At 47.4% G+C, this 72,089-nt stretch overlaps 3 protein-coding genes across 4 annotated transcripts in view; 2 read left to right on the plus strand and 1 right to left on the minus strand.

Moving 5' to 3' along the window:
* Window positions 1–10: 10 nt before the first annotated feature.
* On the plus strand, window positions 11–1,111 carry LOC119394537 (uncharacterized). Its single transcript, XM_037661888.1, has one exon. It carries the CDS (start codon window positions 11–13, stop codon window positions 1,109–1,111), a length of 1,101 nt encoding a protein of 366 aa, XP_037517816.1.
* A 5,350-nt stretch (window positions 1,112–6,461) lies between these two features.
* Window positions 6,462–56,849, minus strand: LOC119392597 (solute carrier family 22 member 6-A). 2 transcript variants are annotated; one of them, XM_037659697.1, is made up of 11 exons: window positions 56,783–56,849; window positions 44,533–44,874; window positions 41,956–42,135; window positions 36,536–36,639; window positions 34,172–34,326; window positions 27,898–28,066; window positions 21,832–22,065; window positions 19,173–19,387; window positions 16,360–16,541; window positions 10,529–10,683; window positions 6,462–6,721 (listed from the first exon to the last, which is right to left on the minus strand). In XM_037659697.1, exons 2-11 carry the CDS (start codon window positions 44,734–44,736, stop codon window positions 6,667–6,669), a joined length of 1,653 nt encoding a protein of 550 aa, XP_037515625.1. In that variant the 5' UTR covers window positions 44,737–44,874; window positions 56,783–56,849; the 3' UTR covers window positions 6,462–6,666. The 2 variants fall into 2 exon arrangements, with proteins under 2 accessions (XP_037515625.1, XP_037515626.1); XM_037659698.2 differs by lacking the exon at window positions 56,783–56,849 and adding an exon at window positions 50,333–50,613.
* A 14,979-nt stretch (window positions 56,850–71,828) lies between these two features.
* The window catches only part of LOC119394633 (titin), a 2,445-nt gene continuing 2,184 nt past the window's right edge, over window positions 71,829–72,089 (plus strand). The window contains exon 1 of the mRNA XM_037661980.1: window positions 71,829–72,089. This exon is cut by the window's right edge and continues 2,184 nt beyond it. Coding sequence (XP_037517908.1) covers window positions 71,829–72,089 — 261 coding nt within the window.

Genomic DNA, 72,089 nt, shown 5'->3' on the forward strand with positions numbered 1-72,089 from the left:
GCCTCGCACCATGGCCACCGCGGGCCAGTTCGGCGAGATACCTTTGGAATACACCTACTGGACTCCCATCGAAACGGGCATACCGGCTCCCGGGCCTGTCTATCTGCCCCCTCCGGAGTTTATCGGGGTATTCCTGCCCCCGCCGGTCCCCGTCCTGGAAGTTCCAGACCCGCTAGCTCCGTACGCCGTTGACGCGGCGGCGAGTGCCGCCCGACTTCAGAAGCTCCTCCGGCTTCCCCCGTCGTACCCGTGGACTCCTGGTCCCACACTTCCCACTGATGACGTGGCATATGGCCGCGGGTTCGGCTACACAACGCCACCGCTGCCACTGTGGATAAAGCCAGCCTTCGTCTATGGCCCTGCTCCGAACGTGTACGTGCCACGCCCAACCCTGGAGCCAGTCGTCCCTGCAACCACAATGGCACCTTTCACAACCCCTGCTTGGAACCCGCCACCACCGGTGCGACGTCGCGCACCACAGTTCCGGAATGGAAATGGTCCAACGCCTCCGCCAGCAGGCGGACGACGTACCCGGGAGTCCCCGGGCGTGCGGCCCCCGTCCGCACCAAGCGAGACAACCGAGACAGCAGTCGGAGCCAGCGACTCCCGCGAATTCTCGCCAGACCTACCGGCTGAACCGGATTCGGATATCGCTGACCAGCTTTTGCAGAAGAAAAAAGAGTGCGAGTCGAAGGCCGAGCCGGCAGACGACACCGCTGAACCGGAAAAGGAAGCGGCAGAGAAGCCGAGCACGAGCCAGGCCAGCAACGATCCAGGCGACAACGCCGTACGCCCGAAGCTTACCCGCGTCTATAGTGCCGCTACACTGAAGAGTCTGAACGTCGGAGGACGCGGGCATGGCTCACAGATTGGGGAAAGGGGCAAGGCCGCCCAATCAGAGCCACGCATCGAGTACTGCTGGCCCGATGAAACTCCTTGCAAGGAAAAAGAGGAGCCCGTGGCCCCAGCTTACCTGCGCGCCGCCAGGAGCAACGCTCAGGCGAAGCCGACTGTGCCGCCACGTGCCAAGTCGAGCATGCAGGACGGCCGTAAGCAGGGCTCGCCACGTGACCGTGGTCCGCGACGCCGCAACTCGGTAACTGCCTGGTGAAGCTTTATCCTTCAACTCACCCAGGAGGCTACGCTTCCATTCTTTTAACCTAGCGCAAGCACTGTTCTGCTGAGGTGGCCAATGGAGGGCCAACGTGACCCGGTGCAGAATGAAGCCGCAACCACAGCCTGACGAGTCTTTCTAGCAACAGCCGCGTGCAGAACACTCCATTTAGCAGGGGTCCCGTTCAGAAGACCATTTCACAACTTCCGTAGGCGTTTTTGCCCGACCCAGGTTTGCGGCAACCGGCACGCCGTACAACACACGCGGATATCAAGGCAAGGACATCGGAGCTGTTCTGAATATTATGGTCTGGACTAAAACTCGTCAACACCATCTTGTACTCGAGGTACTGGTGAGACTTCAGTGTTCGAGATGACTGTTGGTCCATCCCACGGAGACTCGCGGTTGAGTTGTGCCCAAGTTTTCGCCATCTTGACTAGATCGTGCTTTGCGTGGTGGCAAATAAAAGTCTTTAACACAAAGTGTGCGTTAAAATTCAATTAGGACGACCACAACGCGCTGCGCCTTTATTGCATTAAATTGTATACGTTCACCACTTATTCCGACGACGTGAAAGCTGAGCTATGCCATCACAGAGGCAGCACCTTATGAATGCACGGTGAATATGAATAGATCAAGACAGCTAGACAGAAAGGCCTTTAATTTTTCACCACAGCGGCGGCCTAATGAAGGTTCGCTTCCCTTTGCACGTTTCATTTCGACACGCAATGGGGGCACGAGCCAAATGAAGCAGCCTGCCGTATTGAAGAATTTAGGCGCTTGCTCTTATATAAAATGTTGCAAACGCAAAATATTCTTGCCACTTAAGCACGCCTTAATCTGCATGTCTGCCAAACGAATTTGTTGTCGGTTACCTGTTTTATCAACCACGAAATAATCAACGCACTTTATTGAGTTGGTGCTTGACAAGATGCTGGATATTCAAGTGGTTTGTTTGAAATAGATCTCGGTTAGGAATTCTCTCAATAACTGGAGCTGCCTCATCGGTGCTTCCACGTCTTCACAAGCCCTCAGCACAAATGTATGAAATATCGACACATGAATATTCACGCTGCAAATTACCATTACTGAATCTTGTTACACTTTGTGGCCGCTTTGTGTCGGCGTGCTTGATTCGCTGGCCACTATTGACCAGCGAAGTTATGCAGCACGGCAAGCGGTACCCTGAAATGAATTTGGCGTCGATTTCGATGTGAATCCTCCCCCCCCCCCCTAGCTTTCTCATTTTTTTTTTTCTGATCGTTTCCTCTTTCCATTTGACTCGCCCATTTCGGCACGACGATTTCTCCTCCTCCTCGCCGGCTCCAAATTATTCGGTAAGTTAACCAGAAAAAAGGACTCAGATACAGGCAAATAACGTGCGCGATATATTTTGCGGAACGCAATATTTAGCGTTGTTTTTGTAACGTCAACTTAACAAGTTCCGTATCATTTAATTAAACGAATGATGGGCCTTACCCTATGATCCATCAGTTCATGTTTAGGTTGTTCTTAATGCTGCTTTCCCTTTTTGCCTTTAATGATGATAATAATCGCCAATGGTCACTACTGGGAACCACTGGTTCCTGCGATGGTATCGCTTCAGGTGGTTGACGATCCGTGTGACGGTGGTAAAAAAAAAAAAAAGAAAACGAAGTGCATGGAATGCACTAGGCGCATTTCTGCACACCCCGTGGTTCAATTTTCGAGCATGGCGATTCGTTTCCATTTGCTGTTGCTTTTTCATTATACATAATGCGAGAACACGGGGAGTTTTGTCCGGAGCTTCTCGATTCCTCACTCACCAACCTCACCGGGTTACCTGGATTCTTTAAAGTAATTACTTTCTCTTTGCAGGATGCGTAGCCACTGTTGCAGTTCGGCAAGGCACATTTCCGCCCCATTCTGAAGAAGCACTCGTGGAAATCCTGGAAACCACTAAGGAGAGACAGAAAGCGTGCAGATCTTCCTCGCCCTAACTGGGAACTTTCCCTCCGAAGGCCACCTGCGCACGCGTGCGCACAACATGCCAGCGAGGAACCAGAGCATGCGGCAGACGTCGTCTGCTCAGGGACCTCGTTTCAAGCACTGTACGGCCTGTAATTAGGGCAGAATTCATTATTAACGGTAGCGAAAATGTGTGTCACGTCTAGTAATTGATGTGACAGACGAAAATCTTGGAAAATTTACAGAATACGAGATAGTATCTCGATTTTTATGCGTCGCGCCCATATAAGACTATGTAAACGATGTCAACACGCAAGACTCATCTGCCGTGCTGCGGCGAAACCTGCATTTCCTCCGTTACGATCTCGGACCGCCTGCTCGCGCGCTGCCGCGGCCCAGCAGATTCTCCTCCTCAAATACTTCTTTTTCAGTGGTTACACCTGTGTATTGGTTAAGGGGGTCCACACCGTAATATGGATCGTCTCATTACTGCATTACGGAAAGCCTGCTTCCCCTTTGCTACGGGCCCACCCGGCGTTCTGCTAGTATATCTCAGTGGTCGTTCAACATTTTGTGCTGACGCACAACGACGCTACTGACGACACGAAAAATTCCGTCCAACGTATACCCCTAACAGATTCGCTGTGAAAATTACGTCACCAATGAACCGTGTAGTGATTGGCCGAGGAAAAAAGATAGGGGAGCGTAACGAGGACGTCGTCGTCGCTGTTTCGTTGTGGTCAAAAGTTGCGTATTGTCGTTGGCATCCCGCCCTTTTCTCCGACAAGGAAAAAGAGTAGTTATTACGCCGTTTTCGGTGGCGTGCTGCGATTGTTGATCTCCCCGTCGGGGGCGTCGCGTCATCGCGTCATGCTCCTAAAACCAAAGCGGGCAAACATCGCGCCGTTATCGTATAGCAGATCGGTATCGAGAATGTCACACCTTCCTTCTCGTCTCGTTCGTCGTTGCACTCCGTGCAAATAAAAAGTCGACGAGGTGCTGGACGTCGTGTTGCCGTTGTCGTCCTGGCGTAGACGCCGTCGTAGTTGCGATGTGTGTCGTCGTCGTCGTCACGATGCACGAAAGAAAGGGAGAGGGATTTGGCACCGTCATTTTCGGGAGCTCGTCGTGCCTCGAGAAAGCATGCATTAGTGAGCCAATGCCTCGACCGCCAATCTTGTGACGTCATTCCGCACTTGTCGCTGTCGAGTCTGTCGCTTCCCGCATGGTGTGTGTCGCCCTGGGGCGACACACGATGCGGAAAGGTTGGGAACCTTTCCGCGTCGTGTTTTGTGTTCGTGTGAACACGTCAGACCGTGGACTATGCTTAAACACCTACTGCGTCATTCTTATCATTTCATAAAACCACGATTATCTACAGCAAACACCGTTAATTCTTGCTTTCGTCTTTAAACGTGGCAGTGCGTAGTTCTGCTTGTTTCATTCGTGGTTTCTCCTGTTCGGTGCCCTCTTCTGAAAATGCGATGTCATAAAACACGACGCATCGATGAAAGTTTGAGCGCCTATCAGCCACAACAAGAATGCGAGCGCGAGCCTAAAAGCTGCTCACTAAGCATTTGTTTCGATTTTGCACTTTTAATATTTCTTTTGGAGGCTTTACAACATTCAGAGGTCTTTGCGTCAGTTAAATTGCTATATTATATTTATACAAGGCATAAACGGGACACACACTGAGGCGTCTGGTTGACATACCGAATGGTTCTGCCTTGTTCAGCAGTGCGTTGAAGATGTGCCGTCGCTGTGACAGAACGTATACGTACACTGTCAATTTTTATGAAAGGGAACACGCGAGCTCGTGGCCTGCGCGCTCCGGCGACTGCTCGCAGCGCCTTCAAGCGGGAGCGAGAGCAACCACAGCCTCTTTTCGCGTCATCTATTGGCGAGCAAAACAACCAGTCATGTGTGATAAGGAACAGGCTGCAAGATTGCAACCCCCTCCCACTTCAAGGCGATTAAGCAAGAGGCTGGGCCGGCGGCGTGTCGTCTGCTGCTTGTGAATTGTGCTTGGCACGCGAGCGCAGTCGAAACGGGGAAGCTCTGCTTTTTGGCTTTCACGCGTTACCGCTTCGGCTGATTTAAAGCGCTTTAAGCGACAGCGGCGCAGTGACATCAACTTTGGTAGGTAGTTTGCCGTTATGTTGGTGGTTTTCCGGTGACTTTTGGAAAGCGCGCTGGCGGGCCGGCCTTTACACGGACTCTCGGCGGACAACCCTTGGGCTGTCATCAAGGCGGACTGGGAGAAGTTAAGACGGGAGACATGGGCGTCCGGAGGGGGTTGCAAGGGGGGGCAGCTGCCCCCCCCCCCCCTTGGAATTTTGGATAATAATTTTCTATGCAGTAGCAGTGAGCTACACAGCTTGATTAGCACACTCCAGTGCCGCATATCCGCGTGAAATATCATTCAGGATTACCAGCCAACTTTACACGTTACATGCTGCTATGGACGAATCTTGCCGGTCATGTCACGGCAATGAAACAAAAGCTACCTATGCTGTATGCCCCCCTTCCCCTCCCCCACCCTCTGCTGATGCACCCCCCTGGAAAAAGTTCTGCGGACGCCCTTGACGGGAGACGTCCCTAACGGCCGCTCTATATGAATCCCTACAAACTAGAGTGGCAGTTGTCATGGCTGCAAATGGTGAAGCCGCTAAGTATTGAGAAGTGTCGCAATGTGGTACTTTTTTCTGTTGAATCTAAACGAAAACGACAATTGACGTATTTTTTCAGTTTCAATAAACACATTTAAAATATTTCTTTTCACGTTTCATACTCATCTCATTGATGTTACTAATAAATATCGATGAAAATCCTCACAACCACCAAGAAACTGTTTCTCCTTCTGTTTGCTACTCAGCACCATCTCGCGCTATCATCACTACCCCAACGGCTGTCGCTGTGCATGACTTTAAAGCATCCAGCGCGGTCATACAAGTGCTTTTTCTATTGGCAGGCGTTGCATTTTCTCGGCTAAGTGGGATTCCACCCAGAAGAATGTTTTCAACAGCATTCGATGAGAGATTTCTAAACGGGAAACTACCCGTCGCTTAAAGCGTTCTAAATCAGCCGAAGCGGTGACGCGTATAAGCCAAGCAGCAGAGTTTCTCCGTTCCGAGTGCGCTCGCGTGCCAAGCACAATTTGCAAGCAGCAGACGACGCGCCGCTGGCCCGGTCTCTTGCTTAATCGCATTGAAGGGGGAGGTGCTTGCAATCTGGCAGCCGGTTGCATATCACACATGACTGGTTGTTTTGCTTGCCAATAGATGACGCGAAAAGAGGCTATTGTTGCTCTCGCTCCCGCTTGAAGGCGCTGCAAGCAGTCGACGGAGCGCGCAGGCCACGAGCTCGCGTGTTCCCTTTCATAAAAATTGACAGTGTACATTGTAAGGATTGTGACAATGCGTTCCTGTTTATCTTGTTACTCTGCCTGTATCAAAGGAATAATGTTAAGCCAGGCATTTCAACAGCTTCAACACACAGGCAGCCACTGCCGGCAAAGGCAGCTTAGTCAAAGCCTTTTTTTTTTTCTTCTTTCTTTTGTGTGATAGCCTGTACGCTTTCGTTGTGTCGGTGGCTCCCCATCTTATTTATTTACCGGGAGGAACCGTGCCACTGGAATCCACGTCTCCACGAAGGCGTGACCTGCGTAAGAGAACCGTACAAGTCTTCGTTATAAAGCGCGTCGCTCAATCCAATTTGACCCGACACACCTTTATCTAACACAGATACATCTTTATGCATCTGTTACAGAGGATAAAAGTTGGTTGACTGATAGGCATCTGAAAATTACACCATTTCCCGCTAAAGGGGACCATGAGGCGATGCGAAGCCGGAGCACTTGCACGATCGCGTTCCGTTGGCGTTCGTTGGGCATGCTACCGACCTCGCGTCGTGGAACGCGAAGAGGGACGCTACGCGCGTCGTATCTTCCATCTAGCCTGGCCGTTAATTCTCAGAGGGCGAGCGGGGAACGCGGTCGACAGGCGGGCGAGAGGGGGCCAGCGTGGGAGAGGAGAGAGAAGCGGAGGGGACGCGCATGCGCTCGAGCTCATCGCGGCGTTGTGCAGGAGAGAATTTCGGCATGTCTAGCCCGCGTTTCAGAGGAAGAATGGAAAGGGGGAGGGGAGAGGGTAAGTGGAGAGGGAAAGTGGAGAGGAGTAGGGGAGAGGGTGAGTGGAGAGTGGAAAGGGGTAGATAACAGGGGGAATGATGAGGGGGAGTGGAGAGGAGGTGTGTGGAGAGGGTATGCGCATGCGCAGTAAGGGTGGTCACGCCGCACACCACCACCGGATTGAGCTCGACCTTAAGATACTTCGCATCTAATATATGCGCATCTAATATATCCCTCAAGAGGAAGGTATATAACAGCTGCATCTTACCGGTACTTACCTACGGAGCAGAAACCTGGAGACTTACAAAGAGGGTTCAACTTAAATTGAGGACGACGCAGCGAGCGATGGAAAGGAAAATGATAGGTGTAACCTTAAGAGACAGGAAGAGAGCAGAGTGGGTCAGGGAACAAACGGGGGTTAATGACATCATAGTTGAAATCAAGAAGAAGAAATGGATATGGGCCGGGCACGTAGCACGTCGGCAGGATAACCGGTGGTCATTAAGGGTAACTGACTGGATTCCAAGAGATGGCAAACGCGTGAGGGGGAGACAGAAAATTAGGTGGGTAGATGAGATTAAGAAGTTTGCAGGTATTACGTGGCAGAAGAAAGCACAGGACCGGGTTGATTGGCGGAACATGGGAGAGGCCTTTGCCCTGCAGTGGGCGTAGACAGGCTGATGATGATATGCGCAACTCTCACGAACTGTCTCATTATGGTCGTTGCAGAATGTGCTGGTCGTCGTCTCCTCCAAGAAGCAGTGCTTGCGATCCTTCACTTCCAAAAAGGTAAACTTCTATATGCGAAATTCTTGACATCATGAAAGTAGTGACGTCGAGCGCTGTGCTTGATTAAGCGACTACCAAGCGACTACCTCTAATGTTGATACGGCGAAAAGAAAAATGGAAGCAATGGCGGACGGACTGGTATATTATCATAAGGGTTCTTTTCACTTGATTCTGTTGCTTGGTTGTCGTCGACACTATTTATAAAGCGCACATCGGCCGCGCATCTCACTCGTGCAGGATCATCGCTTGCTGATAAATACTCACAAAAAAAAAAACATGTACAAAAAAACTTGTTCTTCTTTTGTTTTTGCCATTGGCTGTGTCCCGTTGTCGCCTTATGCGCAACCATTGTTCTGACTTCTCGATATCAGGAAAGGCGCTTCAGGAGAGAGATCTAAAATGAATGGGTGATCATCACCACCGTGAGGTACAGTTGGCGTATCAGAGGGTATATGGCTGCTAAGAGAGACGAAACAGTGGATGAACTTCAGTCGCCTAAACATCCTTATGCTGCTGCTAAACTTGGTGGCACTATACTCTGTATAAGTTTCTAGGAGAGAGTTAAACGCATACGAGAAGGCAAGCGTGCTCGCGTTCTCGCTGCCAAAGCTACCGACCCGGAGAATATTTAAAGCTAAAAACTGCGTCAGTAGAAAGCTGGACGTTCGTGACATTTCCGGTGTTTTTAGTGACTTAAACGCTTGATGAGAAACGCACACATACTACGCTCACTCCCTCCCTATAAAGCCAATATGGAAGCGTGATAACTTTGCAGACATTTTTAGCGTTGTCTACGGCTCCCTCCGCTCAGTGTACGCTATTTCGAGAAGACAACGGGTGCGATAGCCACCAACAGCTCCGTGCTCCAAATTAGGAACGAAGACGATCAAACAATTAAATGTCTCGCCATAAAACATATTTGGATATGCTATGCACAGAGTTGTTGGAAAGGCGACCGCTAGAGAGTGTGAAGGGATTAAAAACTGGCGGGAACTTAGCACTTTAGGCTGAATGAGCAGGACGCAGAATTACGGGCGGCGCCAACTTTTTGAAGGTGAAATGCGATGGCTTCATGCACGGAGTGGCCCCAGTTTCGGTAGCTCAGCGGTGACGGGCTTGTGCTGCGTAGCACCAAGTCACGCACTGGATCATCGCCTCGGCGGGCACTTTTTTTAAGGGGGCGGAATGCACAAATGTTCGTGTACTTGGATATACAATCTAATACCCGTCGTGGTGGTCTACTGGTTATGGGGCTCGACTGATGACCCGAAGGTCACGGGATCGAATTCCGGCCGTGGTGACCGCATTTTCCATGGAGGCGAAAATGCTCGAGACCCGTGTACTTAGATTTAGGTGCATGTTGAATAACACCAGATGGTAAAAATTTACGGAGCCCTCCGCTACGACGTCCCTCATATAATCATATCATGGTTTTGGGACGTAAAACCCCAACAATTATCATTATGAATTGTGCACGTTATGGTTGTGCACGTTGGTTCAAATATATCCGTAGTCCCCACCACGCTTCGTGACCGTGCCGCGGTGTTGGCATATTAAGCCGCCAAATTTCCGATGCACAATTTTTTTTGTCCTTATGAAGAGAGTGACTAGCAAAGGTGGTAGCATGCCCAATACACTCTTCTAGTTTATTTCCTTCATCTCTAATAGTAATTATGTGGTGTTACGATCGAAAACCACTATATGATTATCAGCCACGCCGTGAGGGGGGGGGGGGGGCACTCCGGACTAATTTCGGCCATCTATAGGGTTTGTGGGAGCGGCCCGCTTCGCGCTGCGTTGCGACCCTCCGGATTTTCAACAAAGTTTTCCATCCGTCCATCCATCTAGGGTTTTTAGCGTGCACCTAAATATGGGTACTCGGGCGTTGCTGCATTTCACCCCCACCGAAATGCGGCCGCCATGGTCAGAAACCAAACCAGTGACCTTGAGCAAGGGGCGCGATACCTTACCTGCTAAGCTATCACGGCGGGCATTTCCCTTACACCATAGATGTTGCCTTAAATTAAGCGTTACTTACGAGAGTTTGCAGAATTTCTACGTATACCATTATATTTCTGATGTGTTCGCTAATCAGCAGAAACGCTACGTTGTATCTCATCGCCTATCCTACTGATTAAAATTAAAGACAGACATTCTTGCATGCCAAGAGCGCATACTCTATATTTACCACGTACGTCGGCATGTCAGAGCGTCCTAATACACCCGCTAGTGCCAGCACGTACGGCTGGCTCGACAGGCTCTTGTTCTCTTATTCATATAACATTACTTTCATCCGGCTAATATAATCTAATACACTGATAGACCTACCAGTCAAGGGCGTAGCCAGGGGGGGGGGGGGGGGGGGGTTCCACCTCCCCCCCCACCAAAAATTTTCAGTTTTGCTTGCGTATATATGCACGCACACATACAAACGCATTGTTTGAACCCCCCCCCCCCGAAAAAAATTTCTCGCTACGCCCCTGCTACCAGCAACCGGATACAGGGTCTCTGTGATATTGTTTTACAGGCAGGCTTGTGCTCCGACTCACTTGCGTTTCGGCCTCAGGCCGAGGTTGTTGGCCTCGTCGAAAGTATCGGGCAGTGGCTTTCCCAGAGTTTCCGGTAGGAAGCAGGCCGCAGTGGCTCCACACAGTCCGGCACCGCTGAGCACGATGGTGGGCGCAATGGTGTGCACGTGGATTCCCTGCGAGAACGTGTTTCTGAAGCAACACAGATTGGTAGGCGACAAAAGTGGACGTTCCCGGCACAAACCTAAAGTGTGAGCTGGACAGTTTGCCGGCACAAAGCACTCAGCCATGCGTGCAACAGCGTAGTGGCTCGCGGCCCACACTGTTGACACAAAATAAACTCTACAGGGTTTGTCCATAAGGCAATGTTAATGATTACACTGTGAATCGACTATTCGCCGCAGCGCGCTAGAACCGGCGCGGATTGGTAGAGGGGATAGCTTACGCACGCGCGGTCGCTCACTAGTCTGCGACCACCCAGAGAGTAAGGACATGCTTTTCAGTGAAACGCGCTTTCATTTCCCATACAAGCCGTAATTCAGCGCACATTGGAACAAAGCGGAAATGAGTACCATTAACTTTTTTTTTGAAAACCTCGTCAAGTACGCAATAGAAACATTTGCTACAATAAAGAAGGCCTTTGGAGATAATTGTGTGCCATAACCTCAAGTCTGTCATGACTATACACCATTTCGGGACAGTTGACAAAGTCAACGAGGCTATCACCAAGGCTCAAAAGGACATTCCGGAGGAGTTCTATGGCGATGCCTTCGTTGCCTGGAAATATCTCTGGAAGCGATGTATCGACGCAGGAGAAGCCTGAAAATTATTTTTAATCGACTCATTTTCGGATATACCGGTACATAATGCCTGTTCCAGGTGTAACAGATAACGAGGGAAGAGAAAGCACAATGTAAGTTTTTCGCTATGCCTAAATGAAATGTAAAATAAACATTACACCATCTCCCGCTAAAGGGGACCATGAGGCGATGCGAAGCCGGAGCACTTGCACGATCGCGTTCCGTTGGCGTTCGTTGGGCATGCTACCGACCTCGCGTCGTGGAAGGCGAAGAGGGACGCTACGCGCGTCGTATCTTCCATCTAGCCTGGCCGTTAATTCTCACAGGGCGAGCGGGGAACGCGGTCGACAGGCGGGCGAGAGGGGGGCAGCTAGGAGAGGAGAGAGAAGGGAAGGCGACGCGCATGCGCTCGAGCTCATCGCGGCGTTGCGCAGGAGAGAATTTCGGTATGTCTAGCCCGCGTTTCAGAGGAAGAGTGGAAAGGGGGAGGGGAGAGGGGAAGTGGTGAGGGGTATGGGAGAGGGGAAGGGGAGAGGAGAAGTGGAGAGGGGAAGGGGGAGAAGGGGAGAGGAGAAGGGAGAGGGTGAGTGGAGAGGGAAAGGGGAGAGGGGTAGAGGACAGGGGGAATGGTGAGGGGGAGTGGAGAGGAGAGGAGGTGTGTGGAGAGGGTATGCGCATGCGCAGTAAGGGTGGTCACGCCGCACACCACCACCACCACCACCACCACCGGATTGAGCTCCGCCTTAAGATACTTCGCATCTAAAAGGATAAGGCAAATGAAGAACAAACGAATGGATAGCTTGCCACGGGCTGGACCGGTATGACATCCTCTGCATTAGACCTGCTTTATCAATTCTGCTACGGGGCACCCACGCTCTCGTGGGTGTAGTCAACACATGGGACAAGTCTTTTTCAACCATCGTAAAAAAAAAACCCGCAGAAACCGAGACAAAGCACACAGGAACATCAGCGCCGAAACGACGGATTCGTACCAACTGGCCCAGCTTAAAACCACACTTCTGCTTTTTCATCCAGTTAATTGTACCTTTTTATAAAGTTCTATTATATGAATCAAAAATAACTAAATGCCCCTATACTTTCTTCGGCTAGATGGCCTGTCACTTATTACGTCGAGACTAAAAAACTGAGACTCTAACTAAGAAAAAACGCACTAAGACCTGTAATGTTCCCGCTGTTCCATATCTTACATTCAATGGCAAAATATCAGCAGTTGTCAATAGCAACATCGTCTTACCGAAAGGTCTGTAGGGTGCTAACCGACATTCGCCCATTTTTACTGGCTCTGAACCGCTTTATCATTCCGTTGACATCCCGTGACTTGCTTTTCAGATACTTCCTATGATATTCTTCCATACTTGCGTATTCGATCTACAAGCTGCAATGTTTTGTTTTTACTTCCCCCAGTTGCCTTCAATCAGTTGGGATAGCCTTAGTTTTCTTTCTGTATAACTCTTTAATTCACCTCGAACGAGAATATGATGTACAGGTTCGTCCACTCTGAGGCTGAACACAGCTCAGCGTGGCCGCGCTCCGCAGAGCGCCAGTGCATCCGGCACGGTCACGCATCGAAGCGAAACGGCGCAGGCGCACAGAGTCCTTCAGGTCGTCTGCTACCGTGCTGGAGCGCGCCGCTCTTGCTTTGTTGTGAAATGCAACAATAGCGGCGCGTCCCTGTGCGTTTGCGCCGTGTCGGTTCAATGTGCCGCCGCGACGGATGTACTGGCGCTCCGCGGAGCGCTGTGCCGTTTTCACCCGAAGAATGGTGGCCCTGTACATTCGGGACAAGCGAAAAGGAAGTTTCAGGACAGCATTCGTCTGCAGCGAAAATTACCAGCGAAATTAATGGCCGTCAGACTTACAACCATCTCTGGCCCCACCAGAACATTTTTTTTAACATCTTAAGGTATACTAGAAACACTCTTCTAATGTCATTATCCAAGGATTCCTGCAAGAAAGCAGCACCTCGGCGAAAGAATAGTTTGCAAGTGCATTTAACTTCCTACTGGCATAGTCGAATACCACATGAGTGTTTTTGTTCTGCCTTATTTCCTTGTCAGCGGAGCTGCCAACTTTTCCGAAACTCTGCGATTCTCATCAGCGAAGGGACAGGAGAGCTGCACTGCAAGCCGCCCTGCGCCATGCCGCGTGCGTAATCAGGCAAGTTGAACAACTTGAAGCCATTATTTACGCCCCCCTGGCGGAAAGATGTTGAAATAATAAAAAAAAGAAGAAGTACTCTTATGACGATTTCGCACAATTTGCCAATACAAACACGAACTACAATGTCTTGAATTCATAAGGTAATTAATGTAAACTGGTTTATTCAGTCAATACATATTACTGTACTTTTTTGTAAATAATGTTCGCGTGGACGGATACTTAATATGTCGTTGGGTGATTCGAGTAATTTTTGTAGGATTCCTAATTAAAAACCCTGTTTCGGGCAAAAAACAGCAACAAAAAAGCCGGCAGATCCCACGCATTGTGGGAATCGATGTAATGCGAAGCAGCCAGCAAAGAGCTGCATACATCGTCTTGTATGTCGTCTAGAAAAATGCGTGCCATGGTTTTCATGTTAACTCCTATTATTTATGTTCGTCACACAGTAACGTCGCGCAATATCAACTGCAGGGTAGATCAAGCTAGCGAAACCGCGAAACGGCCACCAGCGCACCGTGAGCCTGGCACGTAAGTCATGCTGTACGTGACACGTGTGTCATGACTTTCATGTTAACTCGTGTTATTTATGTTCGTCACACAGTCACGTCGCAAGATACCAATTTCGGTGTATATCAAGCGAGCGAAACGGCCGCCAGCGCACCGTGAGCCTGGCACGTAAGTCATGCTGTACGTGACATGTGTGTCATGACTTTCATGTTAACTCGTGTTATTTATGTTCGTCACACAGTCACGTCGCAAGATACCAATTTCGGTGTATATCAAGCGAGCGAAACGGCCGCCAGCGCACCGTGAGCCTGGCACGTAAGTCATGCTGTACGTGACATGTGTGTCATGACTTTCATGTTAAATCATGTTATTTATGTTCGTCACACAGTCACGTCGCAAGATACTAATTTCGGTGTATATCAAGCGAGCGAAACGGCCGCCAGCGCACCGTGAGCCTGGCACGTAAGTCATGCTGTACGTGACATGTGTGTCATGACTTTCATGTTAACTCGTGTTATTTATGTTCGTAACACAGTCACGTCGCAAGATACCAATTTCGGTGTATATCAAGCGAGCGAAACGGCCGCCAGCGCACCGTGAGCCTGGCACGTAAGTCATGCTGTACGTGACATGTGTGTCATGACTTTCATGTTAACTCGTGTTATTTATGTTCGTCACACAGTCCCGTCGCAAGATACCAATTTCGGTGTATATCAAGCGAGCGAAACGGCCGCCAGCGCCCCATGAGCGTGGCACGTAAGTCATGCTGTACATGACGTGCGTGTCATGATTTTCGTGTTAACTCGTGTTATTTATGTTCGTCACACAGTCACGTCGCGCAATACTAATTTCGGGGTAGATCAAGCTAGCGAAACGGCCGCCAGCGCCCCATGAGCGCGGCACGTAAGTCATGCTGTACATGACATGCTTGTCACGATTTTCGTGTTAACTCGTGTTATTTATGTTCGTCACACAGTCACGTCGCGCAATACCAATTTCGGGGTAGATCAAGCTAGCGAAACGGCCGCCAGCGCCCCATGAGCGCGGCACGTAAGTCATGCTGTACATGACATGCTTGTCATGATTTTCATGTTAACTCGTGTTATTTATGTTCGTTACACAGTCACGTCGCAAGATACCAATTTCGGGGTAGATCAAGCTAGCGAAATGGCCGCCAGCGCCCCATGAGCGCGGCACGTAAGTCATGCTGTACATGACGTGCTTGTCATGATTTTCGTGTTAACTCGTGTTATTTATGTTCGTTACACAGTCACGTCGCGCAATACCAATTTCGGGGTAGATCAAGCTAGCGAAACGGCCGCCAGCGCCCCATGAGCGCGGCACGTAAGTCATGCTGTACATGACATGCGTGTCATGATTTTCGTGTTAACTCGTGTTATTTATGTTCGTCACACAGTCACGTCGCGCAATACCAATTTCGGTGTATATCAAGCGAGCGAAACGGCCGCCAGCGCCCCATGAGCGCGGCACGTAAGTCATGCTGTACATGACATGCTTGTCATGATTTTCATGTTAACTCGTGTTATTTATGTTCGTTACACAGTCACGTTGCGCAATACCAATTTCGGGGTAGATCAAGCTAGCGAAACGGCCGCCAGCGCCCCATGAGCGCGGCACGTAAGTCATGCTGTACATGACATGCGTGTCATGATTTTCGTGTTAACTCGTGTTATTTATGTTCGTCACACAGTCACGTCGCGCAATACCAATTTTGGTGTATATACAGCTAGCGAAACGGCCGCCAGCGCATCATGAGCGTGGCACGTAAGTCATGCTGTACATGTCATGCGTGTCATGATTTTCATGTTATAACTTGTCATTTATGTTCGTCATACAGTCATGTTACGCTATACCAACTTTGGTGTACATTCGATTATCCAAGCGACCAGGAGAGCACAAAGTCGTAGGCGGCTAGATAGATAGATAGATAGATAGATAGATAGATAGATAGATAGATAGATAGATAGATAGATAGATAGATAGATAGATAGATAGATAGATAGATAGATAGATAGATAGATAGATAGATAGATAGATAGATAGATAGATAGATACGCTCAAAGTCGCAGAAGTTCGCTAAGAAATGCTTCGCATTTAAAAACGTCGTGCGAATTGCGCGAATGAAAGAATTACGATTAACTCGGGCTTTATTCAGGCAATTTCTTGCATTACGCAACAAATGTACTTTAGACGAACACGGAAGGAGAAACAACGTGCCCGTATGTTCGCCGAAAATTTATCGTTCTCTTGAAAGACGCGTAACACTGAAGATCACAAATGGTGTTGAAATAGGCTAGTCCACACGTATCCACCGGATCCTCCCGAGTTGGTGGAAAAGCTCACCAGGTCTCTCATGAAGGGCGCCACCATTCCTCCAATGCGTCCCATGGTGAAGCAGGCAGCGAACCCGAAGCTTCTCGTCGCCGTTGGGAAGAGCTCCATGGTGAAGACCCACTTGATCGCGCCCGAAATGACCAGGAGAAAGCGGGAGGTCATGTTTAGACCAAGGCGGAGCCACAGGTTTTCTGCAAGGGGGTAAGAGAACCGCTCGTCAGACGCTATACGAGTGATCCCAAACAGAGGTCCAGAAAGAATTATCATGTAGTCCTACACTTCCCATAGTCTAGCATTTGGAGTTTAACGGGCGGCTTTACTGCAACACTGAACCTTAGCTCTTTGTAGCCCATCATTGCGCTGAGGAAGACCTGATACGATTAACTTCTCCGTATAACTGCGCAAATTATTAAGGCGCATTCTCAGCGGTGGCAGACAGGTCGACCGGCAGACCGCTAATGGCTCACCCGAGAAGGGCCACCGCGATCGGCGTCATATGCAGGAATTCTCAATAAGTACGAATAATTAGCGTTGCGTGGTAGGCATTTTTACTCGATTTTACGAATTAAAAAGGGCATGCAGTAATTGCCGTTGAGGCACGCATTAATTGTTTGTCATCGACATGGTTGATGCAGCGCTGATAGACGAAGACACAGAGCAAAGGACGAGCGCTGTCTCGCAATTGAAAGTTTATTCCGAAAGATACAGGCTGGAAGACAAAGCCGAGCAAAGCAGGCATGCGCAAAAGTGAGAAAATCACACATGTCACTTAACTATGCAAGAATGGCAGACTGGGCTGGTTGGTTTAACACATTTGAAGTTTTAAGGCGCGAATAAGACACGGACGAAGAATAGGAACACACACACGGAGCGCTCCGTGTGTGTGTTCCTATTCTTCGTCCGTGTCTTATATTCGCGCCTTAAACTTCAAAAATGTCACAAGCAGATACGCAAACTCCTTGTGTGTAAACGATATCGACGTATGGCTAACGCACGCGTCTCCCATTATTTGAATGTGAAAGATTTCGATTACTTCACGAATTAATTTACAACTGTGTCTATCTCCGCATCTACTAACACAGGAGAGCAGCCACCCGTATTGCAATGTGGCGCAAGGTGCAATGCATTAGGCTTTTTCAAAGACTGACTGTGTTCCTTTAGGCGAACGTTAATACACCTGACGCTTGGTCCCACGTACGATTTACCGCAAGTAAGGGGAATCTGATATACAGCAAGGCATTTACCAGGTATACGTAACTGGACATATGTTTAACCTCGCAGCCGTCAGTTTCCTTTTCGCTACCCTCTATTTTTCTCTGAACGAGACGGCAGATTCTATATAGCTTTGCTGGAGCAGAAAACACCGTAAACATTGCCCAGGCGGTGGGAAAGTTCTGATACCCATTCGTAAGAGATTAACGTTTGGTAAGATTAACGTTCGCCTAAAGGAGCACAATCAGTCTTTGAAGAAGCCTAATGCATCGCATCTTGGGTCGCATTGCAATACGCCTGGCTGCTCAGCCCCGCCACGGTGGGCTAGTGGTTATGGCGCTCGACTGCTGATCGGAAGGTCGCGGGATCGAATCGCGGCGGCTGCATTTTCGATGGAGGCGAAAATGTTTGAGGCCCGTGTACTTAGATTTAGGTTCACATTAAAAGAACCACAGATAGTCTAAATTTCCGGAGCCCTCCACTACGGCGTCCCTCATAATCAAATCGTGGTATTGGGACGTTAAACCTCACAGAATATTATTACGTTTGGCTGCTCTACTGTGTTAATAGATGCGGATATACTATCTGGAGACAGTTGTAATTTAACTCGTGAAGTAATCGAAACCTTCCACATTCAAAGAATGGGAGACGCATGCGTTAGCCATGCGTCGATATCCTTCACAGACAAGCAGTTCGCGTATGTGCTCGGCACGTGTAATGTTAAGTGACATGCGTAATTTTCTCACTTTTGCGCATGCCTGCCGTGTTCAGCTGTGTTTTCCTGTGTGTGTGTGTTTGCTTGTGTGTGTTTGTGTGTGTGTGTGCGTGTGTGTGTTTGTGGGTGTGTGCGCGCGCGCGTGTTTGTGTGTGTGTTTCGGAATAAATCTTTCAGTTGCTACAGAGTAGTCGTCCCGAGTTTTCTGGTTCTACGTTTGCGTCTTTCAGCGCTGCATCAACTATGCAAATATTCCAACTAACCCAAATTTCTATTCTATTTTCATTGGCGTTTGGCGAGGTTGCTACTTTTGGGAATGTAAAAATCGCTTGCACCTGCAATATTTCAACACCATGCCAAATTGTAACGCGTTTTGCAAATACTTGCCTACCTTTTGCTTTCATATGTGCTTCAAACTTGAGCAACATGTCTGCACCGCAGCTGTAGAGCCGCACCCGGTTTTATCGCTTCAATGTTTAACACAGACTGTGTCTCGGTTTGCCATGTATACAGTGGTGACGTTGAATGCTGTGATTACTGGCATGGGGCCGCCAAAATGGTAGCTAGTTAGTGTCCGCCCCGATGTGCGTACCGATGATCCAAATATTTTAGTACCACAGTTCAATCAAAGTTAAAAGACCCGCCGTGATAGCTTAACGGCTCTGATGTTGCGCTGTACCCAAACCCAAGGACGCGAGGTCGTTTCCCAGCCTTGGCGGCCAAATTTCGCGCTGAGCGAAATGCGGAAACGCTCGTCTACTTGGTTTTAGACATACGTACCTCGCGGTCAAAGTTATTCCGGAGCCCTCAGTTACGGCGTGTCTTGTAATCCCATCGTGATTTTGGCACGTAAAACCCCCAAATTTAATTGAAGGGAAAAGTGACTGAAATTCACCGAGAGGCAGCAGCGATATGAGTATGGCGGCGAGACCGGCGAGGAGCAGCAGCGCCGCCTGCGACCTTCGGCGGCGACAGTAGCGCACTAAGGGCAGGCTGACCAGGCCTCCAGGGATCTCGCCCGCCGCCGAAAGGGCGAAGTTGATGAACCGGCTGCCACCCAGGTCAACCGATGACAGCGTCGTGGCGAACAGCAGCAGGTTGTCGCAGAACCTGCCAGTTGAACACCGCGGTGAAAAAAAGAGTACTTGCGCGAAGCTCTTCACATCGAGGATTGGCCAAAAGAAACACCTATAAATATAATGGGTATACCATGCACTGCAATAAATGATCAACGCTAAATACATTTAAATGATTGTTCGAACGCTAAATGCATCCATATTACAATATTTGCCGAGTGTATATGCATGCGACTTGGAAGCAGTTTTGATTTCGTACGAGTAACGATTTGCGTTGTGTTAAAGGAATGCGTGATAATAAGTTAGGCTGTGTTTATTGTTTCTTGGGGCGAAGTGAGTTGATCGTTAGTGTTGCTCGTTCGAGCGTATCCAGACCCGTCGCGGCGTCCGTCACACTCTTAAGAGACGCGGTTAAATCTTGCGGTGCAGGTAGATTTGTAAGCATGCGGGCATTTTAATTGAGAAATACGAAACACGACGCTTGATGTTTAACGCCTCTTCATACATTGCAAAGTAATGACCAACTGACCTTCCCACCCAGATGTTTCGCGAAAGTCCTTGAGCGCCACACTGAACTTAACACCGTTTCTGACGAATATATCAGCGAAACAACGCAATTAGGTACCGTATAATTCTACCTACCGGTTACATTAGGCGCTCCCCAGGGCAGTATTTTAGGGTATTGGCAGGTTCTTTGCAAGATAATAATCTTGTTACTGTTGTCACGTCCGAAACACAAATAGGAGTGTTTTGCAGATGACGGTGTTGTATTTGTTAATGACTGGTGCGGAAGATCAGAGCTAACTTGTTTTAACTCGAGTGACATGTTTATTAGCCAATAGGGAGCTTGCACGAACGGCGGCGGCGGGGTAGGCGGCCATTTTTTTGTCCTAGCCAGTCAAGCCGACGATCGGGGAAGCGCGCGCGGCACCAGCTCTCGCTCAAGCGGTGCCGGCGCGATGGTGCACTGCGTGGTTGTGGGCTGTAGCAGTTGCACCTAAAGTCAGGTAAATAAGTTGCAGTCAAAGAAAGATGGTTGCAGCGTGTTCAAGACGCCGAAAGTGCTCCTCAACAAGCGCGACAAGACGAAGGAGCTATCGGAGCAGTGCCGGCGTGGACGCTCGCGCGCATGGATAACCACGACAAGCATCACGTCTGTGTTCGCCACTTCCTTTCAGTTAGGCAAACCATGCTTGGCTTTCGAAGTTTCTCTGTTTCGGTAATTATGTTTAGTCCACGTGCACGCGAAACGCATCGGATTCTGCTGCGACTTCACGAAGCTGTTGTGGGAGCGCACGCAGTAGCTCCATGTAAACAAACACACGTACAGTACATACCGGTGTGATCCCCGTGATGATATCGCGGTTGCATTCTTCGACAGCAGTACCGAGCAAAAAGTACAAGGTCAGCAAAACCTATTTACTTTCGTGTAAGGCACAAAAAAGTCCGTCGGAACGTGTAAAAAAGGGTGCTATACCACTTAGGCACGGTACTACACCGCTAAAGCAAGATCAGAGATATAAGCAGAGTCCTAAGAACTCTGATTTAAGTACCTTGGCATAATATTTCCTAACATGACTTTTCTTAGAAACCGCACGTTGGAGACGTATGTCTCTTTTATAATTACTTTTCTGAATATGTAAACGTAGATCTGTATACTTGCGGATGCGTATATGGTGCTTTTTAAGTATTTCTTTTTAATTATTCACGTCGATGCTGCAAACACTACGTCCATTGTGGTCTGCGGCACGTGCTAAATAATAATTAAATGTAGAATAAGGTGGTTCATCAATGAGCTAAATTTGGTATGCCTGAGCATATTGCTGGCTAGTGATAGCGCGCCATCACTCGGCCGTACTATCTGCCGTCGAAGCATCCGCCGCCGCGTCCGTGGCGAAATGAAGACACGTCAAGTGCTTCAACGCACTAACCGGCACGCTAACTGGGTATTGCTGAGGGTGTTCCGTTCTATCTGTTGCTGTACTTGCCAAAGGCATATTGGTTACAGTGTTCCCCTTATGTACTACAGGTCCTGCGGGTTCTAATCCTCTGAAAGTGTCATTTCTGCAAATTTTAGTTGCTTTCTTTCCGTTCTATCTGTTGCTGTACTTGCCAAAGGCATATTGGTTACAGTGTTCCCCTTATGTACTACAGGTCCTGCGGGTTCTAATCCTCTGAAAGTGTCATTTCTGCAAATTTTAGTTGCTTTCTTTCTTATTGGCTTGTTTACTTTTTTCACTTCTTTCTTTTTCATTAGGGAGTAACATGCTTACATAACATTTTTGTGCGTGGAACATCGTGCAGTGCGCACAAATGTAATAGGCCAGTTCGCATATAATCCAAAAGGCAACTATAAAATAAAGGCTGGAAGCATCAGTCCCTTGGCAATCGCATTTCTACCCTATATGGTTTTATATGCACGAACAAACCAAATGCCGCAGACGCGCATGTAGACATGAGTCTATAAGCGTTACATACCATACGATGAAGAGTAAGATGGCGTTACGCAGTAGCCTCCTGTGCCTGAGTATCTCTACGGGACTAGTGGAACTGAGCTGGGCGTCGGCCTTGGACTTCTCCACCAGTTCTCGCATGGTGGTCTCCATGTCGGGCACCTGGCGTCCGTTGATGCGCAGTATCTTGAGTATGGCCGCACGAGCCTGTTTCTCGCGGTGGGTGGACACCAGCCATCGCGGAGACTCCTGCAAAATGCTGCAGCACCGACCAAGGAGCGACGGACCGTCCTCTGTACATGGTTGCCGCTACTAAATGTAGTCTAGGGAGATTGCGTAAGTTCAGAATAAAGCGTGAATTGAGCGGTAAGGGTGAAGCAGTAAAGAGAGCGTACCTAGTCTGAAAGTGCGCCCCGATAAAAAAAGTCCAGTTTTCGCCGCAAGGGTGAAGCAATGTATGCCATAGCAACGAATCGAAATGTTATACGAACTAAAGCTAGCAGCTAACTCCTTTGGGGTCCGACTTGGCGTAACTCAAACCTTAATGCAAGAAAACGCACCCGCTACAGCGAGCGAAGCGACCTTTGTGCTGTCTGTCGCTTCACCGCAAACTGAGCGTTGAGAAGACATGCACGTAAAGAGGTATGAGACTTCTGCTGATCCATGTCCAGATACGGCGACCACGCCCGGTTTATCAAAGTACGCAGTTCCTGCCGGAGCCGCGCAGCCACCCCTACTGGATCCCCCATAGGCCTCTCGCTCAACGAAAGGCGGTCGGCGCGTTTCCTCTCCGCTTGAGCCGAGATCGTCGGCCGCCCACGCACAGCACGCTTCACTCGCACGTAGACCGTACGACGCGCGGGGGCGCGGGGCAATGTCATCGATTTGGACTTTATGCGGAACATCTCGGCGACGGCAAAAATGCGTCTGAAGCGTCCACATAATTTCTACCGCAATAAAGATGATGGATTACTGCCTCCATAACTTCAAGCTGCATACACGCCTCATATTGGCGTTTTCCTTTATACAGCGAGCATACGTAATATCAACCGCAGTTATCACCTTTCGGCGCTGCCAGTGTAGGGATTGAGGGTTTGGTTACGTCAAGCTGATGGCAAACGAACACTGACGGCAAGCATGCCATAAGGACAGGCGAGACTCCATCGTGGTCGTCCACTCAACCTGAAACGATACACGGTTATTGCGTCTACGGTCACTGCGGACCAAATCTGATGAAATTATCCGACGTTTCGGGACCGCATACGGGTTCCGTGTTCACTCTTCACCTGGCTCCTGCCAAAGATGGCTGCCCCCTATAAGCGATAAAGAATTCTAGTCAACATGGACTGGGTTTACGTATAAAGATTCTATTCCAATTGATATCATTTTCGCGCTGCGTCAGTGGTTCGAGCAGAGCTCTGCCCATGCTGTCATCGGGATCAGACGGCCCTGAGCCCATGGATGTTCACTCTCTAATTCCCATACATAGTTTCACATCAAGAGAAGCTGTAACTACTTTTCTCCTTTATTTCTGGCCTTTGCGAATACATATGCGCAAAGAAGCGGTAAATTATTTGAGCGAAGTATGTCTAATTGGTGCATCATAATAAATTAGTAATTGGTTTGCTGGACTATACTCAATATGCTACTTCTGGCTGTGAGTTATCGGCCCCGCTGGTCTAGTGGTTACGGTGCTCGACTGCTGACCCGCAGGTCGCGGGATCGAATCTCGGCCGCGGCGGCCGCATTTTCGATGGAGGCGAGAATGCTTGAGGCACGTGTGCTGAGATTTAGGTGCACGTTAAAGCACCCCAGGTGGTCGAAATTTCCGGAGCCGTCAACTATGGCGTCCCCCATAATCATATTGTGGTTTGGAAACGTTAAACCACAGCAATTATTATTACTGGCTATAAATTAAGTTTCCTGTGCTTAACAAATATAGCCTTGAGGTAATTAGCATAGGATATACTGTATATAACATTATAAAACAAGCTACAATTAAGGAAATCCAAAAAACGGCAGGAAGTGGAAGATGGAAGCTTGCGGTGATAAAATCCGTAAACAGGGGTTGCGTGCTCGAGCACGCACCCCCTGTTTACGGATTTTATCATCTACAATTAAGGAGTAAGACATTTCGTGGGCCCAAGAAAAACGGGCTCCTAACCATCCTGAGCTGCTGCAGAAATTTAAGATAAGTAGAAATAGAGAGAACGCCGTGATCCGGTCATATATATATATATATATATATATATATATATATATATATATATATATATATATATAATGCCCTGTATGTAGGAAAAATGTTTACACATTTGCTACAAGTATGTACGCCGTCTGTACAGACAACCTGCGAACACTCGCCAACTTACTGCTGGCTTTCCTTTAGGAGGTACTACAGAAACGAACCACAAAAGGCCACAGCAGTTCGGCTGCTTCTTTTAGCCATATTTATGTAAGGAAAAAGAAAACTACACAATCTCACATCAGTCTATATATAAAGAAGACAAAAACCTTAATTTAACATTTGCTGGATTATTGCAAAATTTCTGCAGAAAACATTCAGAAATAAGCACCAACATAACATGCCGACTTCCTGAATTAACTGTATAACGAAAGACGTCGGTTGGTATTTGATTGTGACTCTCTTTTGCACCAACAGCGTCAATAACAGGAAAAAAAGAGCGATTAAAAAGACGCAAACGAAAAACAAATATTGCTTGCAAACATCTACAACCACCGATCATGTCGAGGAGTGTAATGCAGTCCAAAGCCAACGCCCACTGGACACGGCGTATGCAACCTACGCGGTCGGTTTACGTGATCGAATTCCACACTGCCGCAAGCTCTATTGTACATGACAACCTAAAGCATGTTCATAAGGGCAGCCATTTGTACTTATGCTGATACTATACATGGCTTGCACGTGACGTCACCATTGCTGCGGTCCTACTGCGGCGGCCATATTGGTGAACAGCCGCACGTACCAGCCGTACGACGACTACAGTGTCAACAGTGTTCAGTACGACTAGCCACCCTAGTACGACGGAACCGCATTCCCGCGGTCATTTTCTTTTTCGCGAGCCCGTTTCTCGTGCATCATGCCGCCCGTTGGCACAAGGCAGCCGTTAAATGCGGCGTACTATTAGAACTGATAGGGCAAGCGTGTTCTCGCTATGAGGAAAAGGTACGGTTGTGCGACGGAGTGGATGCCTACACGCTTCGACTCGGAACGGACACGCCATCGAACATCTCCGCCTTCCCAGACGTGTCGCAGGTACGGGGACATCGTGGACTATTTGGTTTTCAGCACTACTCTGGGCGAAATAAAGGCGTACAAAGCAATGGAACCGCACGACTACTTTACCAGCGGCTGTGTAAAGAGAGAAATGGATATGGGCCGGGCACGTAGCACGTCGGCAGGATAACCGGTGGTCATTAAGGGTAACTGACTGGATTCCAAGAGATGGCAAACGCGTGAGGGGGAGACAGAAAATTAGGTGGGTAGATGAGATTAAGAAGTTTGCAGGTATTACGTGGCAGCAGAAAGCACAGGACCGGGTTGATTGGCGGAACATGGGAGAGGCCTTTGCCCTGCAGTGGGCGTAGACAGGCTGATGATGATGATGATGATGATGATGATGATGATGATGTAAAGAGCCTGTCTGAATACGAGCTTCACGACCGTAAATTTGATCGTGCTTGCAAGGTAAGTTGAATGGTTCATGAAAATGGCCCCTTCGCCAGCCCCGAGTTATGAAATAGCGATGCACGAACGCTGCTAAATCAACAAGTGCTGATGTTTGCGCTTAGTTCTCGTGCGAGTGGAGCGAGGTGCACACGCCGCAGCGCGTTTTTCGATCGTGCGTCTCCCGTGCTGTCCAGTTTGTCATAAACATAGAAGGATGTAGTACGTGTATGTGAACGCAGTGCTGATGGTTTAGTCACTGCATGCGGACCGTCATCGGGAGCGAACCGCATTCGGCTTCATCAACACGCATCAGCCTGTGCTCGGCGCCGTTCGGCCTCTGCTTCCCATTTTTCATGACGCCGTTTTTTCGTGCACTCATGTCGCGCAGCGCCTGCATGCTTGCAGCTGTAGCCGAGCCGTAGAGACGGCGGCGCCCAGTCTGGGTTCGTCTCGTCGAACAACGCGGACGGCTTTCCTATGAACACAAGAGCATCCATGCTAATCAGTGTCTTCATATCTCCTCTCTTTTAAAGGGGTCATGAAGCACCCCTTGGGCTGATTGAAAAAACACATCCTGCGGAAAGCTGACACGGCTATGAACTGCTCTGCCAAATATTACAGTCGTGCGCGCTGTGTAATGGCCACAAGCGGAGCGCGAAGTTGCCGTTTCCCCAGGCACCCTCTTTTCAAACAGAGGCCGGTTCTCACTCTCGTCGGTGGGCGGGGCGTCTGTCCGCTGTACGTCGCAAAGACATAGCATGCTTATTGGCCGATAGCCGACGTAAATCGAGAGCGGCGTTCGGATCAGATGCGCTTCTTGCCGCGGAATGCCGCCACTTGCCGGCGCCGCACTCGCGCAAGCGAATCACAGCGGGAGAGCGATCGCGTTTCATGACGCGCGCTGGCGTAACTTCTTTCCCCCATGCCATCCCTCCCTGTCTAGCTTCCAGTGCGCTCGTCGGCACGAGAAAAGAGAGAAAGCGCTGGGAGCGTGCGCCAAACCCCCGTAACTCCGCTGATTCTTGACGGATTCGAGAAATTTTTGCGGCAATCGATTCGGGAGGCAGTACACTCCGATACTGATGCCATTAGATCATTACTTGGAAAAGTGGTTCATGACCCCTTTAAGTGCGAATGCACTTTATAAGCGAGCCTGAATCCGCCGTCCCATAGCAACGGCGCGAGGAGCGGAGAGGAGCGTCTGTAGCAACGGCGCAGCGACGTCACGCCCCACGTGACTGCGCGCGCTCCGCCCTCCGCTCCGTGGCTGCGCGCGCCCCGCGCATTGCCTGTGGTGATGAAGGCCGGCGGCGAGACGCCGAACGAAAGCGTGCGAAGCGAGCCGAGCACCCCGAAGCCGATCTGGCGCGGGGACGCGCGATGCGTGAGCGAGCGCGGGCCCTCGAATTCGATCGGCCGGACGCGCGCTTCAAGCGAGACTTCCTGGACCGCAGCTTCGAATATAGCTGCGCGGTGTGCGATCGAATGTGGTTCGACAACAACCTGAGCCCCATCTCGGGCGTGCGCAACGCTGCCAACAAGTTCAACGCGTTGCGGGTTCTTTGGAACGAGTTCGGAAGACAGATCATCATCATCAGTAAAAGTGCTTTGCACTTCAAAACGGCCAGACCTCCGTGGGTCGGCTGGCGCGTGCTCTCTCGCTGCCGTCTCCTTCGCTCGGCTCTGCAGTTTAGTCGCGCGCGCCCCCTCATAGCATCACCCCGTGCTTCGCACTTCCTCATACTCCCCTTCGGGGAAATGCGGGTTTTTTCGCTTACATCCTACGAAGAGCGCTCCACACACACGAACGTTGGGGTTTTGTTCGTCGAAATTTGCACGCCTTCTGCGCGCCAGCCAGGTCCTCTGACGGTTCGCGCTGAGCATTTTCGTACGCTCGCACTGACCTGAAATAATCTCTCGTATTCGAAAGAAGCTCATACTAGTGGGCTGCTTCTTTCTTCCGCAACTGTCGCTACGATTAGAGCAGCCTACAACTGCGCATACAACCATAGTAGAGGAAGAAACTCGCAGGTGCTACCAGGCAGCGCTGAACAAGATCTAACCGCTGTTCACCAATATGGCCGACTCGCTCCGTGCAGTGACGTCAAGTGACGTAGGTGCAAGCCATGTATACGTCACACCCCTTTCAAGAAATACCTCCTTTCCACATTTGACGGCGTCTGCGATTACATTGATTCAATTAATAAGTAGATGCGCTCGTGGCAAAAAATTGCGCTCACAGAAAGTTGCGTGAAGGATAACTAGGAGAACAACCTTTGCAGCAATGTTTCTGTCGCAAAATGCTTCAGCGCTGCTTGATTTTACAAACGGCCGCTCTAAACGTGACGACATGCTGCACAACACCGCACGTATACAAAGAAGAGTCCACACGTCACTCACAAGATGAACGGGATGAGGATTAAGCCGCTGAGGCCAGCGGTAAGTTGTAGATACTTCCAGCTTCCCACGAGGTACGCGACTCCAGGCAGAAGCAGCGTCGGCAGAGTGAATCCCAGCGAGAAGCCCACGTTGAGCAGGTTACGATGACGTGGCTCGACAATTTCCGTGACTGCAAGTCATGCACCACACGTTGACGCATACGAGAGGAAGAAGAGAAGCGCAATAGGTAAGGACACGCTAAAGACTCGTTCACACCTGCGACTACCACCGGTCGCATGACCATTTGCAAAGGGCGACCAAAAAGCTACTCAAGGCGACCGTCGTTTAGACCTGCGAGTGCGATTTACCCGTCACCACACACGATTCACGTCTGCTCCCATTTCCAGTGCCCCGTGAAATAAGCTGACGTCCTGTTCCCCCGCATCTGACTGGCTCAGAGAGTTGCGACTGCAGTCGCGTGACTGAAAAAAATCGAGCAGCGAGCGACTGGGCGACAGCAGTCCCTTTTCGACCAAAACGTCCAGTCGCGGCCGGTCTCTTTGCGACTAACTTGGTTGCGCCATAGAGTTTCCTAAAATGACCTAGAGGGAACTCTGGCGCTGCGATCGTTCAGCCACCATGGGAATGATGGGTAGTACACGGATTTGCCTAGTCTTCGTGCTTGTGGGCTTCGAACGCACTTGTGGCTTTGTTTATTGCTATGTTTTGGCTTTCTTTCGGATAAAAGAATGGATTGTTGTGAACTTCGTGACCAGATTTGAATCGGTGAGCCTAAAGAAGTTAAAGTGGTGAAGTGAAACTGCTGACTTTTGCTCAACTTCGTTTTGCGACAAAGCGGATGCAGGCCACGCGGAGCCAAACGGAGCCGAAAGAACGAAGTTTAGACAAATCCGTGTACTACCCATGATTCCCATGCTGGCTGAAGCGCGATGCATTGCAGCTCCCATAGACACTAGCGCCAGAGTTCCCTCTAGTAAGTATTGTAGGAAACTCTATGGGTTGCGCGACCGGTTCTAGTCGCAGGCGTTTTAATACGGCGCTTTTATTAGGGCCACCACTGTTCAAGTCCTATTAAAAGCGTAGAATCAGAGAGAATTCAGGTTTCCTTTTTGCTTTCGCATTGATTGACTGGAATCTTCTTCTATGAAACTGTTATTTCGTAAGGATTTTTTCGTGATTACAGGCCTCACAATGCTACAAAATCAAAGTGCAAAAGTCGTGTACGCTAGCTGTGCTCGATTATTGGTTATTCTGGGCACTGCAGTGAGCTACTTGCGCACAGCACAGAATCACAAAGCAGCCATAACACGAACCTTTTATTTTCTTACGGCACTCGTACAAGTATTGGCCTGAACTGGACGGCACATATTCTCTCTGTATCTTTGTTATTAATGAGAACTAATAGACAATAATGCCAATCACAGTATACGGGATGTTATTTGTAGTAATTAGGATATAAATTGGGAAGAAAGTAAAGTGGACGAAAAGATAACTTGCCGGCGCCAGGGACCGAACCTGCAACCTTCGAATAACGCGTCTGATGCTCTCCACTGAGCTACGGCGGCGGTCATCTCCCCGTTCACTGTATGGGGTATATATGTGCATTTACACCTAGGAGTGTTTGTCAGCGCCGATCGCAGCCATGGCGGCGAGTGTGGAACACTCTTTTTCTGCCTGTTGGTGTCACGTAGCACGTGATCTTTTTTTGCGAGCTGGCAGCTGACCAATAACCCCTCGCATACCTCCTGAAGGCATCAATTCTGCCAGAACGAGCGTTATTCGAAGGTCGCAGGTTCGGTCCCTGCCGGCGGCAAGTTATCTTTTTGTCCACTTTACTTTCTTCACATTTATATCTTAATTACTACAAATAACATCCCCTATACCTTCCTTGGCATTACTGTCTGTTAGTTCTCATTAATAGAGTGTCTAACAAAGAAAAATGAGCCCTTAAAGGGACCGACAACTGCCCAGAACATGAAATGAGATGACTGCACTGTTGAAAAGATTGTCCGTCGCATTGACTCAAGCCAACCCTGTTTATCTCGTGAGAGGTGGATTTATATTTTTATTTCTTTATTGAAAGTCGTGAAAAATGACCTTTGGCGCCTCTAGCGGCAAAATCATAAATGGCCCGATGAAGCCGGTCAAGTGACCGTTGATTGGTGTACGCGTTCGATGACTTTTCTGTTAGTACTGAAATATTGTTCATTTTTTTATATTAAAAGATATTACTCCATAAAAATGTACATATAGGCCTGCGTTAGTTGTATGCAACAAAGTGGCGCTGCCTTCGCTTGGCGTAGGCAGCCTTGACACAGGCGCAGGCAACCTTGGGCGCAGGCGCACACAACGCTGTACAAATACCAAGAAGGTGTATAAAGCCACATCATCTCATTGTAACAGCTTGCTATTTGCAAAAATGGTTGGAAAGCTCAAAATAAAGGTGGTTAAGCATAGTTACAGTAACTCCTGCGAAAGCAGAACAACGACAGCTTCCACAAGGGCTAGCGGCATCGCTATCAATTCTCAGCGTTGCTGGAGCAAGCCTTCATGCGTGTTTGTAGCCTTTCAGATAGAAAAATACTGCTTATAAAATAACTACGTGCTTTTAGGATAAACCACTGCAGCTACAAACGCTACGAAGGGTAAGCTTCCTGTTGCGCAGTAAAAAACTGGGTCGAGAAAAATCAGTTGTTTGTCCCTTTAAGAGTCATCTTCTTTCCTTCATTCATAGCGAGGGTCTCGTTAGGCGGTTATGTCAAATGGAAGAATTGAAGTTCATGCGAAGTACCCATCACAGCTTTGAGATGTAGAAAAAGCGGTATCTAGTAATTATTATGGAGTAATGAAAATCAACCGAATTCAACGGCGAAACCCAAACCGAAGCACCGATGAGCGCAACAAGAAGGCGACCAGAATGACGTCACTGTTCAAGACAATGGTTACAGAGGTGTAGTTCTTCCGCGTTCGTTAACGTATGCGCGCCATGCGTACTCTAATTGCAAGCGTAGCCCACACACTCACACACCGAAGTCGGTTGATGGCTGATATAACGACGCGTCTACTCATTTTGGACGTCTCAGAACAATGTGGCAGTTGCGTTCCTCCGCGTTTCGGTTTCGGTTTCGCCGCTGAATTTCATTGCTTCGCAATTAATACTAGAGGCCGCTTTTTAGAAATGTCAAAGCTGCAATGGGTTCTTCGCATGAAGGACTTCAATTCTCCCATTAGACATAACCGCCTAGCTCCACTAAATAAAAAGTCAATTAATTTAACTTTCTTAATTAATGTCCCAAATTATATTTTTAGCCGTCTTAAGATGCCTGCCGCTACAGAAAAAGCAATTGTGAAGGCATCGAACAAATATCGCATTTCCCTGATTTCAGAGGATTTTCGGAGACATTTCTTGAAACTCCCTGTATAGTACTCTCGTCATGATGATGGTGAGGGTCCCCTTTGAAGCTGGCTGGCGGCATATACAGGGTGTTTCAGGAAATGTGTCCAACCTTCTCAAAAAATCAAGAAAATGCGATATTTGATTGCTGCCTTCAGAATTGGTTTTTCTGTAGTGGCAAGGATTTTAAGATGGTTAAAGAAATTATTTGGGGCTGTAGTTAATAAAGTTAAATTAATTAACTTTTTAATTAGTGGAGTTAGGTGGTTGCGTCAAATGGGAGAATTGAAGCTCGTCATGCCAGAAACCCAACCCAATTTTCAGATTTCGAAAAAGTGGCATCTAGTAATAATTACGAAATAATGAAATTCAACCAAATTCAATGGCGAAACCTAAACAGAAACATGGAAGAACGCAACTGCCATATTCTTCTGAGACGTCCAAAATGAGTGAATGACTTTTTCTGTAACGCTAGACATCTTAAGATGGTTATAGACATGACTTGAGACAGTAATTAAGAAAGTTAAGTTAATTAACTTTTTAATTAGTGGAGTTAGGTGACTGCGTCAAATTGGGGAATTGAAGTTCTTCGTGCCAGCAACCCATCCCAACATAGAGATTTCGAAAAAGCGGCCTCTAGTAATAATTACGAGGTAATGAAATTCAAACCGAATTCGATGGCTTTCGCTGTTGAAAGCCGTTGCATTTCGTTGAATTTCATTACGCCACAGCAATTACTAGAGGACTCTTTTTCGAAATCTCAAAGCTCGGATGGGTTCCTCGCATGAAGAACTTCAATTCTCCCATTTGACACAATCACCTAACTCCACTAATTAAAAAGTTAATTAATGTAATTTTCTTAATTACTGTCCTAAATGATGTCCTTAATTACTTTAAGATTCCTGCCGCTACAGAAAACGAAATTCTGAAAGCCCCGAGCAAATATCGCATTTTCCTGATTTTTTGAGAAGGTTGGACACATTTCTTGAAACACCCTGTATTTCGCCCTTTCTTGCTGTATCGTGTAACCATGAGCTGCGCTTATAGAGATGAAAAATTCGTGAACACGGAATGTCGCTGGAGCGAACGTTTCGACAGCTTCCATCTCCCCCTGAACTTGTGCCTTTTTTTGGAGATGCGTTTAGTGCATTTACTAATGCTTAGAAATAAAAGGTAACAAGAGCGCCTTACATTTGCTGTATAGACATTCTTATTTGATTGAACATGCAACTAATTCAGTATGTGTTATCCGATCCAATCTTTGATCGGAATTTAATACGGCTGCATCGCGTGGTTTGTAAACACGGCAGGGAAACTTGGCAGCTCTCCGTGTCTAACGGCTCGCATCTGAACACACTGTCATCACGCGACATCATTGCTGCTCGATGCAACAATCGACATCGAAGCGAAAGGATGTGGCACCGCAGAATCCACATCGCTTCGTTTCTTCCCGTTTCACGTTGTTTCATTTCACCCTTCCATACGATCGTGTGCCTCCCTGCATTGCACCGCTCCAGTTTCTTTTTGTTATTTACCTTATTTTGTAGTGTGAGCCTTATTTTATTACATGACAGCCACTGCACGCGTATACAACTTCATCGCATTTACGCATCTTATGCTCCCAACTTTCCCTTTTTCGTGGAACGACAGCGCAACACAGAAGACAAAGAGTAGAAGAGGAGAAGGACCCAAGCGCTACATGTTCTCCTCTTCTACTGCCCGTTTTCCAACCGTGTCGCGCTATAAGTCATTCCACGATGAACATCCACCAACTAGCCCAACTCGCTATTCTGTTTCTTTTCTCGTGCATGCGCATGGTTATTGCTACGCGTACTTGTGGCCTATGCATTCCTTGTTTCTCCATGCTCTTTCTGGCCATACCATACATTTCGAAGAAATGCTTGCCTTTCATTTTCTTTTCGAAGGTTACAGTTTGCAGGCATATGTACCACTCTGGCACAGGGTTCCGTTGGTGGCTACTTTGCGCCAAATTGGCTACCTTAAGACCCCGTCTGGCGACGAAAATTTCTGGTTGGCTCCATGGCTACTTTCTGGCTAACTGAATTTCCATGTTTTGGCGCATTTAGTAGCCATTTCTCCTATTATTTGGGGACCAAATAACAGGCAAGCCTAACGACCAAGGGGCGTTGACAGGGGGGTGCAAAGGGGGCACTTGACTACCTCAAGACAAGGTAGCACTGCCCCTGAAGCCCCACCAGCACCCCCCCCCCCGTCCCCCGCCGCGATGCCACAGGGGTTTGGCCCCCTCGAGACAAATCCTGCGGGCGCCCTTGCGACTACCCATTGTTTGAGTGTCCATTGTTTGCTTAAGCAGTCCAAAATTTCTCTGTCTCTGGCAAGAACTCTATCTATTATACATAAACTTACTGCTTGTACACTCAACTAATAATAATTTATTCATTTATTTGCAACTTACCTGTGCCTTGATAACCAAGTAAGAGGGGAGAATACCGTGCTTTTATTTCTTTGTTGCTGCTTATTCAAAATGACATAATTTATTGTTCAATAATAAAAAACTGTATTGATATATAATACCGCTTCTATTGCATTTGGCTACAAATTTGGCGTTTAGCTTGAGCTCTGGCTCCTTTTTAAATCTACCCAATGGTAACGCTGCTCTGAGAAGAAAAATTGCAAACTATCTGCTGACAAAGGCCTGCGGTACATATAAAGTTGAGTTAGTTTGGGGATCCACCGTCGAAAGAAATGTAAGGAGAGGAGACACGGAGACGTGAGAAGCGCGTCTGCGTTGTCTTCTCTCGCATCCGTGTCTGCCCGGTAGGAGACCGAAGTGCACAGTCACGGGAGATCACAACACGGCTAATGAAAGAGACGCGACCGACGCCGCGTGCAACTCACATAGCGATGCGGCTGTCGTCTGAATTCCGGCGACGCAAATGGCAGTGATGAAGCGCAGGCTGTTGTAGCAGGTCGCCGAAGGGGACGCTGCGGACACGGACGCGAACAGAATGAAACCAAAGTTGGAAACGAAGAAGATGAAGCGCCGACCGTACCTGCGAGTTTCGAACGATAGGTAAGCAGCGCATAAAACCAATACATACAAAAAGAAATCGAAAGGAAAAACAATGGCTGTGTTTTCGCGGAATCCACACCTGGCGTTCGAAATGAACACTAGATGGCGCAAGAACAGCAGCAACAGAATGAACGAAGAGTAGCGTTTTGCAGAAACACGCTCGTTGACGCGTTCAGCATATATCACATGATTAGCGCTGGTATCAAGCCTACCTGTCACGTGCAAGCGATGTAATAATGTTTGGGCTGGTTAAATGCAAACATTCCTTGTTGTTGCGCAACTACACCGTATCTGCATGCTGAGAGATAGCGCTATGTGTGATTTGTTTAAATACAGTCGCAGAGCAACTTATTTTCCAACGTGCATAGCATACAGACATACATACATTGTGGAGAGAAAGTACTCGTGAGTCGAACGAAACAAGCTGGTGCGACTACATACCTTACAGCGCTGAACTACAGGTGAGCCGCAGTTTCGGGCGTGAAGCTTATGTAGGCTTACCTACTTTTAGGTTGTAACCGGCTATAGTTGGAAATTATCGTTGTTAAATATTCCTCTATGAAGGCTCTTGAAACTATCCCGCAGCTAGAAATATCTGACATCTACAGTTTTCTCGGAATAACGTTCGCACTGCGTACCCCAAGCGCATTCTCATGTCGTTGTGTGCGCTCACTCTTCCGCTCTCGTTCTTCGTGTTGGAAAAGCTTACGTTTGAGGTGGCAGTATCTGTATAGGACAAAAAAAAAAAACTGACGTTCACGTTGTTTTTAAATGTATCAGCACTTTAATTCCCGCGGCCGTGCTTCAATTTAGGCCGGCATCGCAATTCTAGAACTCCGTTAGTGCTCATTTTTAGTCCGCATGCACCATTTCGCGCACAATATTTCTTTTTAAGCTTTCGAGGACTTATCCGAGGATACCGCGCTCGGTACCTGTGACTGTACATGTGCGGTGTTTCACGCGTGACACCACAACATTTAAGGAACTTTTATGCAAATATTAAAAATTCCTTGAACACAGGATGTTGCTTGTCAACACGAGGTGTCGCGCTGCCATCGAAACGCCACAACGCTATCGACTCGATGGAGTTGTCGCGCTGCTACACGGCAGTTTTTAAAGGCCGTTGGGTCGTTCAGGCGTTTCTCGCAAATATTGTGGGGCGCTGCGGATCTTCATTTTATTATTCATGTGACCTAAAGTTAAATGATATAAGTTCACTGAAAAACTGAAATACGTTTGTTGATGCTACTTAAATATTTCAATAAATTTTTTATTCGTAGTTATGAATGCATATATTTAGCTTTTAAGTTGTTGAGCAGCGAAAGTGTGGCGAGTGAAACACCGCAAGACGGCACGATGAAGACAAGCGCGTTGCTGTTGTCGAGAGTTCGCACATTTCAAGTGGCAAAAATACTCTATTAAATAATTCCCAGCACTCACATATACTGCTTTTAAGGCATACTGTTTAGATTCCTTTTTTCTAATCGCGCGTACGAGCACACTGTTAACAAGAGGGCACGTTGGCGCTGTTTCCGCTTCCGTCAATGGCCATCGACGTTTCGATGGAGTTGTGGGATCCTCCGTTGACTCGACAGACTATTGACTCTACGGTCTTCGAAACGTCCCGTGTAGCAGCCTACGCTTGACCATTAAGTGAATAGACTATCGGTTGGGTGGTCTTCCATACGCCCGTGCGACACGGGTATAATACACTCCAGCCAACAGGTATACGCGTTTCGAAGGGTGCTGTTGATTCTATTCAATATGGTACATGCACAACGAAAATCAGTGAGAATTAAGTCTTTCTTCGAAGGCTTTCTAACCGTGCTGATCCCCGTGAAATTATCCTTGTCAGGTGGTGCTTCCTTGTGACAACCATGATTCAGCGAATCGTCTAGCTTCCTTTCTACCCTTCGACGCCACTGCGCCTCCCCCCCCCCCTACTTTCTTTTACCTCTCCTCCTCCTTCGTTTGGATTTGGAGGAAAGGGTACGAAGCAGATACATACAGCGCGCTTAGGAAATCAGTTGCAGCCTTGAAGAAGACAAATCTGCTTGTCGAAACGTCGGCTTCAGAGACAACCCGTGTTCACAACTCTCTTCAAGCTTCCATCATCTCCTGAACGTCTGCATTTTCTACTATTTTTGTATTATACAAACATGCACTTCGGGGAGCACAATTTCACTCACATGTCTGAGAGACGGCCCAGCGCCAGCGCTCCCACCAAGGATCCCGCGAACACAACGCTCTGCATCAAAGATCGCTGCCAGTCGTGCGAACACACAAGGTCCCACTGCAAACACAAAGCCAAATTTACGTTCTTTTTTACATCCGACAGGGTGAAATGAACTAAAACGTGCACGGTAACATGACGTAACATGAGGCACGAGACGTCATTGCGCAGTTTACTCAGAACGTACGGAGCTGATAGCCATTTGCATTGGCTTAGACTGAGGAGGGTTTGGGGGGTTCAAATACGAGACTATCCCAGCTATCACGCAGCACGATTTCAAAAAAGAGGAACGGCGTTACTCGAAGCAAACCCACTGCATATTGTTCCTAGTGCACTGGAGTAGCCACTGCTATTTTTTCGTTAATTAGGTTTAATAAATTAGTCGTAATTATATTTGTAACTCAACAAGTACTCACTTAATTGTCAAAATTTCAATGAGGCGTATCTAGGCATGTTAAAATGACATCTAACTGCGCTATTTTCAAATACGTGCTAATTGCGCGCTCATTTTTTCCGGTTGACCAAGAAAGCCCGCGAAATATGAAACGTGACGCGTGACTAGGTCGCTGCGAGCATTGGGAACCAGCGCCCTCAGACAAGCTCGTTATGAGGTACGTACTTGTCGAGTTATAAATATAATTAGACTAGTTAATTAAACCTCATTAACAAAAAGTTAGCAGTGGCTACTCCAGTGTACTAGGAACAATATGCAGTAGGTTCGCTTCGCGTAACCCAATCCTCTTTTTTTGAAAATCGTGCTGCGTGATAGCTGGGACACCCTGTATACATACATACATACATACATACATACATACATACATACATACATACATACATACATACATACATACATACATACATACATACATACATACATACATACATACATACATACATACATACATACATACATACATACATACATACATACATACATACATACATGCATACATACATACATACATCCGCTCACCGTAAAATTGCTGGCAAAGTTATCGTCGCATAACATTGACCTTGTAGGCAATTAACAGCTTTTTCATTTCAAAGTCATAGATTCCTTATCTCGTTTACTCTCTGGTTGGAGTTTTCACGCGCAAGCGGAGCTCGCCCGCAGTCGAAGCGTCACTCATGTAATGTGAGCGCCCGCAGCCTCTAGCGGCCGCCGCTGCGGATTTACCGAGCAGCTTATCGCAAGACAGAGCTTGCCGCAGCATGCAGCCACGCTGTGCATTTGTTGTTCTGGAGCAGATGCTTTGTGATTATGTCGCGTACAATTATTTTGAACAACCTTTACGCGATTTTTATGCACACTACGAATGAGACGGCTGATATAGGCTGACTTGGTCTCATAGCAGGGAAGAGCGCAGTTACGCGAGACAAGGGAGACTGACAGGACTTGGCGCTGGCTAACAACATGAGCGTTTATTTCGTATGTACACAAATATACACGCTTCTTGGGAAACGGAAATCAACAAAAGAGGGAGGGGGGGAAATAGGTCAACGCATGCGTGCCAACTAGTCCATGACGGTGCTATGATCACGTGCGGAGATACTTAATTTCCTTGTCGGTTAGTGCGATCGATGGTGTGCTTACACATGATGGCCCAATGGAATGAATTGGCTATCACGATATCTGCGCAAGATGCGCGTCTGATCAAAATCATTGTGCCGACTGTGGCTGCAGTCCTAATTTTGATTTTGCAATCCCAATTTCAGAAATTTCAGGATTGGCTGAAATGTGTTTTTTTGCAGCCAAAATGTCCTCATTTTCTTTACGCGGACAAAATTTTTGTTATCGAAACTAACTTAAAATCATTGTTCTGGGTGCAATATATGCGTCTACAGTAAACGTGGTCAAAACCGGGAACGGTGACCGCGGGGCCTCGTGGTCATTCTTATCTGGACACACCCTGCAGTGAATCCTTACGTAAACCGGATAGAGCATGGGCTAAAGAACGGTTGTAAGGTAGAGTGTTCGAGTTGTGTTTTTATTCTAAGAATCAAAGAAGCAGGATTTGACATCTTGTTAACTGATCCAAGCCGGTGTCCTTAACCACGTGTTGCGTCAAGCACACAAAGATGTTTGTATCTTGTTCTGTGAAAGTGGTGTATGTGATATGCCTTTGTCATGTGTCAAGATGTACTACACTGTGAGAAAGGCTACTGTCCTAATGTGCGCCTCAGAGAGATCTACGCCGTGGACACGAATTATACAAGCTCGAATCTGGCCACGTAGTGCAAGTTGTGCGATTGTGAGGACTCGCTTAGTCAAACCAAAATTATTTTCAAAAAAAGAAAACCTGGTAGGTATATCACGTGCACAAAGATTCTGCATGGTGCGTTAGTTAAACGTCTATCACCATTTGTAATAGAGAAGTCGATTCCATGCGTACGTTGTCGCTCGGATGCGCCCAGCTTACCTGGAATGCACCACGTGTTTTAGTTTTCGCAAATATTCTTGTTCCTGCAATAAACCGTTTGGTTCTTTGTGTTGTCTCAATATCTCTTCCTTGTGTTCCTCGTGCTGTTGTTTGAAAAACTTTGTTAGAGGGCGTAAAAGAAGGAGAGAAATCAGTTGCGCCTCAATGCCCTTCTCTTTTCGCGCCGTCTTGTAGACATGTAGGCGAGCGATAGCTCCAGTTTCTTCTGATATTGGCAGATCGGTGCAGAAAGAGTCGTGGAGCTGTGAAGGATGCGTCGAAGACTTTGTTGGTGCCTCACAGTGGCTTTCAAGTCGATAAAGCGACGGGCGCTCTGAAGCACCTTCTTCGGCGCTCATCTAAGGAGTGTGAAGGGCCGATCACCTTTTCACCTTCCTACGAGTGAATAAACAAACAAACAAAACAAAAAACGGCGAGATAAAGGCAGAGATAAGAGTGTTGTGGCTGCCCTCTCAGCTCGTCTTCTTTCTCAACTCAGCTCGTCTTGACGTCAAGCAGCACTTTTTCTCTTTCGCCGACACGCCGTGTTTTTTTCCGTACCACGCTTTTACCGACCATGCCTGATGCGATAACCGTAAGCCGTTACAGTAAAGAGCACACCGTCGCAATGCGGGTCCCACTATACGTCGTTTCACGAGGTGTGACTTCTCGCGAGGGCACGTCGTATCCGCAAGCATATAAACACAAACACTTAAAGGGGTACTGACGCGAAAATTTTGGCCTCGCGTTTTTTGCTGCAGTATGTTGCTGGGGGCCTGTTAGTCATAACACGGCACATCGTTTGCTGCAGCGCGTGAAAGATAATTAATTACAGGCTCCTCATTACCGACCAGTGTTATATAGTTTCGGTTTCAAAAACGACAAGCCTCCGGGTGCAACTATCACCACATAGCGGTTGCAGCGCTCGTCACGTCAGCACACAACCGTGACACACTTCCGCGCGGTTCGTGAGCAGCCGCCGAGAAGCAGGCTGCTGGAGCGAACGCGGCAAAAAAAAAAAAAAAAAAAAATGGCGGCTATGACGTCATCATAATTTGTTGCAGCGTGGTCACGTGAGGGAAGTGGGGGGTCACCGAGGGTCACCATTGAGGGTGTCAATAGCCCGAGGGTGTCGATCGCTCACGTAAACTTCAAAATTCATGTAAAATACCTTCCATGCTATATTCGCTGTTCTATTTAAGTACACATTCAATAACCTCAGACTCCGGTGTTGACGAAGTTTAGGAAAGTTGTTACATGGCCACAATCCGGGTATTTGAGTAAGGAGACAGCGCAATGGAACGGGACAAACGGTAAGGAGGTCAGCCGGCTCCCGAGCACTGCTTCTGTGTGGATAGAGCGCAGGATAGAGCGAAGGGTAATGCGCTCTATCCTGTCTCCCTTTTCCTTTCTTTGTGCTTGCGCAGTAAGTCTGGGTGTTAAATTGGTACGTTACAACTCTAGCCCCTTCAGTGGACAATTCATTTTTACCGATTAAGAACTATGTAGGCATTAGAAGGCGCCTTTCAAATCCATGGCATCACAGCGAGTTGGAGCGGGAACTACAAAGTGGCGTCGCCGCCCGCATTTTCTTTTGATACGTTTCTCACTTACCGCGCGTTTGCTTGCAGCAAGAGCTGCGCTTTTGGTATTGTGCAAGAGAGTTGATATACTGATACGAGCAAAAACGTCATTCTCTTGAGTGTCCCCGTAACGTAAGGGGCTTCGAAAATTGTGACATACGGCTGTGTAATGCTACCAGGGGTACAGTACCGTAGCAATATGCTTGGCTCGTATTTCTGTATGCTACAATTTGACACAAAAGTTTATATAGCCAACCCAAGCTTTGTTGGAGAAGAAAAAAAACTCACAGTTTCGCCGCGACGGCGAAGCAACGAATGCGATAGCAATAAATTGGAATGTAACGCGAAGAACGGAAAGCAGCTCGAAATTGCCAGCGCGTCGCTCGAGCCCAAAGGACGCACGAAGAGAACGCACACAGGACGAGCGCGAACTATCATGTGTCACAGCTCGACACTTGAAGCGCACTGCTCAAACATAAAGCACGACGCACGAAACGAGCGAACAGGTACACACAGGACGAGCGCGAACTGTCACAGTTGTTACTTATTTCTGTTTGAACAGCGCGCTCCTTTCGCAAACGCGGCCGCTGCGAAGTGACCTTCGTACGCTCTGTGGCTTCAGCGCGGACATCGCGGGGAAAGCACAAAACATACAACCGCCCGCTCCACCCCCACCCCCCCCCCGACCGCCCCCTTCTTTCCTCGAGATAAGCGCACCAAGGCGGCCACGCGCTGTAGGGCGAAGACCAACGGCGTTCGCAGGAGCGGGGCGATGATCTTTAAAGCGCGCCAAGCGCGCACGTCGCGCTATCTATGTGGCGAATAAGAAAGCATGCTGAAGGAAATGGTGTATGTAAATAGCTCGTCGTTAGCAGGCTGAAAGACGGTACTGTTGGAGGCGTAACCGTCTAACGCCGCTCGCTGGAAAGCCAGAGGTCGCCCGTTCGATTCCGCGCGTCAGAAAGTTTTTCTGAACTATTTTTCTTTATGGCTTTTATATGTATATACACACATTTACATATACGGTGAATGACGGCGGCCGGCGACGGCAAAAATCAGCCGAGACTGTCCATATAATTGCTATCGCAATAAAAAAGCAAACAAACAATAAATAACGAGGCAGACACCAAGAAGAACTCGATTTTCTCATTGCAAATAAACGTGGTGCGAACTTAGCATCTTACGGGGATTTCGCGCGTGTTGTCGAAGCGAGCGGACGTGAGGTTATCGACTACAGACTTCAGTTCCATACCACGACGTAATCTAATTTTTCACGCGCCGCTCGTATTCTGCAAACTATGGGCCATGTGTATAGTGTAACGTTATATTAGAAAGTTATTAAGCATGATCACTGCATAAAAATGACGACTTACCTCTGGGACTGCGGACGATCCCGGTACCGTTTCGTTGTAGGTCCACGCGTCGCATGCCACCAATGTCTCGGGGTCTACAGTGTCATTCTCAAACACAGCTCGATGACGGCAGCGCTCAAATCTTGGCGCTCCTGGAGGGCTGGCAACACTGCTGTTTGCGCCCACCGCCACACCTGTCATCTAGCGCGAAAGGGAATAATCAGAAGCAGTTAAAAGAACTTGTACAGCGCAATGGCCTTTATACACTCGTAGTGTCCCTAGGAATTGTTAGGAATAGTTGTGGCCTTTATACACTCGACAGCGCCTAACACAAGAAATGCACATACCAATGACCCTAATTTTAGCCTCAATGTCTGAATCAGTCATTTGCGTTGCATATTCTTCTACTCACCATCTAAGCTATGATACAGCTTTAAAAATAAAGAAAGAACTGCATTTCGATGTTCCGACCGTGCACAATGGTGAAGTAAAACAAGAGGACGTAAGCATCTTCAGCCAGAAACCAACAACCTACACCTTCGATAGCTGGTGACAAAAATAAGAAACTTTCTACACCGAACGCAAGTCCAAAAGTATACGTAGAGGAAAGGTGCTCACCGCTACATGATAAAATTTGGAAGTCCTGAGTTTCTAGCAGCGCTACTTCGGTGCGTGCAACAGGAAGGCTTGAATACAGGACCACACGACATATTAGTGAAGAAGAGAATGATTTTGAGCCTATCTTACTCTTTCTCCTCAATGAGCATCGCTAAGATGAAAGGAACTTCTATACAAATTGTTGAGATCATGACAATGAAGAGCGAACGAAATGAAAAAAAAAAAGTTAAATACTGATATTCACGAATGCAAGTATTCGCGAACTTTCAGGGCGTAAGCGCCGCTCGGTGACAAACCGGTGCCTTTAATACTATTGGGTTGGCCAGCACGCCAACACCGGTCCCTCACAAACAAAGCTTACACCTCAAAAGGTTATGGATCGGACCCCGAATTTCCTACAACATACAGCCTCATTGGAAGGGCTATCCGTGACGTAGTGATTTTGTCGCTGACGTAACAGTTTAAAAAATTTTAAATGGTAGCTGATTCATTATTAAGACACGTGAGAAAGCATGCAATGTATATGTGCAGTGCACATGAGAAACGAATATTCAGGAAGTCATTACATGCACGAGGCTAGGAAAGCGTGTCATATGCACATTCCAAGATTTAAGGCCATGCACGCGTGACAAATGTTTGGCTGTTCTGTTTTTGGATTCTTAGTGTAACAATCTACGACAACAGGCGGGCAGGTACATTGCACAGTGATTGCAGTTGACTGTTCTTTGCCTGTGTGCTTAAGTAAAGGGGCGGAGGCTGTTGAATGCAACACTTATTTTTCCGTGTTCACTGATGAATATGCACCCGCCGTTTTAGCTTAACCGGTAAAGTGTGGCGCTGCTAAGCAGTAGGACGTGGGTTCAATTTCCGACAACAGTGGGCGCATTTATGTTGGGGGAATGTGCTCACTTCAATTTTGGAGCACGTTAAAGAACACCATGTGGTTCAAATTAATCCAGGAGTCCCCTACTACTGCATACCTCACAAGCATATCGGAGTTGTGGCACGTAAAACATCAGAAATTATTTATTATTTACATGTGAAATCGTGATTGTAAGTACATCAGCTGTAGTGCGAATCAACGAAGAATTAATACTTGTCAAGAAAAGTTCGCGGCGAATATTCCTGATTAGGCTTTAGTAACGACCTTTTCTGCTTTACACTCTGTGTCTTGAATATGTGTTTGAAATCGTCTCCACATGCATCATACGTTTCTATTTAAAGATGAGGATGGCATGAAGTTGAGCTGGTTGGTAGGAATCAATAGGAAAATAAAGGCGTGCAAACACGGACACGAACGAGTTAAGGGAAAATGACAACATTAGTGCTATTTTCCGTCACTGCAAGTATAACTTTTTTTCGGTGATCCCATTCAGTTTGAATAACCATGTTGTATATGTTCGTCGCACTCATTCTATATTTCTCCTCACTGAACGTAATATCTTTAAGGTGACATTTACAATGAGGTAATGGAGACGGTTTGGCAGTCATAAAGTCACTGCCCCTATTATGCAATGACAGAACTAGTACTACTTCCATTATTACTAATACTACTGCTACCACTAATATTAAGAGTGCACTGAGTACTGAAAGTTCACAGGTTCCCTATAAGACGTCAAGCTCAGGATGACGATATGGACTTGAGTAGGCACACACAACGCTACTCCTGCCCATCACGTGATCTGCGGCGTCCGTCTGACCACGAGTGAACTGAACTTCACACTGTCACCGGAAATGCCGTAGTGAGCGTCAAGATCAGACCCCCTGTGCTCACTCACTGCGTCGCTAAGCTCTTGGTGGCCACTCAGCTATTCCATTCAAATGCTGAAAGTCGGCCTACTCGGTTGCTAAAATTGCGAAGCGAAATGGGGTTATAACGCTAGGAAAAACGATGGAAAACTTGAGCAGCTCGTGTTTGCGTCTAACGCTGTAACAATGTTGTTCAAAGTACATGCGTTCAGCTTGGTTGCCGCGCCTTACGGGTATGGCGATCTCCTTCCACTGCTCGTCCGTCCAGTTGGTGGCCAACCAGGCGGGCTTGGCGCACCAGTGATCCACGTCCGGCACGATGAAAGGCGCAATGAGCAGCGTCCACGAGGTGGGAAAGGCACGCAGCACCGTGATCGCACCCACGGCTAGGTGGTACCAGCCCAGCTGGCCCACCACGTCGGACACGTCCAGCATTGGTCTTTGCTCGCGTTCACACTGCCTGTGCGACTGCGGATTCGGTGCACGCTCACGTCACGGCCCCTGCCGCGAGCGGGACGGTTCTCTCGCCGCGAGCTTTTTCAGCCGGTGCTCGATCGTCTACATTTCTTCGCTCTGGAAAACGAAAATTGAGCGAAAGAAAGCAAAGGTAGCGTTAGTGTTATCTCGTAAACCACGACGTTAGATTTATTCGGTTTTAGTACGCGCTGTCGCATGGCGGTCTAGGAATTGAGTGATGAGATGATAAAGACCGCATCCGGAACTCTTTGATTAGAACCTTTAGATCACAGCTAGTGATGCTACGGCTAATGATTTATCAGTAGATCTACTCATTCGTTTTTAAATATGTGCTGATTCAGTGATAAGACGTCTGAATCTGCAGAATTATTGTCTTTTCACAGAAACTAGAGGAAAACCTTCCACTTTGCCATGACCAAGTTTAATTTGGTGCCACCTGGCAAACGAGAAACTTCTTTTGATTTCCAGATTTTCATACGCAGCACTGCATATGTCCTACCAGCCATAGACTTTCCAACAGTGATTAGCAGGAAGCTCCATGTTGTGAGCAAATATTGGGATATCGTGAGACAGTGAACGTGAATGCACTACCACGCCCCACAACTATGAAAGCACAACCAATGACTCCTTTCCTGCAGTGCTTCGACTTTTTTCCTTGTGCTAAGTGAGAACAGGAACCCCTACATGCTTACTTCATAGTTCTCAGCGTTGTTTGCAGTCAAACCTGCGGAATAAGCTTAGCACAGACACTATTGTGGCCTTCTGCACACGAGATATCCGAATACTCTTTCTGCATATTACAGATTCAAGAACTACAAGATGAATGAACAATTAGCACAAATGTCAACAGGAACGCATTTAACGAAATGTTGCTGGCACAACTACTCCGGGAAATTAACGATACACCTGTTTTGTCTTAATGACACCTGCGTCCAGAAAGTTCATTTGTGCAAGCAAGCTATCTGGGGCTCACGTTTTCTTACACCTGGGGCATAAGTCAAGTCTGAAACGCTAAAGCTTTCAGGTAATAACTACCATCTGACGCCTCTGAATACGCCTTTCGAAACCTGAATCGTGTTAGGCTATGTTTTTGGTATCCCGGCTTTCTGCAACCAGTGTTTGCACTGGTGGAAGCTTTACTCTTGCTGGAACTGGAGGACGTGCGTTTAGAACGTATGCTGGCAGCTCGAGATAACGTAGCGGATGTAGCTTCTACGTGAGTATCCCATCCAATGTGCTCATCGAACGCCTAAGAGCTTAACTGTAGGCAGTAGTTAAACATGCAGCGTCCGGGCAATTTAATAATAATAATAATAATAATAATAATAATAATAATAATAATAATAATAATAATAATAATAATAATAATAATAATAATAATAATAATAATAATAATAATAATGTTATTGTTATTATTATTATTATCAAAAAACAATACTGCTTCATTGGATCTGTCTCCCATCTCCTGCCGGCGACTTCAAACCAAATTTCAGTCCTATTCTTCGTTCTACATCGAAGTCGACAAGGAAACACTACAACGCCTGAATGATCCTTCGATGTGGCCCCTCGGATGCCTCTTCCACCATTTCGTGGGGAGCTGCGCGATGACATGCTTCATCCCTCTGAGCAAGTGACTGGAATCGAAAGTGCCGTGTAACGTAGACATATTCTACCAAAATGCTCGTGGTCTACATACCAAGACACGAGAGTTTTTCTCTAATGGTCTTTCGTCTTCTTTTCCTATTATTGCTATTTCTGAAACCTGACTAGGAACTGAAATTCCCTCTTCTGACTTTTTTCCCCCGACCTACACCACCTTCCGCAGTGACCGAGATTTCAGTGAAACCAAACGGAAAAGCGGTGGCGTGCTGATTGCCATTGATAATTCACTGAAATCCGTTAGACGGAAAGACCTAGAAACTATCGAAGAATCGATCTGGCTAGAAACCAACCTTGAGCGCCGTGAAAAAGTGTTGACTGGATGTTTCTATTTACCGTGCAGCATTTCCCCTGCCTCGTTTCATGATGTCATGTCTTCCATTAAACTTGTGATATCTTCTCATAGTGGGCACATAATTAATGTTCTTGGGGATTTCAATTCACTTGGAATTGACTGGAGCACGCTTACCTTTTCTCGTTACAATCATTTCATAGAGAAAAACTGCCGCCTGCTCTTGGACTTTCTGGCGCTTAATTCTCTACTGGAACATAACACAGTCGTCAATTCCAGTGGCAACGTCTAAGACCTATGTGTGTCAAACGATCAACCCCTTGAAGTTTCCCGCTCCAACATCTCTCTTGTACGTCCGGACAAATTCCACCCACCACTTAGCTAGACATTATATGCATCAGCTGAAACAACGAGCTACCGCAGTTACGTAAACAAATCTCCAAGATTTGCGTTCAAGCGAGGTGATTACACGGGCCTCTATCATCACTTGCCCACCGTAGAGTGGTCACAGGTTACTGACAAACCAAAGGTTTATGGCCAGGTTGATCGGTTTACGGGGCTTGTAGTGAGCAGCATGCGTAATTTTATTCCCCGATGTACACCCAAACAACGTAAATATCCCCACTGGTTCTCATCTGAACTTATCAGTACACTGAAGCATAAAGATCGCGCACACAGGGAATTTAAATGTTCTCTATCCAGCGAGTGGAAGGAAGAGTTCAGCTTTTTTCGTACTCTCTCTAAACGCCCATATAAACGGGATCATAGTTCGTATATTGAATTCTTAGAAGAAAGCGCCTCTCACAGCATTGAGTCGGAGAAAACATCCGCCAAATGCACATGATTCCGTGTAATGAATGATACTCTTGAAGATTGGGCTTTTAAGAGACGGAAATAGTCAGGCACAGAAATACACAATCAGGATCGCATATATGTGTCCGTCAATCTGTCCGTGTCTCAAAATAATTTCAACTCACCGAAGAAGCAGTACTCTTGAAGTGTATTGTGAAAGAAAATTAGCACAATTTTGTCCACGCATTTGTTTTGATTCTTACAAGTTAAACACTCATTTAAAGCAGAAATGTCGCGCGGTAGTATGGAGTTCGGCTTTCACAATGGTCACGAAAAGAAGCGTCTTATACAATTAGAGGTTGCAGTGTCACAAACCTTTGCGTTCCTAACTGCTCTTTGAAATTGGACAGCTGGATTTCCTTGATGATATGCCCAGTATTATAATTGGCTGTAATGTTCTGTTTTGAACTTCCGCGTAAGAACGTTTTTACGAATATGAACCCTGAATGAGCAACTTAAAATGAGCCGATGAGATCCGATTAACTACCGCTGCTAACCCAAGCGCTGTGAGCGGGTACGCTTAAAGACAAAAAATGAATTGTGTGTGTGTGTGTAAAGATAAATGTCAACTGTCTTTGGAGAGTCGCGCCTCCCACGGCCCTCCGATGAGCGTTTAATAATCTCCAAGAGAGAGCTAACGTGTATCTTTAAACAGAGTTATATACTTGGCAAGTCAGTGTAATAATTGTTGAGGTTGAACGCCCCAAAACCACGATATGATTATGAGAGACGCCGTAGTGCGGTCTCCGGAAATTTCCCCCCTCCGTTGTTCTTTAAAGTGCACCTAAATCTAGGTATACACGGGCCTCTAGCATTTCGCCTCCATCTAAATGAGGACTCCGCGGCCGAGATTCGATCCCACCACCTTCGGGTCAGCAGTCGAGCATCATAACCACTAGACCACCGTGGCGGGTACTTGGCAAGTCAGAGCTTACCAACAATAGCAGCAGGTAATTTTTTTTTTAAGTTCATAAACAGAAGCACAACGCACCAAAAAGCCCGTGTGCCATAATTTCGCATCGGGGTAAGTGTCTATACCCCCTATGAGGATGGGCTCATGCGTGTTAGAGGTTTTGCGAATTTGGTGACTCAGGTTGCGAGAAATGGTTAGGGTCCCAAACCGTATTGTTATTGGTCTCTGCAAGACACTGCCAAAGCGACGCAGGGGACCATTTTATGTCACATTATTTGGAAACGAAGTGATTGAAGAATAATTTTGAAGTATTCGTTTATATTCTCAAACTCACTCTGTCATAATTTGTTACGCGCGTCTTACAGCGCTGACAATGCTGTGGCGTTTGGGTTCATCGTAAAATTTGCCAATGTAATTGCTTTGTTTCTTTTTTTTTTCGGGAGGAGGAGGAGTAGAATAAGGTGTTGCTTTTATTGAACATAAGCTGCATCTATTGAGTACATATATAACATGGACACAGGCCCGTGGCCATGGGTAAGGGGGGGGGGGGAGGGGAGGAGGAGGGTAGGCAGAGATTTTTCCAGCACGGATATCGATCGCCTCCCCGCTGCACCGAGAAACCTGTAACAAGCCTCACCATGTGACCTGTAACTATCGTGCAGATCTTTCCATGCCCACATGCGCCGAATGCATCTGCTGAACGGGTTGCTACGTAAGTCACTTTCTCGGGCAGCATCACGAAGTAGTAGATGACGCCGCACACAACAGTAAGCATCCGACAGCCGCGCGAGAATGGTAATGTCGCGGTTACACTCCCAACTTTTACCGCTATTACGACGCTTGTAAATATTGCGTTATCGCGTCGGACGTTACACTATATAGAAGCGTTTCGAGTGGTGACAAATGCCCAGATTGGAACTGTTATTTCTTTTTTACTCTTCGTTTCTTAGTTTAGGCCCTTATGCACCAAAAAAAAAATAATAAACTCCATATTAAGAATCCTTCCCAAATACTATAGGTCTATGCTTTAGCCAAGTGTCCTCACCCCTCTTCAGAAAAATTCCCGCCTACGAGCCTGAGTGGGCATAACTGATATATTACAAATATATCAGTTTTACTCACTTGGGAGTGCATTATTCTGAAATATATAAATAATACGTCAGTCCCTTTTTTATAACATGCTCGTAAATAACATATTCACAGCATGCAAACTTTGAAATACTGCATCATGTTTGTTCAACTCACAACTTGTACATGGGATGCACCTTAACGGTATCCTCATTTCAATCGTCAGTGTTGAGTATAAAAGGCCCCCACTGAAAGCTCTTCGCTTGCGCTACCAAACGCAACACAAATTTCATTCACGTATACGTTGGGCGCTTCTCTAACAAAGTAACAACTTCTGCAATGTATTTCAACACACAGACACGCACACACACACACACACACGCGCGCGCGCACACACACACGCACACACCCACACACACACACACACACACACACACACACACACACACACACACACACACACACACACACACACACACACATATATATATATATATATATATATATATATATATATATATTTATATATATCGCGTCGAAGTAGAGTTTCATTTCTTTGCGTTACCCATGAATTCCCCACGCAAACTGGTTTTGGGTTACGCTTACTGAAGACGGCGGCACAGCGAAGCACACAGACAACAACAAACTGTGTCCCGGTCTTCAATAAACGAACCCCTAACCAGTATGCCGTTCCTACTAGCTCAAGAAACAGCGCTCCCCACGCAAGCGGGACCGTATGCGCACTGCGGTCGTGGCCGTCTCAGACTTACACAGTGTGGGCGACAGTTGGCGTTCATCGATTGCTCGAGGCCATTTCGATCATCCGACCCCGGTTTCCTCGCTTCGGCCTCACCGTTTGTATACACTCGCGAAGTAGCGAGGACCTCTGTGATCCTTGGCCTCCAGTAAGCGCTACGCAGTGCACAGTCCACAAATGTGTCGAAGAAGTCGATTGGCACTACAGACGTCTTCGCATTGCGAGATGCGACAGTGACGGCACTTCGCCGTGGCGTGGAGGCAGACGGTCCCTCTCGAAGGAAAAGAGCGCGCGTCTATTTTCTTCGATAAGGAATTACGACCATCGTCGTCTTGAGCGCCTCTCATATCATGGCGGACTTTGTGGAGCGATAAACTGCACGTCGAGAGCAATTGCACCCACTGCACTCATTCACACAGGTGCGCACGAGATGGACGCTCGGCGATTGCGAAGAGCACCGATAACGTTGATGGACGCCTCATCCAGAAAGCAAAAGAAGGATTAGAATGGCTCTAAGCGGCAAAAAGCGTGGCACACCACAAGGCTGCATGGTTGAAAGGAGCACGCTTTCGCGACAAACTCGTAGACCTCAACTGCAAGTAATTCAATTCCACTATACATGAAGGATATTATAGTGCTTACATCACGGGAAGGTCCCAGGGTTCATTGTGGTAACCTCAAGTGTCAAAGACGACACGCTTGCGTTCATTTGGATGGCTACACGCATTCGGGATTGCTAATAATAAAAATTGTTTGGGCTTGACATCCCACAACCACGATAGGTTAATGAGGGGCGCTGTAGCGCAGGGATCCTGAAATTTCAACCACCTGGAGTTCGTTAACGGGCCGCTAGCATTTCACCTGCATCGAAATGCGGCCGCCGCGGTCGGGACTCGATCCGTCAACCTTCGGGTCAGCAGTCGAGCATTACCACCACAGACCACCGCAGACATTCAATTTTTCTACCACATCCATTTTGTAGGGCGCCGCTTTTAAACGAGGTTAAATCAAATGAAGCTTATTAATTCCAGCTGTAAACGTGGCACACGTGCTGGTGTATACGAGAAGAGTTCAATGAAGTGTGAGAATGCGTCACTATATATATCTTCGCTACGTCCGCGATAGCACAATTCTGCTAACATAGCCATTAAGCGTGCCGCATCGCTGAAGACATCGCGAGAAGTAAGATTCGTTCAAACCGCGCCTCCACCATTGTGAAAGACAGCAGCACTGTCGTGGTCTCGACGCCTTTGATTCTGACCCCTCCGAACGAAGATGACGCCCACAGTGAGGATTATTATATACAGGTGAAGAGGATGGAAGGACGAATGTTGTGAATATTGTGCTCGCAATACTAAGAAATGCGTCCTCAGAGCACCATTTGAGCAAACGCTGGTGTCACAGTCCTGGGAGGCCAGCGATTGCTCAATCCTGTCAACCCCTGTTGAGCTGGCTCAGTTTAACATCTGTTTAATTAGACCTTCGAGTCAACCTTAAACAGAAAAACTTAAGAGAACTGCTTATTTATTTTTATGACCCGTTTATCTGGAATTAAGTCATATCAAAGTTCCCTACCCGCGCTCACCACAGCGAGGCCTTAGGCGTACCGCTTGCTTCAAACATACAGGGTTTCGAAGGTTAAAATATGTGGCAGTAATTTTAATAAAACACCTCTGCTACTAAAAGGGATGCGAGAACATAGACACAGCACTTGCTTGTATACTTTGACGCATTTAAATGTTCTGGGCTGTTTCACGTGCCAGAACCATAGTATACGATAAGGATAGGTACTCCTTAGTGTATAACTCCGGATTATTCTGGACAGCCTGTGGTCCATGTAACGCGCAGTTAAACCGTGGTTAACCATGTAATACGAGTGATTTTGCCTGCCACACCCACACGAATGCGGTTACCGCGGCTCCAGGCATCAAAATCCGCGAGTTCGAGCTAGGCTGCGCAACGACGTTGCCATCGAGCGTACGCGACTGGTCATTATTGACGCAGTTTATGTCTACGGAACACGACGACGGGCATGCTTTTTCTTGGTATTGGTTTCTTTTGCATGACCTCGTGACTGCGCCAACCGCACATCGACTCCGTGTATCAGTAGTGTGGATTCTTGTAGAACAAAGCTGGGCAGCGCCTGCATTTTTTTTTTTCAATCACGCTCAGGCACGGCGTCAGAGTGGGTGTGAAAGCATGCCCGTCTATTCTAAACTTCTGCGCACAATAACTGCCCTAAAATGGGTTGCTATAAACAACAACCACGTGCGACCCTCTTCCCTCCCTAGAAATAAATTACTGACTACGCCCGTGGTCGCACTGGGCGTGGTTTCATAGAGAGATGCTTTGTAGCTCTGTTCCACAATTGCTTTGATCGCGAACTATTTATGTTTTTCTCGCAGTGGCAATTACACCACCGCTAATTGACAAGCGGTAACTGTAATGCCCTAGCAGCGCGGGCAAGCACTAGTTGCTTCGTTAGTTTTGGAAGCTGTTCCGGATCACCGGACCAGTCTTGGAAAGTGATTTTTAATTTCCCATGCCTCACGGTGTGGCCCCACACTCACTTGCTGAAAACGAATAACCTTCCAAGTGACGTCCACAAATCAGTGTATACCTGACGAGGCTCTAAAGTATCGATGAAAGTGAGAGATCAGGAGTAGGGATCCACTCGTTGCTCGTAATATAATTATCTACGATGCCGTACCACAGCATACGTAGAATACTGTGGACAGGTCTATGCTCATTGCAAGCTGGTGCACTTATAAGGAAATATTTTGTTGAAATGGGATTTATTTATTTATTTTTTGGGAAAGAGTCAAGCCTGAGTACAGTTTTTAAAACATGCAAGTGCCAATAAAACAATTACACGCACAGAAAATATTTACAGTCATGTTATCAATCAACAAAATAATATTGCAGTCAGCCAAGCGAATACTGATGACAATGAATATAGGTAGCAGTATAGCGTGTGACCACAGATGTAATAATAATTGTTGGGGTTTAACGTCCCAAAACCACGATATGATTATGAGGGACGCCGTAGTGGAAGGCTCCGGAAATTTCGCCCGCCCGGGGTTCATTAAAGTGCACCTAAATGTAAGTACACGGGGCTCAAGTATTTTCGCCTCCATCGAACATGCTGCCGCCGCAGCCGGGATTCGATCCCGCGACCTTCTGTTCCGCAGTCAAGCACCATAACCACTAGACCACTGTGGCGGGTCCGACCACAGATGTCAGCATTCGTAGATAAAAATAAAGGAGTAATGAGAGTTTCTTAAGTTGTACGAATTTGCCAAGTCACGCTGCCGTTTAAATGTAAAACACGAAGTTTAGGCGTATCCGTGCAGGGCGCATCATTCCCGCGCTGATTGAACCGCCACGCATGCAGCTTCCATTGCCTCTAATAATGTTTGTGCAGAATTACAGTTTGGCAATAGAGAGGGAAAAAAAACAAAAAAAAACGCCGACTGCACAACGAGCTGCAGCACTTTGGCAGGATTCTTTGTGTTCACATCTTCCTCTAGCAATGGGAAATCGGCAGCGACTGTTTGTTATTTTTTTTCAGTTAACGTACAGATCATAAAAGCGAAACCGAATTATTGATCAATAAATTACACGTAATAGAACGCTCTCCGACATTTTCTTTGCAAGTTGGAGCTCTACATCTGTGAGCGCAAGAATTATTTACCAGCCGCATTTTGTTTTATTTTATTTATTTAATAATAGCGTCCATCTGATATGAGATCAAAGCAGGAAAAGGGAGCTGCAGCAGGTGCGACAACAAGGAAAAGAGTTCCATTTCAAATGTTAATAAGGTCGCATAAAATGTCGGCTTTTCAACGAGTATGCGCGCATAGCGTCTTAAACAAAAATTACCGGAAGTGAAACTCTAAAGGGATACGAAGTAAAATTTCAATGAGATTTATATAAGTACATCGAGAGGTTAACTAGAGGCGCTATGAAAAGGCTTTGCAGTACTCTAAATAAGGCCCCGTGGTGCTCTCGCACTTTTCAAGTGTAGAGAAACTCGACTCTTCATGTCCCCTAATCCGAACAAACAAACAAAGAAAACTCTCTTGCGCTAACACTATACTTAATGCAAACTCCAGTCAATCATTCTATATATATGTGGGTGCATACTATTAACGATGGACCAAACAAAGAACACGTACATGAACGAAAGCATTTGCGAATTCGGCTTCTTGTTCTGTTTTTGTTCATAAAACTATCGCCGGTCTGGTATATACGCTTCGCAGCTGCGCGTGCTATTGCAGGGACGAAAAGAATGCGAAGGCTCGGTGCCCCCCGTCGGCTCGTCGAGTAGCCGCCAATTGCACAACCTTAAGTATTCACACAACGCGCAAGGCTTGGATTGCCCAGTGCGCGCGGGAACTTCCTTCCTGAGCGTACATAGTGGCGGTTATAGGCAAGAACTTGGGGAATAATAGATTCAACAACACTGTCAAGGAACGCAGTAAGGTCATCACGTGTCACTGTTTGAAAAATCAACGACTATGGCGACAGTCACGACTCACGACAGCGTTTCACGTTATCGCGACTAGACGTATACGTCAAGGCACTTACCACTTCACCTTCGCGGTGGTGTGTAAAGACGTTTAACGCCCATTCGACCGCGACGCAATTACGGGGCCGGACGAGTGCGTCGACAAAAAAGAGCCTATGGCATGCATGTTTGAAGGAGGAAAACGTTCAGGCAACATACAGCAACGACGGTGTCAAGCGAGTCAGACAGCTGGCAGCTCGTGTTGTTCGGAACATAAACCTGCTCTCGCTAGTGGGCTTAGAACTTTAGAGAGGACGCTTCTTTCTGTTTGTAGAGAAACAACAAGGTCATCGTATATTTCGTTGCACAGCGTTTCGAATATGTAGCGCACGAATATGCGTGACAAAAACAAGCCAATAGACTATGAGGTCCGAGAGCCATGTCTCGGGCTTGCATCGACGTAAAGCTTGGCGCCACACTATGAGCGACAGGAGTTAAATCTACTATTACGTTAGAACGTACACAACTGAAATACTTCTTTCGAGTTTCCGGCGACGCGCACTGGGCACGTGGCGTTGCGGTTGTTTTAGCTTCCGACAAACTTTTCCGATGGCATAGAACCTGACTATATAGACCGAGACGACTCTCTGAACAGCAACGAACGCGCACACTTCTCCTAGCTTGCTTTGCGGAGCGTTGTGCGATAAGTAGTGGCAGGGTTAGAAGACATATACACCTCAGGCCTTCGACACTATGTCTCACAGAAATGCACGCAATGTGTCGTTTTACTATATTTGCAGACAGCGAAAACTCTTCCCTCGAGGTAAATAATGTCCAGAGGACACCGTGAACACGTAACGTCTATATAGATATGCTTTGTGAGCTGACGCTGCTGATAGCAGGGCTAGCTCAGAAGACACGGACATCACGTATACTTTGTCGGGCCCCTTTTGTTGATACCTCGGTAACTGCTGCTGTGTGAGTGTGACTCAGGTTTATTATCTTATTGCTGTGCGATTTACCACTTTTAGTGGGGGACAATAACTTAAATTCTGCTTCCGACCCTAATCGATATCCCTATAGCACCTCAAGGTATTCGTAAGTGGCAATCAGGTCAAATGAAACCGATTTAGTGGTAATAAGAAAGTAGACATTCCGTCCAGCCTCAATGACAAACATACCTCACACCAAGGTCAGCTTGTGCGCATCAGCAAAATGGGTCAGACGCTTAGAATCAACCTGAATCATTGCAGTCGTGCGAAATGTTTCTAGTTTTCGTTTGCATTCATAAACTGAGAAAAGTGAACGAATGAGCGGTACAACCACAAGGACTGTGGTCCCCGCGTGCTTGTTGTTTAAGCGCCTTCAAGGCATCGACTAGCGTACACAAAACGAATTCGTCTACAGACGCTCAAGAACGGCATGCACGACTCGTGGCTCCAGAGCAAGTTAAATATTATAACTCCATGTTCCGCCCAACTGCTTTTCATTAGTAGCGATTGCCAGCGTAGTTCGAAACTGTGTGTGTCAAACTGCGATGCAGCACTTCTGATTACCACTCCCTTCCAAGTGTATTTTCATCTGTCAATCTTGAATTTCAACGTTGCCAAGTTTTGCTCGGGCTCTAACGAGGAGAAATACTAATTCGCATGCAACAATGCAAAGCAATGTGCGCTATTTCGCTTTGTAAACTTCATGCTTAAGCTACTGCTCAAAATTTTGAGATTCAGTACGACGGGGTTCGTTTACGCAATCACGTCTTACGGAAAGCGCCACGTATGTCGTACTGTGGACGATACCGAATGATTGGATCTCTATGATTGAACCGAAGCTTTCTTTACGAAAACCTTTAACACCCTGATTACCGGGACTGCTGGACCAGTCAGATCACGCGTGCGTGTACCGACATTGGTATACTACCAAAGGCGTCAGAAATGATGAGAAGATGCTCACTTGAAGTGTCTTCGAGGTGTAGGCCTGTGCTTTTCTTCTCGCCGCCTCTCAAGTGCGTCAGCCTCTCGAGCAGCGCTCGACCGTAAATGAGGATGTTGGGCCGCTGTGACGTTTGCGCGTGGATTCGCCTATAGGGCAGCCAAACGGTCGTGTCCTGTTCCAATCTGGGACCGACTGAACGGGTTGCGACAGTGGAATATTACACGTAGTACATATACGCGTTCTTTTTTTTTTTGCACGCTTTCAGAAAGAGGACGGGCGAGTACGTTGGAGCTATGCGGCAAATTACGCGTATGCATGAATGAAACGAAGCATCCATTGGCTACCACGGATTATCTCACGTGGAAAGCGACGGCAAGCTGAGTTAGTTGATAGGAATTCATGATAATAGAAGAAGGCGAGCGTGCAGACACTGACACAACTCATACTCCTATCCGGGGAAACACGGGCACAAGAGAACGAGAAAACACGAGAGTTGTCTTGTTCTTATATGTCCGGTGTTTGTACGCCTACCTTCCTCTTTTATCATGTGGGAAAGGTTGATATCAGCTAATAAAAGGAAAACCTAATCCTGCGTTGATTTCGTAAGGCTCGCACAAATGAAAAATAATCAGACCTGCGCGGACTGTGTCAGACGGGTTTCACCGTGAGTGTTATTAATCTGGTTTCACCATGAGGGTCGCTGAGATCAGAGGCGTAGGTTTCCCATGTGCCTGCCCTGGGCGTAGGTATTAGGTTACTGCAGACACCTGCATAACGTCGCTGCATCCCACTGTAGCCCATTTCTTTACTTTCGCTCACTTTATATTTTATTGTTTCTTATCGGATGGCGGTGTTTCAAGATGCCTTAACAACGCGGCCCAAAGTTCGTCGAAGCCAATCTGGCCGCCCTAGCCAAACATGCGAAACGCACTTAGTTAGTTCCGCGAGTTTGAGACGCACCGCCTTTGTGATAAATTTTTGCAGCGCAGAAAAGCGGTCATGGAGGGTATTGCCACTCGTCTACGATGCTCGAATCTATGCGCTTGCTGCTCCTCAAATGGGGCATGCGAAGCAGCATCACTCGACGCAACACGAACATCTTCTAGAGAGCTTGTCACCGAGTACGCCAACTTTCACAATTTTTTTAGCTTGTTCTAGATAATACGATTTCCGGATGATGCGTTTTAAGGCTCGTTCATACCGGCGACTAACAACGGTCGCGCGACTAAGTTAGTCGCAAAGCGACTGGCCGCAAATGGTCGCAAATGGCCGTTTTGGTCGCAAAGCGACTGCTTTGGCTCACTCGCTCGCTGCTCGATTTTTCAGTCACACGCGACTGCAGTCGCAAACCTCTGAACCAACCAGATGCGCAGGAACAGGACGTCACCATATTTTACGGGGCAATAATAATATCTGGGGTTTAACGTCCCAAAACCACGATATGATTATGAGAGACGCCGTAGTGGAGGGCTCCGGAAATTTCGATCACCTGGGGTTCTTTAACGTGCACCTAAATCTAGGTACACGGGCCTCAAACATTTTCGCCTCCATCGAAAATGCAGCCGCCGTGGCCGGGATTCGATCCCGCGACCTTCGGGTCAGCAGTCGAGCGCCATAACCACTAGACCACCGCGGCAGGGCATTTACAGGGCAATGGCAATGCGAGCTATATACGAGCAGACGTGAATTCTACGTGGCGACATATATAGGTCGCACGCAGGTGTGAACCTCGGTCACTTTGAGTCGCTTTTTGACCGTCAGTCGCAAACGGTCGCGCGACCGTTGCTAGTCACCGGTGTGAACGAGCCTTTAATTTTCGGTTCCCGCGAAGATCGTGTCAAGAAAGTGTATTAGCGGAGCGGCATCTGCGCTCTAGAAAAGGTGCTCACCTCTAATGGAATGTCTCATATGAGCAACTGCGGCGAGCCTGAAGCGCCGTCAGCTGCAAAATGTCTACGGGTGCGGCCTGCACCATTTTCACGTTGATGGTGGATTACCTGCCGAGCGTTCCCCTAGCTGCTGAACCCACGCCGTCTGCCGGCCCTCTGGCACGCCAGCGTCAGCCGTGAACTAAGGTGCGTCCAGATGATTCTTCCTGAAAGCGCACGTGAAGTCACGTGGTCGGACATCTTGCCTCCTTTTTAACCTGCGTGCGAAAATGGCACTGAGGTAACGTAAACATAAAGAAAGCACTTGTAAACAAATTGGGTGACAATATTAAACAATATGTAAACAATATGTAAACAATATGTAAACCACGTGACAATATTAACTAATCGAAGGTGGCGCGTAGGCAGGTTAGAGTAAGTCAAGGGTAAGTCAACGCCATAGAGTACTCTCCTCCGACCATGTGATTGAAGCAGCGCGCTAACCATGACTGAGCGGATGGACACACGAAGCGTGCGCCACCCACTGCGTCCATTTTTCCGCTTATGGCCCCGGTGAGTGCGCTGCTTCAACCACGTGGTACGACGATCGCTCACCAACAACTGCACACTTTACCGTAGAGAGTGCATAATCCGACGAAGATTCACGTAACCTGGGGAAAGGACCGCAAGTTATCGGACATCCATTCTTTAAACGGACTGAGTGGCCCATGCATGGGGGAAGGCTAGCGATGAGGGTGGTAAAAACAGTAATATAATCAAGAAATTTAAGCAATTGCTCTTGCGCTGAAGCGATAGCAACACTGCCGCCATCGCACGAAAAACGTACTTAGTTAATTGCAGATATAGATGTAGTGTCCCACGCGCCAGTGGCACATTTACACCCAGGGGTACTTGTGAAAAAGCTGGTAACCTGGAGTAGTAGAACGTGTAATGCGCAACAGAAACTAACAAGTATAGTCAGTAATATGTAAGCTAGACTGAAAATAATCAAAATTTGACGAGTTTATAATGGCAAAAATTAAGTAAACCACGATAGAAACAGACATAATACAAATTAACCGATCATTGTTGCAAAACTAATATGTTGGAGTAAAAATTTAGCGCTTAAATTGCGACAGCCGTAAATCAGTTAAAAGAATGTCCTGAAACTTTCTCGTCGTTGTGCAGGCGCAAGATTCGAGGAATCCGAGGAAAGCCCAAATCCCAAACAGTTCGAGTTATCCATGAACCTAAACCACCTTTTTCTCCACTAAAAGTTCGTTGCCAAGAAATAAAAAAAAACCATTACCTGACGTTCTCGTTTTCTCTACCGTATTACCGAATCCGCGAAGACGCCAAAAAAAAAGCCATGTGTGAGTAAACATGTAAAGATTGCATTCAACAAAGCGTACCCTATGTACTGATAGCGAAGTAGCATGTGGCAAATACTACTTTTGCTAAGTTGTAATCAGAACTGAGTATTCGTGGAGCGTGTTAAAGACGAGGCAGGCAGCGTCGTTCCAGGTACTTCGCCGATATGAAAGCGTGCTTGATGGTCTCGCCATCAATGTGCTCGAGAGAAACAGCGCTGCGTGTCGCGTTTTTGCCGCTCCGGCCGCCAGGCACGTGTGCGAATCTTTCTCCTCTGGGATCATGCATGCAGTACACGCACTTCACGGTAACCAATTCAATGAAGTCTCTCACATTACACACTACGTCATTACAGCGGTGAATATGCATTGTTCCATCGACAGAGACCTTCTTCAAGCTGTGAAGCTACTTAACGAGGAACCAATGGTGGCCAGGAGGCCCTCGTTGCATAAAAGGTGGGACGGTTTAAAAAGTCAACTCACCGGAGACAAGTGACAAGGGCTAGAGAAGGGCCGCGCCACCACAGTGGTGTGGTCCTGATCGGCACACTATGGTATTGTGAGAGAGCTGCTGCATATCGGTGATACTCTGGTACAGTGAAGTGTCAGTACCAGCAGTTGTTCTTGGATCGCGTAACGGTTGCTGTACGTACAGAGCGCCACCCGAGGAAGCCAGCGAGACAGGACTGCTGCTCGCACCACTGTGGAGAAAGATGCGGTTTCCGAATAACGCCATCACGAGGGGCTTTCCAAAGAGAACGCGCCTATCCAAGATAATTCATGGATTTTAGTACGGCCTCGGATGGTTCGATAAAAATAAAACTCCTTGACTACATGTCACAGAAATGGAGGAACCTTTCGCAGAAGTAACAACCCATGCATCACACAGCGAAGCTGCATGCGAGCGCATTGCCAAACCCTTAGAACTGTCTGGGCGTATGTGTTTTACTAGTGACGGAAAATTACGAAGAGACTTTGGAAACACTGCACTGCATCTAGTGCAGTTCTTTCGCTACAACCACGCTTTTTAAACTCTTCGCTACATCCGAGATTAGTAGATGGGCATTCAATGATATTTAATGCGCATGTCACTGTATGCTGTTCTGGCTGTACGCGGGCTGTTATGCGACTTCGCGTTCCATCAGCTTGATAGGGCTGCAATGCCGGGTTTTTTTACTTACTTTTGGTTCATTACCAACGCTTGCGTCAGGCGTCCTCACCAATGGTCTGGTCTGGTCCCACGGAGGCTCAGTCGGTGGCGGACTTCAACATTCGGCTCTGGCCACACCACCCACTGACCGCTGTCCGCTTTCACCATCGCCGGCTTCCGCCACCGCCATACAACATTATTTGTAGAGTTGGACCTGCCAGTTTCTCTGTAACCAAAAATGTTAAGGGCAGGTACCAACAGCGTTAAAAAAAACTACCTGATACATAGCAGAACCCCGTTCCGCGTTTGAGGCAGCAGTGACAAGGACGGAGACGTCAGCGATTTTTTCCAAATGATTACCTTAGAAAGAATGGCTCATACCCACTGCCACGAATCGGCTAAGAATCATGTCCCTTGCTTAGCTATTGATGGCATAAGATGTACCCACTACGGGGCACTGTCCAAAAAGAGGACGGCTAAGCGGTTAACGATAGATAAAATTTAAGAACGGGCAGGGTAAATCGGAATTGATAAAATATAATGAAGTTTACTAAACTTTTGGTTTATTAGAGAGGAAAATGTTCCTTGTGAGAGGGTAGCAAATTGCGAGCTCGTGAAATTAATTCGCTCTCGATGACGGACTTCACGCCAAAGACATTTCCTTAAGCTATATGCACCAACTCGCCCAAAACCTCATTCCCGTCTCTATTCTTTAAAACGAATCACGGACTTCTCTCAGCTAAATTATGTTTAATTATTTTTTTTCTATAAACATCGTGGACGATTATTTCTGTTGTTTATTGTAACCCATACCGTACGTAATACCCTCTTAGGGTGGGGGTCTTTAATGATAAGGAAAATAAATTGAAACCGAAACGAAAACATGTTTCATGGACTCCGCACAGTAGCGCACCCAGGAATTCTCTCAGGGGGGGGTTGAAATTCTGAGAAGCCTACAGGAGTGTGGGATGGGGGGGGGGGGGGTGCGGGCACATTGCATAATACGCCATTTCGTTGCTTAGGCTGGAGGATTGCAACGACAAAGAAAATATGAGATACCAAATAGTAATAACAATACTACTACTACTGCTAATAATAATAATAATAATAATAATAATAATAATAATAATAATAATAATAATAATAATATCAAATGTGATGATGATGATGATCTTTCAGCATTTTACAGCAAGATCTTGAAAAACTTGAGAGGGCCAAGAAACTGTTCAGTGAAGCAGCGCACGGAGAAAATAAATGGCAAATTGAATAAACCAACGCGTAATATAGTTCCAACAAAGATGCCTGGCAAATACTTATTTTTGCTAGTTCTTCAGCTCCAGGTAGTGATAAGGGTGCTGACGTGCCGGCCTGCTGGCGGTCGCGCATTGCTGTTAAAAAAAATTATTACTATGTTAGCGCAAACAAATGGGACGCAAGAAAGGCACACGAGGACACCCAGCGCCGTGTGCCTTTCTTGTGTCCCATTTATTGTGTCTTGTGCCTGATTACCACAGTAATCAGGAAATGTCATACAAACAAGCCCCATTGGCAACTTTAGCAGTTAAAGAACTCTGCAATTGAGAATTTTGTGCACAATGTGAGCAGAACATCCTATATTATACTTCCTTCAGGCCTCGCCAAACTACAAATCTGGAAGTACATCGTAAATATTTACTATAAGCTTTGTAACATTGATTATAAACATTATATACGTACAGCTCAATGCACCACACGTACAGTACAATTCTCAGCTCACGGATAAACTGCACTGTAGCCACGCTTACCGATTTGCCATGTCATTCGGGTGCACAGGTTCGGCGACTGAAGTATCCTCAGTGATAAGTGATTGATCGATTGACGCATCTGAAGGCGATAAGTGCTGAGTCATCGCTTCCTTTTTGGCCGCAATCGGGCATTCCGGTGCTGTCGCTGCATCTCTTGAATCTGAACACGGAATCTTTTTCGGGAAGTAGTTGAGGATCGTGTTCGACTGGCGCTTCAGCGAAATCCCTGTGATGTGGTAGCTCATTCGACGCAGATTCGCGCAGCAGACACAGAAGCAAGTACTAGCGAGCGAACTGAACGTGTGCATGGGGGCACATCAAACTTCGTAGCTTCCGTCCGATGTAGAAGATACAAAAAAGAAGTGGTGAAAAGAGAGAGAGCGAGAGTTGTCTGAAAAAAAGAGAAAGAAAACGTGGCACCCCAATATAACTCTCGCACTTTCCAAAGCCCTTTTTTCTTGTCACGCGTCCTTGAAAACAATTACTCATTCTGCCCCGTCGTCTTACTCCTCCCATCTTCGCAACGTATGGATTTTCGCATAGCATTCGTGCTTGCTTGGTGTCCCTGCGTGCGCGCGGTACTGCGGCATGGCTGTCGACGCACACACTAGTTGCGCCAAGGCTTGCTCATAAATGCAGGAACCACAGTGTATGTGCTTAAACGAATATCGCCATGTGCTCGAGCTGTACGGCCTCCCGGGTTTGCTGTCGCTTTGACGAACGAGCCGCGTACGAGGTCGCCTTTCTTCTCGCCGCTCCAATACAGCTCGTCCGTCCTCTGTCAACAAAGTTAAAAAAAAAAGTGCGCGGCCACCCCGCTGGCGACACCATTTGCCTGTAGAAAACGCAAGCCCCGAAAAAAACAAAAAACACTCTTTTCGAAGCGCCGCCGACGCCCTCTTATCTTTGGAACTTTGAGTGAACATTTTTCCCTACTTTTCGGAATACATACGGTTCCTTCTTGAGCGGTCGAGGGAGGGATGAACAGGGCTTCTTTTCTTGTTTGGTGGGTATGAAAGGGTGAGGTAGGCGGCGGCAGTGCTCTTCGGTCAAAGAACAGAGGAGTGCGAGGGATTGACCGGTGGGAATGAGTTGAAGAGTAAAAAGTGGTGGGGAGCACCTTTGCCGTGTGGATGTGTCGAGGTGCACTGTTAGATGAGAGACAGGGAAAGGGGGATACTTGGAGTGCCGGACTGTGAGGCTGTACGCGTACATCTTTTTTTCCTTTTCTTTTTCTTGCGCTTTGCTCGGGGAAAAGCGAAGTCCTGCCAGCATTCATTTCCGGTAATTGGCTTCAGCTGCGATGGATTGGAGACGTCTTTTCCGTCTCTCTCAGTTCCGCTGATGCAGCTCGCGTCGCAGCCAGTACAATCAGTTTTTTAAGATGGCTTGGGTACGCTCTTCCGGTGGCCGGTTTTTGGGAGAAGGCATAGAACGCGCTATTGTGTTCGTAATGCTGCAAACATTTTCACGAACCGCCGGTCGGAGGAGTGGGGTGTCAACAAGACCGTTTTTTTTTCTTCTTTTTTCGGCAGCCTAGTACGCCGGCGGCTTTTCGAACATGTGGTTTCGCTTTGAAGTCGCGCGCGCCACCGTTAGCGGTTTCGAACTGGCTTCGGTCAGGTCTTTATCCCTCCCGTTTCGGACTGCACGTGTGTATGGCACAAAGGCGGCAAAGCGCAAGAGCCGACGGGCCATTCGCGTTCTTACTGTCACGTTATTCAGCCGGCCGCGGAAACGGGCGATGGTTTTGCTGGCGCCACGGATAGCGGAGATATGTATTTCTGTCGTGATGTTGATTGGGAGACACCTGTTACTGGATTTCTCAGCTTGCGTCGTTGTGTTTTTGGAAGCGAAATGCTTCCTGAATAAAAGATTTTGGGTAGCCGTTCCTGGCGCGTTTCCTGAATATATCGCGTTTTTCTTGTTTTTCTTTCTAAAGTTGTGTGCTGCAGTGCGTTCCGGCTCTTCTTTACTACTGATGTATTGCGGATTTTTGTGGGGTTCTAAAGTGAACTGAAAATATCGACTTGTGTAGGTGTGTTTGCACAGTTTCATTTGCAAGTTACAAGGGCACCTAAAAACGACAGGGAGTCTTCTGTTTCAAGGGTGAACTAAATACTCGTTGGATAAATTTAGATGAGAGAATAATTGTGACTTATGACCTCTTGACGCTCGAATGACAGTCGTTGAGACGTATCTGTGAAAGATTTTTGACTGCGGCTGCAATGAATTAAGAGCTTGTTCTTCGATGTGTTTCATTGTTATATTTGCTATGGCGACAGACATGGGCACAGGGTTCCAAATAGTGAAACGTTTATGAGAAAGTTTGCATATTTAGCAAAATTAATGCATTGTGATAAGGCAGAAAAAGAAGATTCGCACCATATGTCTCTGGAAGGGCCCAAGTGCTTCAAATGCTTTTCTCCTTTTTTTTTTTCGTTTTGGAGGATCGATAGTTACCTTGGTTCGGTCCTGCCAATTAGAATTACGTTAGAGCTCGTCTGCACGTAAAAAGTGGCGCTAATTGGTAACACCGTGAATATAAAGGGCATTTTAGCGGTGACACGTGGCTATACTTTAGAGCTTGCCGTTGAATGAGTGCCTTCATTTTCATTTTGTGTTTTGTCACGGCCGCTAGATGAAAAAGCTTCATCCAGAGGGCGTGGTTTTGTAGAGCCCATCTATATGATGAAAAAAGAATGTTTGTCGGGAAGGAGAGCGTACATTATTGACTATTTAAAGGAAAACAAAGGTGCTCCGTGACGGACACAATTCGTGTTCACTATAATATCAAGGATTTAAGAAAAAGTAACGAGAATGCCACCGGCATCGCAACAGGAAATGTTCATCGCGCTTAAGCGAGTTTCGTTTCCATGGCGAGTAAGGCATTGAATGTACATGAAAGCGCTTGTTATTTCTATAAAATGAGTTTTATGACGTAGAATTTGAAAGAAGTTGCACATTCAAGACAAAACCAGCATATATTCATTGCGCAATTTCGTCGTCGCGCCATTAGTGCCAATAAATCAAGCCATGTGACACCGACAATTTAATGGTATTTAGGCACTTGATATCTTAATCTCTAATTACATTAGAAGCGTCCCAGTGAACCAGGTATAATTTGCATGTGCGCAGGTAAGTGCATTAGATTTGCCCGTGTGAACCGGATAATAACGTTACAAACGGTAAACAACACTGCGAACTCTTGTTCTGGACAAACATGTATGTAGCACTGCGTACACAGCTGGATGAGCTGCTATACGTAATATTTTTCATGTCACATGCACTGTGCACCGACGTCTGTGGATCAAGTCACGCGGCGCATTGTCATTGTACACAGCCCCTTTTAGACTTCCCCCGAGAATCAAACAAATAAAAAAAACAATAGCTTGTTTTGAAGATTCCGAAATATCTCCTTGCTCTATTGCAATAATCAGAGGGGGCAAGAAAAGAAGAGGGGTCAAACTGACGACCCGTGAAAGCATCTTTTCTTTCGTCCAAAGCCGCTTCACTGGAAGTGAACGCAGAGCCACAGAGCACGCGGTTTGCGCTCTTTCAGTTTAGGAGTAGATGGGTGAATACCACGTATTTCTGGAGTAAATGAGAGAAAATCGACCTCAGACCACCTCTTAAATTGAAATAACAACGTCTGAAAGGCCCGTGAACGTGTACGCTGGATTCTCGGCGACAATGACCGTGAAGCAGTTACGGGGGGGGGGGGGGTCAGGTCGGCCTCAGGGGGGGGTTACAACCCCCAAACCCCCCCCCCCCCGTCGGTGCGCCACTGACTCCGCATCTTTCGAATGCGCCACAAACCGCTATTTTTTAGTGGAGTTCACAAAGAAAGAGGCATCTTCTATAAGCGAAGCTCAATGAACTTTCTTTCGGGGCTTTGTACATACAGCGAGGGCAAGGTTGCAGACACCTTGCATGAGTTTATTAAAGGTTCAAAGTGATGCAGGCTATAGAATCAGCCCTTACTCCTGATTACCTGTTTTTCCAAATTGCTCTCTTTTTTTATTCGTATTGTACGCTTCAATTCTTATATCCGTATTGTCTTTTTATTGCGATAGCAATTATATGGACAGTCTCGGCTGGTTTTTGCCGTCGCCGTCGTCATGCACCGTATATATATATATATATATATATATATATATATATAAGCCACAAAGAAAAATATTTCAGGAAAACTTTCCGACGCGCGGAATCGAACGGGCGACATCTCGCTTCGCAGCGTGCAGCGTTAGACGGCTAGGCCACGAAGAGTACCGTCTTTCAGCCTGCTAACGGCGAGCTATTTATATACACCATTTACTTCAGCATGCTTTCTTGGTCACCACGCAGATGGCGCGAAGTGCGCGCTGGGCGTGCTTTAAAGATCGTCGCCCCGCTCCTGCGAACGCCGTTGCTCTTCGCCCTACAGGACGTGGTCGCCTTCGTGCGCTTATCTCGAGGAAAGAAGGTGGCGGCCGGGGGGGGGGGGGGGGACGCGGGGTTGTATGTCTTGTGCTTTCCCCGCGATGTCCGCGCTGAAGTCACAGATCGTACGAAGGCCACTTCGCTCGCTGCAGCGGCCGCGTTTGCGAAAGGAGCGCGCTGTTCAAACAGAAATAAGCAACAACTGTGGCAGTTAGTTCGCGCTCGTCCTCTGTGTACCTGTTCGTTCGTTTCGTGCGTCCTGCTTTATGTTTGAGCAGTGCGCTTCAAGTGTCCAGCTGTGACGCATGATAGTTCCCGCTCGTCCTGTGTGCGTTCTTTTCGTGCGTCCTTTGGGCTCGAGCGACGCGCTGGCAATTTCGAGCTGCTTTCCGTTCTTCGCATTACATTCGAATTTATTGCTATGGCATTCATTGCTTCGGCGTTGCGGCGAAACTGTGACTTTTTTAATCTAGTCTTCATATTTTTAATTTTTAGTTCATTTTCATTTCTTTCATCCATGAATAGACATAATCTAACTTATTTGAGAATTTTCTTGAAAGCTACCCGGTTCTTTGCAATCCGCCGCGTGGGTGTGTGCTATGGCTACAAGGCTCCACTCTACTCTACTCACTGGCGTTGTGCCTTTGGGCAGCCAGCCAAAGTATCTGCTCTAATTCGGTTTATTCGGCATTTCAATGTAGGCGAGTTTCGTATATCCGGAGTTCACTGTAACTGTCCTGATATTCCTCGACGGTGGCACAGGGCCTATGGCGCGCTCCATTACAGTCCCAGAGGTCACGTTTCCGATTCCCGGCAGTGGAAGCCGCATTTCAAACGAATCATGATTCTGAAAATTATCGTGTGCTTAGGTGCACGCTAAAGAACGCTAGGTTGTCAAAAATTAATACAGTGCTTTTCAGTACACTGCGTCCCATAGCCCCAGTGTTTTTTTGATTTGTTATGCCCCATGAATCGTCCAACCTTTACTGAATTGACCACTACCACCGTAGCAATTAATTCGCACATTTTTATTTGCCTTATTGCGATAGCAATTACGTTAACCCTCCAGGCGCATTTTTGCCGTCGCCATGAGGTTCCGTATAAAGTCCAAATTGATAGCATCGCCCCGCGCGTCGTACATTCTATGTGCCAGTAAAAGCGCGCGAGGGCAGCCGACGATCACTCCTGAAACCACGATTTTTTACTACCTCTCGATCTCTCTCTCTCTCTTTCTTGGACCGCGCGCGCGGTAGCCGTTCGTCTTTGGCAGCGCTCGTCCTCGGAAGTTCTACCCCGGCAGCGCTTAAGAGATCTTTGTCATTGTCTGCAGTGGGTCTCCACGACAGAGGAAACGCGGCGGGCGGCTTCCGTCGCGCGAAAGGCCCATGGGAAAGGTCGCCCGAAAGGCCCACGGGAAAGGTCTATGGGGAGTCCCTATCCGCCTCTTTCACGATGCCAGGCAGCATACGCCTTTCCCCTAGAAGAAAAGTCGTGAAACGCCCCTTCATCCTGGAGGCTTTCGTTCTGGCAATACCGGTTGCCCCGGCCCCTAAAAGAGCACTACAAAACCGATAGAGGGCAGCACAGGAAAATGAAAAGGGCGCGTTGATGCTGGGCCTACGTGATTACGGCAGCGTGTGTTACTTCCCGTTTGGCGCATGTACCGGGTGTTCAAGGTTAAGCTTTCTGATTTTGTTAAAATTCAGCACTGAGAAGAGCGTGAAAACCACCTTTGCAGATAAGTTATGTATCCAAGGGGACACAAAATGAGGCAATATTTATCGCTGTCAGCCGCCCAAATAACTAAGATTGAATAATGACTTTTTTATTGAGTGCAGTAAACGGACATGTTTGTATTGAAAAGTTGGAGGAAGTTGCGTTTTTACACAGTTCCACTTGGAAGAATTCTTCTAGCATGTCTGTGCCCCAAGAATCACCGCTGCAAAGCTTAATTGCGGTTTGCATGATTACGCATGCAAGACAGTGAGCACTGGCGCGAAGCTCCTCCCCGATGTACCGCGGCAGTTGCGTGCGGCGTTTAGTCTGACACCGGGTCGAAGGATAACGGTTACCCTTTTGCTACTGGCTGGCGATAGCAAGCAATGACGGCTCGTCAAATCACGGAGGAACATTGAGCCGATCCTCACGGTCTTGCATGCGTAATCATGCAAACCGCAATTAAACTTTGCAGCGGTATATCTCGGGGCACAGACATGCTAGAAAAATTCTTCCAAGTGGAACTGTGTAGAAACGCGACTGCCTCCAACTTTTCAATACAAACATGCCCGCTTGCTGCACTAATTAAAAAGCTCATTATTCAATCTTAGTTAATTGGGCGGCTGACAGCGATAAGTATCGTCTCATTTTGTGTCCCCCTGGATACATGACTTATCTGCAAAGGTGGTTTTCACGTTCTTCTCAGTGTTGAATTTTAACAAGATTAGAAAGCTTAACTTTCAACAGCCGTTATATATACATATGCACCAAACGGGAAATAACACCCAGGTATATGTAATACCTCATATATATATATATATATATATATATATATATATATATATATATATATAGTGTGTGTGTGTGTGTGAGGACGTATATATGAGGGCATATGAGGGCACTATACATATATAGTGTGTGTGTGTGTGTGTGTGTGTGTGTGTGTGTGTGTGTGTGTGTGTGTGTGTGTGTGTGTGTGTGTGTGTGTGTGTGGTGTGTGTGTGTGTGTGTGTGTGTGTGTGTGTGGTGTGTGTGTGTGTGTGGTGTGTGTGTGTGTGTGGTGTGTGTGTGTGTGTGTGTGTGTGTGTGTGTGAATAGGGGATCGAAGTAAGAGGACAAGCGCGATCAGTACCAGGATCCACTTACTGCACTGTCCGAGGTCGACTCGAGCACCCTTGAATTCAGTGATGCGCACGTGGAGACAAATTCTGAACTATTCAAGAATCATGCAGATGATGTGAACAATATACGATATCTAATTCCGGCTGACGTGCATAATGCAAATGCTTTGCCCGCAGCATCGCGCTCACAGCGTCGTGACGCAGCGCGTCACAGAACCTCGTCGCTCGGTTACGGAGCCACGAGGTTCCGACTGTGGTTTTGTTTTGTTTCCCCGACTGTGGTGCCAGCAGCTCCTATTTTGTTTGAATGAACACGTAACTTCGCCACAATGCTCAAAACGGGCTCCGTATGGACGAACGAGTGTCGTGCCCTGCAGTTGCCATGTTGTTCCCTCATGTAATGATAATGAGCATGTTTCTGAAGAACCGTGCTCACATGCAGTCTGCAACGAGTGTTCGCTTTCCGATATGTCGGATAAGCGCTTAGGTGAGTCTTCAGGCTCGCTTGCATCTTGCTTTCCGCTTTCAGCGTCGCTGGAGACGTTCAAGTGAAAGGCTCAATACCGTCTACTATTGGCTCCAGAAAGGGTTCTCTCTCTCTTACGTCAAACGCGGCGACGTTTAAAGAGGCGCCGGAGCCCTCCGGTCAGCTTCGAAGATTTGCTTCCATAAAGCTGTTTGCTGTGCATAACGCTGGAGGTTACTTTTTACGAGCCCTGTATATTACTGGCGCAGTGTGGTTGCTTGTGCCGTGCCTGCGTATGTGCAATGTGTTGTTGCGCAATTGCGTAGTATTTTCTTGTGTTTTCCCCTAAACGATGACGAGTACCTTCATTTCTTGCCAAATGGGGGGAGAAGATAAACATTAGTCTGATATATGCTATTTTCTCCAGCACTGTACGAAGATGATAAATAATCTGTCCACATTCTACAACACTGGACAATGTCCTGTAAAGCTGTCTTAAAAATAGTATATCATAGCACAGTACAATCTTAAACATTGTACAATGCATTGCATGGTACAAATTCTAAACTGTTATATAATGATGCGCGTAGATCCTCGCTCTTAGAAGAGGGGGATGATGATGTTTATAGATTTCGGTTTAAGGATCGGCAAGCCATCACTGATAATACCGATGTAGTATCACAGATGCGACCGATTTATATAAACCCATTGTCATTAATAAATGTTAGTCCCTGCCCCGTCCTTGACTCGGCATATAGTATATCCCTACGTCTGCCTCTCGGCCGCCGTCCTGGCGTGTACTCGTCCTTCTGTCTCGACGTCGGCGTGCCAGGCGGCCGCGTCGTCATCACATATTCTTTTAAAGAAAGAAAGTTATCGATTCCATACAGATTGCGCTTGCCTTGTCAGCAACTACCCGAAAATTGCTCCTTGACGCAACATCTCGTTTCGTTGACGGCCCACACAAAGAAGAAAGCGACCAAGATTGCAGCAAGGCTCGTGGCTCGCTATCGCGTGACTTGCTGCATAGTGCTTTGCGTGCGGCTTTTGCGTCCGAGCTGCACGTTCTGCTCGCGGTCAAATCCTCGCACCCTGCCCGTCTGAATCAAGCCTCCAGAACCAGCGTTACCGGATCCTCTTCCACCGGTGTCCAGTCAGCTGCTGGACATGTCAACTGGCGCAATTCCCAAGCGCCCCAGGAGAAGGAAGATCAAGGCGAAGTTGTCCTTCGGATCGTCGAGCGGCGGTACCAGTGGCTTGCCCTGCCACCTAAAGGCAAACCTCACAGAGCTCATCGCTCTTCTCGAGACACCGCAGAAGGGGCAAGGAGACGAACTTCGGCCCGGCCTGATGCGCGACGCGATAGAAGAGGCTGGGACATCTCCCGCCGCAACTATCAGTGACAGCTACGAAACTCAGCGTAGCAGC

The sequence above is a fragment of the Rhipicephalus sanguineus genome, chromosome 1 (assembly GCF_013339695.2).
Source record: "Rhipicephalus sanguineus isolate Rsan-2018 chromosome 1, BIME_Rsan_1.4, whole genome shotgun sequence".
NCBI classification, from domain to species: Eukaryota; Metazoa; Arthropoda; class Arachnida; order Ixodida; family Ixodidae; genus Rhipicephalus; species Rhipicephalus sanguineus.

Bases quoted from the DNA above. Each gene is read 5' to 3' on its own strand.
- LOC119394537 (XM_037661888.1), top strand. From the start codon at position 11: ATGGCCACCGCGGGCCAGTTCGGCGAGATACCTTTGGAATACACCTAC.
- LOC119392597 (XM_037659697.1), bottom strand. From the start codon at position 44,736: ATGCTGGACGTGTCCGACGTGGTGGGCCAGCTGGGCTGGTACCACCTA. The intron at 10,684-16,359 runs GTGAGCTTTTCC...ACGTTCTCGCAG, and splicing joins CGCCCTTCATGAGAGACCTG to GGAATCCACGTGCACACCAT. The intron at 6,722-10,528 runs GTGAGTCGGAGC...TCTCTTACGCAG, and splicing joins GGCCTGAGGCCGAAACGCAA to GTCACGCCTTCGTGGAGACG.